At 47.8% G+C, this 71272-nt stretch overlaps 1 protein-coding gene and 2 long non-coding RNA genes across 17 annotated transcripts; 1 reads left to right on the forward strand and 2 right to left on the reverse strand.

Moving 5' to 3' along the window:
- The first annotated feature begins 237 nt into the window (after nucleotides 1–237).
- LOC117310166 (uncharacterized) lies at nucleotides 238–18672 on the forward strand. Of its 6 annotated transcripts, none has more exons than XR_012329297.1 (5): nucleotides 238–1378; nucleotides 5576–6120; nucleotides 6195–6487; nucleotides 11483–11656; nucleotides 17704–18672. It is a non-coding gene; the product is annotated as an uncharacterized lncRNA (long non-coding RNA). The 6 variants fall into 6 exon arrangements; XR_012329298.1 differs by having other exon boundaries at nucleotides 6284–6487; XR_012329300.1 differs by lacking the exon at nucleotides 6195–6487 and adding an exon at nucleotides 16115–16204.
- A 7440-nt stretch (nucleotides 18673–26112) lies between these two features.
- Nucleotides 26113–34609, reverse strand: LOC141277616 (uncharacterized). Of its 2 annotated transcripts, XM_073799238.1 has the most exons (3): nucleotides 33836–34354; nucleotides 32448–32713; nucleotides 26113–28716 (listed from the first exon to the last, which is right to left on the reverse strand). In XM_073799238.1, the coding sequence occupies exons 1-3, from the start codon at nucleotides 34061–34063 to the stop codon at nucleotides 28398–28400; spliced, it is 813 nt and encodes a 270-aa protein (XP_073655339.1). In that variant the 5' UTR covers nucleotides 34064–34354; the 3' UTR covers nucleotides 26113–28397. The 2 variants fall into 2 exon arrangements, 1 of the variants encoding a protein (XP_073655339.1); XR_012329263.1 differs by lacking the exon at nucleotides 32448–32713 and having other exon boundaries at nucleotides 33836–34609.
- Nucleotides 34610–45612: 11003 nt separating this feature from the next.
- LOC117310250 (uncharacterized) lies at nucleotides 45613–65290 on the reverse strand. Of its 9 annotated transcripts, none has more exons than XR_012329322.1 (5): nucleotides 65065–65201; nucleotides 64061–64175; nucleotides 59687–59859; nucleotides 59316–59404; nucleotides 47918–53946 (listed from the first exon to the last, which is right to left on the reverse strand). It is a non-coding gene; the product is annotated as an uncharacterized lncRNA (long non-coding RNA). The 9 variants fall into 9 exon arrangements; XR_012329320.1 differs by lacking the exon at nucleotides 65065–65201 and adding an exon at nucleotides 64471–64877; XR_012329325.1 differs by lacking the exons at nucleotides 64061–64175; nucleotides 65065–65201 and adding an exon at nucleotides 45613–47675 and having other exon boundaries at nucleotides 53773–53946; nucleotides 59687–59999.
- Nucleotides 65291–71272: the final 5982 nt, after the last annotated feature.

A 71272-nucleotide genomic window follows, 5' to 3' on the forward strand; every position in this document is an offset into this window, starting at 1 on the left:
GAAAGCCGAATAAACTCTTCCGGGGTGTCAAGAGGCGCCGGAAATCCCGCTATTCCTGCCCCTCCCCTCCTCGCCTGCCCAGTTCCCATTGGCTGTCTCTCTGGACAGGCACAGTGGTCGCCGAGTTGACGCTCAGGGTGAAAGGTGTGCGTGTGCGTGTGCGCGTGCGCACGCGGGCATTTCAGAGTGTACATTTTTCTCCGAGTTTGACTACTCCAAGACTGACTATCCGTAAGGGGCTGATTAGCTGCCCGGGTCGGTGGCGAGGTTCGGCGCAGTCGCTGGCTGTGCAGGGTGACGGTGGTGGTGTCTTTCCGCGAGCTCTTACAGTCTTGTTTAGCCTTCACTCAGTCTGGAGCGTGTGGCACCGCAGGGTCAGTCGCGCAGATTCATATAATTAAGGCCAAGGAGGGGTCACCAAACTTTTTTGGTGTCTCTCCCTGGGAAGTAACGTGTGTCGTGCAGTTTGGAGATGTGTACCGCTACGTCTGACATCCCAGATGCTGTTTGAGTACATTTGGCGTCTGTGAGCATTTTGGGGAGTTTTTGGTGAATGGGATATTTTATCTGGGTGGGTTTTGTGAGCCATGGTACAAAGTCTGTAGGGATTTGTGTCCTTGTAGACCTGGGTGTGCATTTTCTGAGCTTTTGGGCATTAGAGTCACTGGGTGTTAGACCCTTATGTAGACGTCTGTACCCCAGCGTGTGAGGCCTTTGAACTGTTGTGATTCTGGGTCCCAAGGTGTGATGTCTCTGAGCTGCTTTAGGAAGGGGTTTGTCTAAAGGTGTAAAGTATCTGAGCTGTTTGGGGTCTGTGTGTCAGTAGTAAAATCTCTTACCATTTTGGCTGTGAGGTCTCTGTCCAGGAACTGAGGGAGTTGGAAACCCGGCAGGTATGATTCCGAAGCCTGGAACCCGACGTGCTGATGGTGCGTTGTTGAGGGTGTCACTTGTCTCCTGGAGTCTCAGTACGTATCATAATCAGTCAAATGGGGCCAGTGCCCACCTTGGAGGGTACCTGTGCATGTTAACAGTGTGTGTAAAGGGCCCGGCTCCCAGCTATGGTTCAGCAAATGTTTTCTGAGCGCCTGCCATGTACGTGAGTACTATTCGAGGAGTTTGTGACAGGACAAAACTGACAAAGTCTCATTTCATAGAGTTGGTCAATAAGTAAATCAAGGGTGGCAGGTGCTATGTATGAAGAAAGATAGGGCTGGACCAGGGGAAAGGGTATGTGGAGATGATGTTATTATTTTATTCAAGGTAATCAGGGAAAGTCTCCCTGAAGGATGACGAATGAGCAGAGACCTGGAGGAAGTGAGGGAGCACGCCGTGGGATTACCTGAAGGAAGAGCATTCCAGGCAGAAGGAACAGCAGGTGCCACAGTCCTGGCGGGGCAGTCTACTTGGCGTGCTCCTGGATATCAAGGAGTCCTGTGATGCACTGGGTCCAGCACGTAGCACTCATTGAAAGGTGTCTGGTGCTGCTCTCTGTGTTTGTCCCACAATCTGTGGTCATCCCCATTTCACAGATGAAGGACCCGAGGCTCCAAGATGTGCCCTGCACCCTCTCTCCTGCTTACACCTGAAATTACTGAAGAGGGGTGAAACTTTCTAGCCCATCATGAGAGACAGAGGGCCTGAGTGTAAGAGCTGCAGGGAGGACACCGTCCACACTGAATGTCAGCCAGCCAGCGGAGATCAGTTATAAAATGGGAATCATGCCCCTCATAACATTGCTACTCTTGATGGAGGGCAGGACTTAAGAATGAGAAAGGAACTGGGGCAAAGGAGAGAGGCAGGAAGGGGAAGCTGGAGGACAGTGAGGAAAAAACCCACTGGCTTCATCATATTGCTTGGATTTGGCCCAGTTCACCTTGATTAACTGATATATTCACTTTTCCCCTGTCCCTACCCTTTCTTTCCCTTCCCTTCTCTTCTCTTTTGTGCCTGAGCAGTTCAGTCCTAAAGCCATTAGGTGTTGACGGGCAAGGCAAGTATATGCGTGTAGGGGCATCCCAATTTGGGAGGTCAGAGCCCAAGGTGGTAAGGAGGATATCCCTGGGGGTTCTGTGGGGAGGTGGTTAACTGGCTCAGGGATTCAGGCTTGAGTGAGGTGTGGAAGTCAAGGGCAGGGGATGGTTCAGCATAGCACGTGGGGAGGACCTCTTTGTGGAGGAGGGATGGCTTATATGCATTGGGATTTGTCAACTCAGTGAATATATAAGGATGGTGGGGAGCCACGTCTGTCACTTTTGGAAGAGGGAATTTCCAATATGGAAAGGAGGTAAACTGGAACAACTTCTGAGGAGTTCTACTGGAATTAAAGGTCTCCGTGAGAACTCCTGGTTTTCAATAGATATGTGTGCATATGTGGATAGATTGATATAGAAATATATATATGTGTGTGTGTGTGTGTGTGTGTGTGTGATTGTGTTCACACATATATTCCAAACTTCCTGAAAACAGCAACATCCCAATGACAATAAGTACACCTACCGCTAGATCCTAGCTTCTGAATACCATTCTCCGCTAAATGCTGGGTTCCCAGGCTGAGGAGAGAAAGGATTAATGAGCCTGGCTCAACTTGTCATGTCAGTAATAAGGGAAAGTTAAGGAATGATGGGGAGATGTCAGGGGGACACAGAATATAGCTGGAGGGCTCTCCCACCAGAAAAGCTGGGGACTCTTTTATCTTTTCCAGCTTCTCTGAGGTATTATTGACATATAGCATGTAAGTTTAAGGTGCACAGTGTGATGATTTGATACACGTAGATAGGGCAAAACGATTACCACAATAAGGTTAGTTAGCACTCTATCCCCTCACAGAATTACCTTTTTAAAAATTGTGGTGATAACATTTCAGATCTACCCTCTTAGCTTTCAATATACGATACAGTTTTGTTCCTTATACTCAGCATGCTGTACATTAGATCCCCATAACTTATTCATCTTGTAGCTGGAAGTTTGTACCGTTTGACCAATATTTCCCCCAGCCCCTGGCAACCGCCATTCTAAACTCTATTTCTGTGAGTTTGACTTTTTTAGAGTCTACATATAAGTAGAACATACAGTATGTCTTTCTTTCACTTACTTCACTTAGCATAAAGCCTTCCAGGTCCATTCGTGTTGTTGCAAAAGGCAGGATTTTCTTCGTTTTTGTGGCTGAATAATATTCCGTTGTATATGTCACCACATTTTCTATATCCATTCATCCCCTCCATGGCCACTTAGTTGCTTACATATCTTGGTTGAAGCTGCATTGTAAATTGTGACGTTGGTGTTAGTCCTCCAACTTTGTTTTTCAAAATTATTTGGCTATTCTAGTTCCTTTGCCTTACCCCAGAAATTTTATCATCAGTTAGTCTATATGTACAAAAAAATCCTTGCCTGGATTTGTGATTGGAATTGTATGAAATTGATGGATCTATTTGGGGACTATTGACATCCTAATTATATTGAATTTCTCAACAGATGAACGCAGTATGTGTCTCCATTTTGTTAGGTCTTCTTATATTTCTTTTCCTCAGCATTTTGTAGTTTTGAGCATACAGATCCTGCTTATGTTTCGCTAGATTTTGGGGGGAAGCTATTATAAATGGTATGCACAAGTCTTTTTTTTTTTAATTTCCTAATTGTTCATTGCTAGTACAGGCAAATATGCCTGATTTTTTGGTGTTGAGCTTGTATCCTGCGACCTTGTTAAACTCACTTCTTAGTTATAGGAGTTTTTGTTAATAGATTTCATGGGATTTTCTAGGTAGATAATCATGTCATTGGTGGATGGGAGCAGTTTGATTTCCTCCTTCCCAATCTCTAAACCATTTGTTTCTTTTTCTTTTCTTACTGGAGTGGCTAGGACTTCCAGTACAATGTTGACTTATAGCTATCCTCCTGGCCTGGTTCCTGATCTTAGGGAGAAAGCATTTAGTCTCTCTCCATCAAGTAGGATGGAGGGGCGGGTATTTTTGTAGATGCTCTGTGTCAGGTTAAGAAAGCTCCCTTCTACTCCTGGTTAGCTGAATGTTTTCATTATGAACGACTGTTGAATTTTGTCAGATACTTTTTCTGCATCAACAGATAACGATCATGTGGTTCTTTATCTTTGGTATGCTACTATGCTGGCTTGATTGATGTTTTAATGCTGCACCAGCTTTGCATTTCGGGGATAAACCTCACTTGGTCATGGTGTATTATTCTTTTTATATATTGAATTTGATTTGCTACTACTGTCTTTGTTTGACTTTGGTATCAGGGTAATGCTAATCTGAAAAAAGAATTCAACAAGTGTTCCCTCTCTTCTGTTTCCTTGAAGAGATTGCGTAGAATTGCTGTCATTGCTTCTTAAATGTTTGGCAGGATTTTCCAGGGGTACCATCTGGCCCTGGAGATTCCTTTTCTGTAAGTTTTTCAACTACAGACTCAATTTTAAAAATAGATGATCTGTTTCTTTTTGGCTGAGCTTTGATAGTTTGTTCCATTTCGCCTAAATTGCCAAAAGTAATTATGTAGAATTATTCATAGAATCCTTTTAATTTCTGTGGGATCTGTAACCTATTTCATTCCTGATGTTGGTAAGTTGTGTCTTTAGTTATCTTGCCTTTTTTTTTTTTGTCTGTCTGGGTAGAAGTTTATGAATTTGTATTGACCTATTGAAAGAACCAGCTTTGGGTTTCGTTGATTAACTCTATTCTTTTTCTGATAACTGTTCCAATCTCTGTTTCCCTTATTTGCTTGCTTTGAATTTATTTGGATTTTCTTTTTCTAGTTTCTTAAGGTGGAAGCTTCATTATTGATTTGGGTTCTTTATTCTTTCTAATACAAGCATTTGATGCTGTACATTTACGGCTAAGCACTGCTGTACCTGCATCCTGCAGATTTTGGTAGGTTGTTTTTCATTTCATGTTGCTTAAATTAATTTGTAACTTTCCTTGATCCTTGCTCTTTGGTCCATGGATTATTTAGAAGTATGTGATTTTAATTTCCTTGTGTTTGGAGATTTTCCTCCTAACTTTGGCTTACTTATCGGTTGGTTTTTCTCTTTTGGTCAGACGACATTCTTTGTATGATTGCAGTTATCTTGCAATTGGTCATATTTGTTTTATGACCCAGGATATAGTCTACCTTGGTGAAACTTCCATATGCACTTGAAAAGAATGTGGTATATTCAGCTATTGTTATGTGGAGGGTTCTATACCTGTGAGAACATTCGGTTCACCCATGCATTCTAATTTGCTTTCTCTCCGTTCTGTGTATTACTGAGGTTGTTGAAGTCTCCAGCTGTTCTTGTAGATTTGTTTGTTTCAGTTCTTCCAGTTCTGACTTGGTCATGTATTTTGAAGCTTTGCTGTTGAGTACTGTGCAGAATAGAGTTAACATAGCAGGCCTGAGACTATAATCCTTAGAAGGGCTGGCTTTTTGGCCCTCACGTCGCGTCTGAGAACTTGGATTTCAAGAGGTTTCCCACCGTTGCCTCCTTCAGAAGTGTAGTTTACTCCTCCATCTGTCCAAACAGTATGTTTTATGCTAAACACCTGCTTTCCTCCTGGGAACCTGAAATCTTGTTATGTGCTAGGCCCCGGGTTTCTCAGGAGCTTCCCTGGTGGACAGCATTTCACACGCGTTGTCATGATCCGTTGCCGAGGGACAAATTGCGTGATTATCTACTAGGAAAGGACTCTTGGAAGCTTGCGCTGGTTTCCTCCGGATGTTGCCCAGTGCACCTCTCCCCCTGGATGATTTGGCTTTGTATCCTTTTGCTGCAGTAAATCTTAGCCATGAGGATGACTATGTGCTAGGTCCTTGGGGTCCTCCTAGGAATTCATCAAAAGCAAGGGTGGTCTTGGGGCATCTGAAACGGTGGTGGCAGCTGTGGATTCACTAGCGAGACTGTGACTCGCTGAAATACGGTGAAAGCCTTGTTTGAGTAAAGGGAGGATGAAGCAGTAGGGATGACGATCTTTTTGTGCTCATTGACTGTGGATGTACCCGTGCTATGAAACAGCAGCTGAGCCACTGACTGTTGTGATAGGTGTTACTTACAGAATTTGAAAACAAAAGATCCAGATCCAGGAGAGTCAGCGCACTGCATCCTCGGCTGCTTCTGCTGTGCTGCCTGATGTGAGTGGGGTGGCGGGGGGTGGGGGTGGGGAGTGCAGCCAGCTCCTGACTTTGGTGTTTGTTATTTCCTCCAGGCCTGGGGGGAAAGGATGCAAACCTTACAAAAGGTGAACTCTGGGTCGGCCAAAAAATGTTAAAAGTTTGACTTGCTCTCTCCTACAAGCGGAAGAAAGCAAGTAAAATCAGGTTCTGGGCTGGAGAAAGCTTCAGATAAACTAGAGGCAAGAAGGGGAAAAAGGTCTGCAGGCTTTTCTTCAACTTGGCGGCGGCGGCGGCGGCGGCGGCTGCGGCTGCTGCTGCAGCAGCAGCAGCAGCAGCCCCTCCCAGCACTCGCGCCCGAGCTACCCGGCCGCTGTGCGGTACCCTGGTGAGTGTCAGTTTACTGCTAGGCGTTTGAGTAAAGCGTCCCTGGGAGAGGGAAAAGGGGGAATTTTAAAAATGGCTTTGTACGTTGTGGCTGTTGCATCTGGATCTTTGAGACAACTGAGACGAGACGTTAGGCATATGACTCTTCAGTGCAAGAGAATGAGCTTTTCCAGCCTCCTCACGGGATCAGTGAGACAGACAAAAGGACAGGAGGCTGTGTCAACCCATTTTGAAAATTTTTAAAAATTCACGATTTTGTCCTGGCCAGTTGCTAAACGTAATGTCTTTACAGTTAGATTATAAAACACGTTTTGCTATGAAAGTACTCTTGCCTACAGCCCTTCCATACAAAAGATTAGGGGGACATTAGGGGATAATTAAAGAAATGTAAGTTTTGTTGTTTGTTTTTGTGTTTTTTTTGCGGTACGCAGGCCTCTCACTGTTGTGGCCTCTCGCGTTGCGGAGCACAGGCTCCGGACGCGCAGGCTCAGCGGCCATGGCCCATGGGCCCAGCCGCTCCGCGGCATGTGGGATCCTCCCGGAGCGGGGCACGAACCCGGGTCCCCTGCATCGGCAGGCGGACTCCCAACCACTGCGCCACCAGGGAAGCCCCGAAATGTAAAGTTTTGATTTCAGGATTGTACACAGTGATTGTATAACAATGGAGAACACACCACCCCTGGCACCTGGTGGGGGAAGTGTAGAGAGGGAGCGAGGGCATTAATGATCTTGTCTGTTCCTGGGAATTTTCTATGTTTCCTAAAGGAATACTCCCCATGCAGCCTTCCAAGCTGCTGTGAGCACTTTTTTTTTTTCTTTTTGAATTTTACTTTATTTATTTTTTTATACAGCAGGTTCTTATTAGTTATCTATTTTATACATATTAGTGTATATATGTCAACCCCAATCCAGTGAGCACTTTGAATGCAAACTGTCTGCTGAGGCTCCAGTCACACCTGAGGGAGCTCTGACTGTGGGGCCGCAGGAGTGGCCCCAGCCCCTGGATGGTGCATGCAGAGCACCTCCAGGTGTCAGCCACCCTCGGAAAGAGGATGCGCTGGGGTCCCGGACAGACAGAACTGCTTGGAACGGGCTGCCTCCAGGCAGTGCCTCTGAAACTAAGGCCTCAGATGGATTATTCAAACTGGACAGGGAGTCCTAGGGGGGCAGGTCCCTGGGTGGGAGGCCACCACTGGGGCCCCAGGAGCTGTCCTGCCTGCCTGATGTATGTCCTGCTCGGGGCAACCTAGCAGTTGTGAACCCTTTGTTTCTAGGGATACATGTATGCCTCGGAATTACCCTTCTTGTGTGTGAGCCCTGAATATCCCGACGCAGCCTCAGCCTGGTCGGGATACTAGTGACCAGAGTACGTCTGGTCACATACTAGTGACCAGAGTATGCTGTGCCTGAATTGGTGCCTCAGGTGCCTCAGCTACAAAAGGTTCATACAAAAAACTAAGCCGTAAGGTTCCTGGCTTTCTAAGTTAGACCTTCATGGTTAATGACACCTGTATTTAAATGGCTGAGTCCTGGAACCCTAAGGGATGTAACTGACATCAGTACTGCAGTGTAGGCTGGTGTCACTGCGCTGCCTGGGTCCTAAGACCTGTGGCATTCCCCTCCCTCCCCTCTGCAGACTGACATCCTTCTCGCTCGTCATTAAGACACTGGGGTCCAGTCCTTCACCCGTTACGTCAGCTCCACAAGTGTGGACTGACTTTCTACCGTGTCTCAGGTCCTCTGCCCTGAGGACACCAGGATGAACGGATGTGTTTTCCAGCCTTCTGAGAAGGAGTTAAAAGTCTGGTGAGGAGACAGACGTGGAAGCAAAACCTCGGTGCTCAAAGACAATGGGCTTATCTGGCTTTGTTCAGCAACCCATGGCAGATCACACTATGAGCATTTCCCACGTAATTTTTCCCATCCATTAACAGCATATCCTGAAGATCCATCTAGTCAGTACAGCTGGATTCCCCTCATTCCTGTAGCGTGTACAACCTCAGCTACCAAGCGACACTGTGTGTTGCATCAAGCTCAAGGCCAGTAAGAGAATTGCCTTCAGTATGTGTTCTCTAAAAACACTCAAGGATTCTTTGTAAGTTTCCAGAGAAAGCAACATTCAGGCTTCCCTTAATTCACGGGTAAATTACAATCATGGAAAATCCACTTTATTTAACTCTCTGCTTAAAAGTGGTTTGCCTCCCTGTAACCCTCAGCCCACAGATGCCGGTAGCTCCTCCCAATCATTTCAGCACCCAGACCTACCCTCTGAAACTTCCTGTCAGCTTCCACCTACTTACCAGGTGCACCATTGTGGTAGTAAACCACATAACATACTGGTTATCAACCACGAGAATAGGATTTTGTGAAGGTATCCCCAGACCCTCTTATTCTCATCAAAAGGATAGGAATGATATGGTCCACGTCAGGGTTTGGTCTGGGGAAATAGCATGGCAGCATGAGTAGGACACAGGACTCCCCAGGAAGGATTCCAGGCACCTTCCTCGTCTGTCTTGCTTTCTGTGACAAGATAATGGTTCAGGGACAGACGGGGTGTGAGGTAAGGCTTCGTTTCCAAGGTCAATCACGGCCGTGGGCATCAGTGTTAGGATGGTTCTGTGGTCGTCGTGGCTCTTGGCTCCCGGGTCTGGGGTCCTTCTCAGAGAGAACGAGCCCTCTCCAGGCTGCGTTACCAGAGTCACGGGCCAGGCGAGGGCTTTAAGCTACTAGGGAAGGCTGTCTGCTTCGGCACGGCAGATCAGATCAGAGGAGGACAGCTGAGAGGAGAAGAGGGGAGAAGATCTCCTCAGGTCAGGGGCAGGTTGTCTGATCGGTGAAGGAAGACATTTTTCTAAATTCTGGTTGCTCTGGGCTTGTGTGGCATGGAGGGAGTGAGGGTGCAAGAGAGAAGCAGAGGCTGACTGGAGGTGGGGAGAATAGATCATATAACCTCATATCGTCTGTGTCCCACGGCCCCCGAGAAAAGCCCAGGCCATGTGGCATCTCAAAGGTCATCTCCTCTCACCACCTCCATCCACTGGCCATGAAGAGAATGGATCTGAGATAAACCTGAAGCCTCAGAGAGACAGGCCAGTGGGGTGTGGTGTCCTTCTCAGAAGATCCGCTGCCCTGCCCTTGGTTTGACTCTCACGCTGTGTCCTTTACGTTCTCTCTCCTGTGCTCTCAGGTTGGTCTTCCCAACTGTGTGTTTGTCCTGGGAAGAGTCAGTACATTGGAGACAGTCTCGCTACCAAAGGAGTTTTATTAAAGTTCCTGAGAGTTTCCCAGGCAGAGTGAAAAATCAAAGATTCTAGGGCACCGTTGTAGCCACACTAAATGAGATTCACTGAGTGCGGATCATGGAATCTGCATTTTTGTGTTTTTTTTTTTTTTTTAATAATTCCTCAGTTCTGATTGACATGGACAATTTGTCTGGGTACTACCAGAGCAGAGGAACGAACAGTCTTATTTTCCCTACTGGCAGGTTTCTCTCTCCATCGGAGCATGTGGAGGTGACAGAGGTTGCTGCCTTCTCTGATGCACAAACCCAAGACCTTCAGGCTAGGAGACTGACATGCTGTCTGCTGTTCTAAGGAGGCTCTCAGATCATTGTTCCACAAAACATCCTGATTCCATCCTGTCAAGCCTCCATCTAAAAGATTTCTGAAGAAACCAGATTTCTATTTAGTGTGCAGTTCCATGCTGTAAGGTCAATTTGTGTTATGTGTTAGCTGTTTTTCTACATATTTTGCAGTAGCCATTGGATCTTGCCCTTGACTGAATAAATACAGAACACACTTGAGTTTTCCACAATGCCTCCACAGACCTGTGGCTCCACCCCTTACTGCTGGGTGACACTGAGCGGGCTACTTAGCATCTCTGTGCCTCAATTCCTCCATTAGTAACATGGAAACACTAGTTAGGAGTAAATGTAACTACTTCTTGGGGGCAGTTTAGAGCACTGACCATGTTAAGACATGGGAAGTTGTCAGGACAGTGCTCAGCATGTGACAAGTTCCTGGTGAATTCTAGCTGTTGTCATTACTGCTGTTAATAGTGTTACCGTTCCCACATTTCCCTGGAGAGTGTTCCAGAGAAACAATGTCAAGACCACCTTTGACTCACCACATGGACTTTGCACTATCACTTCAGCCTCTCAGGGACTCAAGAACTGAATGTATGGGGCATGGGTGTGGGTATGTGTGTGTGTGTGTGTGTGTGTGTGTGTGTGTATTAGCATAATGAGTATTTAACTCTCCTTATGGGGATATTGTGAAGCCTAAATACAATGCTGGGGTTTCATCAGGGGCTCGTATGGAAAGTTTAGTGCCTATTCTCTAGGAAATTAGAAGTCTAATGACCTCTTCGTATGATTTGTATAATGATGGGAAAGTAAGTGATCACTGGACGATTGTAGTAGAACATGAGTATATACATTTTAAAAAACATTCCAGAGGGAAATTTAAAGGCCCAGGACCTTATCATATAGCCCTTTTTTGGGGGGGCATTATTTTTATGAAGCCTAATTCTCTGTATCAAATTCTGAATATCTGAATCTTATGAAGATACAAAAGTATTAATACTCAAACTTTCATCAGTAGGACTTTATTTCTTGTGTAGTTTTCACCATTGCCGGTTTTATGGTGTTTCTTATTTCTTCCACTAATATTCACGTTTTTTTAACCAAAGGGTGATGGTGTGAATATTTTCTGAGTTACATCCTGAGGAGATGGTAAACAGTGTTTTTGGATGGAGAGTCTGAGGAGGGGGCCAAAGGGGAGAGAGAGTGGAGCGGGAGTGGTTGAGGAGAAAGCAACGGGGGCAGGGAGAGAGATATGGGTACAAGCAGAAACCGAAGTGAAGAGACACAAGAATAAAAGCTCACCCTTCTGGACTGTGTTTAACTCTCTATATGTATAAGTTGTAATAAGGTCTCTGAGTACTCACAGCAACATTATGAGGTAAGCATTTTTAATGTTATCATCCCTTTTTGCAGATGAGGAAGCTTGAGACACGTAGAGGTTAACGGGTGAAGGAACTTGCCCAAAGTCACCTGGCCGGCAAGAAGTGAGTCAGATTGCTACGCAGGCCTGAAAGAAACAGAGAGGTGTGGTATCTGACCCCCAAATCTGGAATACACTGCAGTGTCCAGTGTCCTCTGGATCAAAAGGCAAGTGAACATGTCCATCGGCATGAATCAGATTACCATGGATCTGTGTATGGATTGAGCATGATGTCTCCTAAGTGCATGAAAGACCACGGGTGTCGTGTCAATATGCACACGTCACAGAGAACAGTTTCCTGGTCCATATCAAGCTCTATACATGTCTTTGCTTCTACCGACATCAGTATCAGCATCCTCATCCTCATCATTATGGGAAGTAGCATAACCATACTATAATGATAAACAGAACAACAGACACAAAAGTATGAAGACATTACCTCCCCCCATCTCCTAATCTTTAAAAATGCAGAGAAAAAACCTGGAAGGCAGTAGACTACATATTAAGTGTTTTTCTCTTGAGTGTGAAATCTAGATAATGCCCAAATAACCTTTTTTTTTTTTTGGCGGTACACGGGCCTCTCACTGTTGTGGCCTCTCCCGTTGCGGAGCACAGGCTCCGGAGGCGCAGGCTCAGTGCCATGGCTTATGGGCCTAGCCGCTCCACGGCATGTGGGATCTTCCCGGACCGGGGCACGAACCCGTGTCCCCTGCATCGGCAGGCGGACTCTCAACCACTGCACCACCAGGGAAGCCCCCAAATAACCTTTTAATGTGCTGTATCTTCATTGTTACGTAGCCAGTTTTTCTATTATAATTTGAAACTAGTTTTTTCCGAAGACCTGTTCTCTTAGGTATCTTGACGTTTCAGGATGAAAAAAAATTGTTTTGGTATCCTTGCCAAGTGAAAACCCAGTCAGCACACTAAGTGAGGAGTATGATCTTGGTACAGTGGGGGGTGTGGGGTGTGGGGGGAGCAGAGAGGTCCTGATGGAAGGTTAGCTAAGTCTGCAAGCGTTGTGAAAAAGGCCACGGACGATATAAGCCCAAACCCAAAACAACAACTCACAGGTCCCTAGGAAGAGACTGGTGTTCTATCCACATAAGTGTCTGTATTAGGACTTCTTAGACCTTTGCTCTTTTGGCTCCCGTGGCACAGTGGGGCAGCGTGTGGCGCTTGTAACGCAGTCCTGCTTTGACCCAGGCTGTGGATGAGAGTTGCAGCCTCCCCTGCAGCACCGCCCCTTTTGTGGGCCAACTGGAGCACTTTTCTTGGTGCCTGGGAGCCTCCAGATTCAGAAGGGAAGGGAGACAGAAAATGCGTAGCTCAGTAGGTAGATCCGACCCTCCCAGATAGAGCCATGCACAGCAAGTGAGATGCAGGTGCAGCTTGGTGCAGTAACCCGTTGGGAATTAGCAGAGTTGGATGGGTGACTCAAGGAAGAAATGTGGATTGTGAATGCAAAGGGGGAGGAACCACATTTAAGAGGGGTAAACAGCTATAATTCCCATTCTGTAACAGGGTAGGGTACTCCATTATTGTTGGGAGAAGGCTCCCTGGTCTGAGCTCTGGGAGGGCGTCACGGCACTTTAGTGATGAGCGTTCTGAGGAACCGCCATCAACCCTAACCAGGGGGCGCTGAGTGTCTGAAGGCAGGAAGTCTCAGTCTTTACCCCTAACAGACACAGACAGCTTCTTAGCCCTGCTGAGAGTGGTGCTGTGGCACCTGAGGGAAGCTCAAAGTTGCCCTCTAGCAAAACTACCAGTGCTCCTTATGTCCTAATCCAGGTCAGGGTGGCTGCCCAGACACTGTGCACTGATCCGGATAAGTCTGATGGTGTGTGTGTGTGTGTGTGTGTGTGTGTGTGTGTGTGTGTGTGTGTGTGTGTGTGTGTGTGTCTGTGTGTGTCTGTGTGTGTGTGTGTGTGTGTGTGTGTGTGTGTGTGTGTGTGTGTGTGACAAACAGTGACTTTATTCCTTGAATCGTTCACCAAGCTCCAACTACTATGGTCAAGGCACTGTGCTGGATGTCTGGGGATACATAAAAAAACAAACAAAAAAATGGTCAGCTGGGTATCTGCTCAGTCAGCTGACTGACAAGGACAAGGAGGGATCATAGATACTGAATGACAAGCCTGTGCCAGGCCTTAGAAGGAGTGAGAGGCAGGACGTGGGGGAAGAGCAGAGAGAGTCGAGGTGGAGCAAGCAAGGAACTAGGAGGACCGCGTGAGGGGCAGCTCCGAGTGAGACTGATGGCCTCACCTGGACTTGACATGCCCTTCCTAACTGAGCTCAGGTCCCTGACTCCATGGCCACCTGTGCTCTGGGCACAGCATCACAGACTCCACTAGCAGCCTGCGTTCATTCAACAGTCCATCGATTGGACACGTAGTTGCGGGGCCTACACTGGGCACCAGCCACTTGGTACTTGGGAAACATTCAGTGAACTGACCGGTGCTTTAAGGATCTTGACCCAAGTTCCACTGTGAGGCCAGAACTGTGGCTGATGGGGCAACAGAGTGACCCACACGTGTGTAATGAACGTTGCAGCCTCTTTGGTTAGGAGTTTCCGGAATTAGGGATCGTATGAAAGATGCAATGCTCCTCCCCCCACCAAAGGGAAGAGAATCTGACTCGAGATATGCCCTGTTTACTCCATTCTCCTGTGTCATTTTTAACACAGAAATAACTGGTCCAAGAAGAGCTACCCTTTATTGACCAAGTACATTTGAGTCGAGGTCCTTCATTCACTGAGGAAACAAGTTCGAAGCACCGACCAGACACTAGGTCTCCGCTACTGGGGCCAGTTTGGGGATGCAGGGATGATGGGGGCTGCAACCTGCAAGCAGATGACTGCCCCCTGTTGTGTGAGAAAACCCATGGCAGGATTTAAATCATAGAACCCTAGGAACACAGAAGAGAGCCTCTGACCCCCTGCCATAGTGTGCGGGGTCGGGGGTGTGTGGTGTGTGGGTGTTTGGTCAGGACACACTTCTCAGGGGTGGGGAGGTTCTTTAGGTGGCACTTCGATCATCCACAGTTTACAGACACAAGCTGAAGAGCAGAGACATGAACATGGGTGGAGCCAGATTTCCATTCTCAGTCTGTTGGCTCCAGACCACCATGGCAGCTGGGTCAGCTCCAGAGCTGTCATGCAGCCACTACAAACACTTCCTCTGCCTCTGCTTGCCTCTCAGTTCCTTCCATCTGATAAATAGAGTGAGACTGGTGGAGATATAACTGGGGGAGGGTTGATTGCAAAGCCTCTCTGATATGGCAGAGTGCCCCCCCACACACAGGGGAGGCTGAAGTCCTGCCCGGCCGTTGGCTCTGAGGCAATCCTTTTGCGCCGGTGGACTCCAGTTTCTTGGCTGCAAGGCAGCTCCTGCGAAGGCAAACACAGAGAGCGTCTTAGAACCTTTCAGGGTGGCTTTGCCCTACTGGGTTCCTGCATTTCACAGGTGGACATGGTATTGGGACAATGATGACTTTCCTGTCACGGAACAACATCTGCATCTCGGCACCTGAATCACAAGCCAAGTGGGTTGTCGTGACCGCAAAGAAGACGGGCTTTGCAGTCGGGCAGAACTAGGGCTTGACTGCCAGATCCAGCCTTTACTGCATCAGCGACCTAACCTCTTTGAGCTTGTTTCCTCGTCTATGGAAGGCGGGGGTTGATACTTCTCTGGATCTATGGGGAATAAAACCGCATATGCCCGGCTCCCATTAGCTCAGTAACTAGGCTCCGGGTGAACCATTTTACACTGCGCCCTGTGTTAGGGACACATCAGTGTGGAGGCAAGCATGCCGGGGGCCTCTGGGCATCTACTCCATCCTCTGGCTGGGGTGGGGGTTGGGGTAGTGGCGGTGGAACTGGTGCCATTTCCATCTTTTTAATTGTCTTTACATATCAAAGGCACACACTTCATTTCATACTTAGGTGTGCTCTGCTCAGAGGAGTTGTACTGAATGAAGTCAGTCCTCACAGTTGAGTCTGTAGCAGGCAGAACCAGCAGTGGGGACACCTAAGGAGTTGCAGGAAGGTGCTGTCAGATTCCCTAAGAGGGTCCCCATACTGAGTGCGCAGCTGATCCTTGCCTCCCTGATGATCACAGGGGACTAGTAAATCACAGCCTTGCATGGGGAGGACCCGTTAATATACTTTCTCCTGTCCTAACAGAAACTCAGACTATAAACTATAGTGAAAATCTCATCAAAACAAAGTCCATGGGTAGGGCAGTTCAAAGCCTGTTCAATTTACTGGGTCACAGATACCATAAAGTGACAGATTTTTTTTCCCATTGTTCAGCTTATCCCTCCTCACTGTGAAGCAGGTGGTCACCCTGGATCCCTCTATGCTTCCAAAACTGTGGCCAAATTCCAAAGGTCATATTCAAAGGCAACAGTGGGCCCGTATAACATAAGGCGAGAGAGCTTTTCTGTCTGTATCCTGTTCTTAGTAAGGAAGCCTTTCCCAGAAAAACTCAGCCATCAGATTGCATTTCAAATCAGCTCACTGTGAACCACAGTAAAACGTGTGTCCGTGTGGGGAATTCATAATGAAATCTCCATCACCTTCCATTCGGTAAAAATATCAAATCTGGTAACTGTGACTTTTCATCCAGGTACTCCTCAGGAAAAATGGAAATTGCTCTACCCAGCCTGACAGCTGAACCTAAGAAGGAATCAGACAGATGAGGAGGGAGGAAGGGCATGTAAGATGGAGGGAACAGCACGTGTGAGGTTGTGAAATCTGTGGGTGGTGGGGGCCGGGAGCAGGGCGGGCAGGGGGGGCGAGGGAGGATGAGTGTGAGCACACCAGCCATCTGATGAACAGAAAGAGGTCTGGGTGCGCTGGAATATCAAGTGGGGCTTGGAGCGGAAGGAGGGGGTCTGGTGACGATCAGACGTTTGGGGGCAGGCAAGGCCTGCTGTGCTTAGTCCAGGAGGCTGGACATTATCCTAAGAGCAGCGGGCAGCCCCTGCAGAGTTTTGAGCAGGGCTGTCATGCCCAGGTTAGGACTTAAGAAAGCTTCCTCAGGCAGTAGGATAGACAATGCGTTGGAAAACATCAGGATTGCTGGTGGTGGTCAAGGAGAGAGATGAGGGTGACGTGGAACTCACTGTGCCGATGGAGAGAAGTGTCAGGATCTTGCTTAGAAAGACTTAGGAGGCAGAAAGGTGGGGCTTGATGACTGAGAGGGTGGTGAGAGAGAGGCAGCAGGCAAGGATGGCCTTAAGGATCTCTGGCCTAAGCAGCTGGGGAGAAGGCTGCCTTGCCCTGAGTTAGGCAACAGTAGAGGAGGTGCAGCTATGTGGGGAGGGGTTGTGGATGGGTTCAGTTTGGACTTGTTGAGTATTCCTTGCCTTTGGGGCTCAAACACGTATTACCTGAATGACTTGGGGTAGCTGACCTAACCTCTCTGTGCCCAAGATGCCTCAACTGTGATAGCAGGCTCAATGTAAAATAATCCTAGTTGATGAGGTGGGAAAGCAGAGACTACAGAGAAGCTAGGGGAGCTGCTCAGAGTCACACAGGCCGTCAGAGGAGGAGTGACCCACAAACCTAGGCATACTCGATTCAGAGCCCACACTCTTTATTTTTTAATTAAATCCGACATACCATATTACATTAGTTTCAGGCGCACAACAAAGTGATTCCACACTTTTAAACATTAGGAAATGAATAACACGATAAGTTTGGTTACCATCTGTCACCATACAGGCTTATTACAATATTATTGACTATATTCTGTGTATGTACATTTCATCCCCGTGACTTATTTATTTTATAACTGGAAGTGTGTACCTCCTAATCCCTTCACCTATTTTACACAACTCCCCACCCGCTCCCCCTCTGGCAACCACCGGTTTGTTCTCTGTGTCTCTAACTCTGTTTCTGTTTTGTTCCCTGTGCTCACTTGTTTTGTTTTTGAGGTTCCACATACAAATAAAACCGTGTGGTATTTGTATTTCTCTGTCTGCCTTATTTCAGTTAGCATAACACCCTCTAGGTCCATCCATGTTGTCAAAATGGCAAGATTTCATTCTTTTTTATTGCTGAGTAATATTCCGTTGTGTATATGCATACCACTTCTTTTTTATCGATCCATCTATCAATGGGCACTTCCATATCTTGGCTAGGGTGAATAATGCTGCAGTGAACAGAGGGGTACATACAGCTTTTGTGATTAGTGTTTTTTGTTTTCTTCAGATAAATACCAAGAAGTGGAATTGGGGCTTCCCTGGTGGCGCAGTGGTTGAGAGTCCGCCTGCCGATGCACGGGACACGGGTTCGTGCCCCGGTCCGGCAAGATCCCACATGCTGCGGAGCGGCTCGGCCCATGAGCCATGGCCGCTGAGCCTGCGCGTCCGGAGCCTGTGCTCCACAACGGGAGAGGCCACAACAGTGAGAGGCCCGCGTACCGAAAAAAAAAAAAAAAAAAAGAAGTGGAATTGCTGGATCATATGGTAGTTCTAGTTTTAGGTTTTTTAGGAAACCCTCACTGTTTCCATAGTGGTTGCACCAATTTACATTCCCACCAACAGTGCATGAGGGTTTCCTTTTCTCCACATCCTCGCCCACATTGCTTACTTGTTATTGTCTTTTTGATAATAGCCACTTGACAGGTATGAGGAAGCACCTCACTGTGGTCTTGATTTTGCAATCCCTGATGATTAGTGATGTTGAGCATCTTTTCATATGCCTGTTGGCCATCTGTATTATCTTCTTTGGAAAAATGTCTATTCAGTGTTTTGCCCCACTTTTTAATCGGGCTCTTGGTTTGTTTTTTGTTTTGTTTTGATAATGAGTTCTGTGAGCCCTTTAGATGTTTTGGCTATCTACCTCTTTTCGGATATATCACTTGCTAATATCTTCTCCCATTCAGCAGGTTGCCTTTTTGTTTTGTTGCCGGTTTCCCCTGCTGTGGAAAAGCTTTTTAGTTTGATGTACTCCCGTTTGTCCATTTTTGCTTTTGCTGCCCTTGCCTGAGGAGACATATCCCAAAAATTATTGCTAAGACCAGTGTCAAAGAGCATACTTGGCTATGTTTTCTTCTAGGAGTTTTATGGTTTAAGGTCTTACAATTTAGGCTTTAATCCATTTTTTGTTTATTTTTGTATGTTGTGTAAGAAAGTGGTCCAGTTTTCCCAGAACCATTTATTGAAGAGGCAGCCTTTTCCCTAATGTATATTCTTGGCTCCTTTGTCATAGGGGTTTATTTCTGTCAGAGCCCACACTCTTAAGCATCCCCAACTGTTCTCTCCGTAAAGGCTGGGGAGAAGTGGGAAGAGCTGGTGACTTCAGTGTCCGTTCACAGCTGGTGGCACCAAGTCTGGGTAAGATACATCATTGATCCTGCCCACAGTGCACTGGGGCGGGGATAACCATCCCCACCTGGCACGAGTTCACCAGGGTGGTGATGTCATGGGCTCACTCCAGCAGCCAACCCAGGTCAATCCTGCCAACCACAATCAACCATTTAGCCAATCATGAAGGTCTTCACTGTATCCGTTACATCCCCCCACTCCATGCCAGGCTGGCTGTTGAGACGGGGAGGTGAGGAGGAATTGCAGAGCCAGTCCCTGCCCTTGGGAGTTGAGTCATTAATCAGACAGAGATCTGACACCCATAGATGTGGTAGCAAGTGCATCATTGATCCCCTGTGAGGCTGGGTTGCTAGGAGACGAGAGGAGTGACAAGGATCAGGGTGGGATGAAGTGGACATGGCGGCAGGGGTGGGGGGAGCGGAGCAGGGTATGCTGGGTACTTGCCGAGGCCAGTCCCAAGTGCAGAATTACCCACAGCCTGCATGAGGGCGCCTGGAGGATGGATGGGCGGGTGTAAATGAGGGAATCAGCAGCGCCACCCCATCCCCACCTCAAAGTCTGTATCCCCAACCTGTGTATTGGGTGTAGGTGGTCTGGGGGTCCCATCTGAGACAGCATACTCTCCCAAGTTACAGAGTAGGAGCCAGAATCCTGTGATGTCCAGACATGTCCAGCATGTCAAATTCTAGGCCAGAGACCGAGCCACAGGCACCAAGAGGCCAGAAAATATTGGATGGGAGTTGGCTTAAAACGCAATGGCCGGTGCTTTGCGATGACCTAGAGGGGTGGGATAGGGAGGGTGGGAGGGAGGCTTCAAGAGGGAGGGGATATGGGGACATATGTATGCATATGGCTGATTCACTTTGGTGTACAACAGAAACTAACACAGTATAGTGAAGCAATTATACTCCAATAAAGATCTATTTTAAAAAAGAAAAAACAAACCGCAATGGCCAAATAACAAATTGGAATGTACCTATAGCAAGTAAAGATATCGAATCATTCATTTAAAATCCTTCCCACAAAGGGAAGCCCTGGGCCTCCTGGTTTCACTGGTGAATTCTATCAAATGTTTAAAGAAGAAATAATATCCATCCTTCACAGACTCTTCCTGAATAGACAGGAGGGAGGAGGGAGCATTTCCTAACTCATCCTGTGAGAACAGTATTACCCCACTACCAAAGCCAGACTTGACGTCACAAGAAAGCTATAGACCAATATCTATCATGAATAGTGATACATACATCCTCAACAAAATATTAGCAAACCAAATCCAGCAACATTTGCAAAGGGCTATCTATGCAGGATTTATCCCAGGATTGCAATATTGGTTTAACATTCAACTTCAGTTAAGGCAAGCACCATGTTAATATAATGAAGGACAGAAACCACCTGTCACCTTGGTAGACAAAGAAAAAGCATTTGACACAATTCAAGACCCATTCATGATAAAAAAAAAAAAAACGGTCAACCAACTCGGGATACAGGGGATCGTCCTCACTGTGCTGAAGGACATCCCCGAGAAACATCCAGCTCTCGTCCTGTCATATTTACTAGTGTTAGAATGAATGCTTTCCTCTTGAGATCCAGGCCAAGGCAAGGATGTCTGCTTCAGCCACTTCTATCCCACATTGACTGAAGGTTCTAGCCTGTGCAGCGTGCAAAACATGAACTTCTGCTTTCTGCTACAGCATGGGTGAGCCTCCAAAGCATTATGCTTAAGTGAAAGAACTCAGACACAATAGGCCCCTTCCTGCAGGAGTCAGTTTATATGAAATGCTCAGAAAGGGCAAACCTACAGAGAGAGAAATTAGATTAGAGGATGCCTGGGCCTGGAGGTGCTATTGGGGATTGACGGCTGATGGGTACACGGAATCTCTTTGTGGTTCTGGCAATGTGCCACAACTGGATTATGGTGAGGGTTGCACAACTGCGTAAATTTACTAAAAGTCACTGCATTGGGTGCGTTAAATGGGTGTGATTTGTGGTGTGTATATTATACCTCAATAAAGCAGTTTAGGAAATGTAATGCAGATGTCCAAGTAAGTCATGCGGGAAAAGATATGCCATTGCTTTTGTCACAATGAGGAATCCCGCCCCCCCCCCCCCATGTTCTGGGTCCGACCTCCTCCATATGTGCTAGATGCTCCCTCCAGAAACAGTCACTGTGCGCGTCAGGACAGAATTGCTAGTGAGCACACATGTCTAGCGTGCCTCTGTGTGTTCATGCACAGGCGCCCTTTGTGTGACCACAAGTCAGTGGCTCTGGGCAGCCTCCCATAATCCATCCTGCGTCTGAAATTCTACTTAGCTGTTTTTCCATTCTTCTCCAATCTCATGGACCCAGCTTGCATTTCTCTGGTAACGGATCTCAGCCCTTAGCTCCAACTTCTGGTCACAGGAATACCTGTAGCCTGGGCATGAGGCCCCCTGCCTGAGCTCAGCAACCCAGGGGGGATGCTCAGCAGAGTGGTAACCAAGACAACGGAACCCCATCCAGCCTCCTCCTGCCCCCAGGACTGAGGTCCGTTCCCTCCCCTCCACCTGCCTGAGTGTCAGATAAGGAAGGGGACTTGGGGGCATGACACACAACCGAGTCATTGAAATTGTTCTAAATATGGCTGTGAAATAAATATGTCAAAAATAGCTCTCAGGGGACGTCCGTGGTGGTCCGGTGGTTAAGAATCCGCCTTCCAGTGCAGGGGACGTGGGTTCGATCCCTGGTCGGGGAACTAAGATCCCACATGCCGCAGGACAACTAAGCCGGCGCGCCACAACAAAGAGCCCGCACGCCGCAACAAAAGATCCCGTGTGCGGCAACGAAGATCCCACGTGCCGCAACTAAGACCCGACGCAGCCAAATAAATAAATAAACAAACATTAAAAGAAAACAGATCTCAGAAGACACATTATAAAATTTTTTAAAAATTTCATTAGTAACAAACATGGTTCTGAAGCTCAAGATTCTATTTAAAACCAGGACAGGTGAAGCATCATGCAATTATGCTTCTCAACCTAAGCTGTGCATCAGATCTCCCCTGGAGAGGCTTTAAAAGCAGGACATCCCCCAGAGAGTCTTAAGTAGTAGGTCTGGAATGTGGCCCCAGCATGAGCATTATCTGAAAACTTCTCTTATGAAAGCCGAGATTGCAGCTGTGGAAACAGAACCATCCTTACAGGAGGAAATCATTTTAGATTTGAAATTTGAGACTCCTCTCTACAAGGAAAGCGGGTTTTCACCATGACCCACTATGCTTCGCAGATATCTTAGGCTGAGGAAAGGGACAACGTGTCCAACGCTTGTTGTAAAACTGACCTCGTACTTGCTCTGCTCCATGTTCCTGAATCCAAAACTTTACAGTTAAAATCCTGCTTTTGCTAATGAAGCTTAGTACTTTTTAGTTCTTGTCAGGATCCCTTGTGCTTAGTTACTTGAAAACACTTCTGAAACATTGTGGAGCTAACTCCATGTGACAGATGAGAATAGTTCTTTGAAAATTAAAGGTGACTGAGAATTGTAGCCGTTGATGCAGAAGGATCAGCTGTCGGCTTATCTGCTGAGTGTGCTGAGTTGCATCTTTAAACTTTTTAGTATAATTTATGTTATCAAATTAACTCCCGTGCTCAGGTAAAGACCAAATAGGACCAGGATGTTTATTGTGAAAAGCACAACTGAGCAATCCCTTGTTTCATGCACACCCATGAACACCCACCTGCACAAACGTTCTCTTTCAGGGATCTCTTCTGGATATTTATCTGCACATTCCCAAATGATGGGCTTACACTGCTATGTCCTGACTCATCGTCTTGCTAAAGACAAGGGTTTCAATCTATTAGGCGTGTTACAGTGCCCAGGTTCTCCTCGGAGATCCAAAACAGGGCGTAGGCCTGTGCTCAGGACCCGCTCAGAGTGTGTCTGCCAAGAACGAGGCCTCACAGAGGAAACGATCCACATCTGTGGCAACATGAAGATCACGGGTTAGCCTTTTCCAAAGCAGGTCCAGGGGAGTCATGGCGCGGTGGAGATCACACCCAGCAGCATCCCCGGGATTTTGGTTTAAGGAATTGGGTAGATGGCAGTGCCCATCCATGAGATGGGGAACATTGGTTTGGGGCCAGCAGCAGATTTGCAGGGCTTGTGGGAGGTCTGAGTGCAGATGTCCCATAGGTCTCAGCCTGTGCGGACTCTGGGGCCCAGCTGAGATTTCTTAGGTAGACTTGGTGATGGGCAAAGCCATCAGCGTACAGGGGGATACAGATGAAAACAAGTCAGATGGGTAAAAGCTCTGGGGGGTGATGTGGTCACCCAAAGATCATGTGTAGAATGGAAGAGCATGGGGCAGAGGTTGGAAACCAGAGGAAAAGAAAACCAAGATTTAGGAGGGGATCAAAGTAAATGGACAGACAGTGAGACTTAGAAGTAATGGACCGAGAGGTAGGAGGAAAGCCAGGATGAGCTGCTGTCACAGACTCTGACACAGGAAAGCGTTTTTAAAAATGGAATGTCTCTGTGGCCAGTGCAGCACCGGGTACTACGGTTTGGCACATGGAGCTCTTGGGAGATGTTAGCAAGGGGATGCCCCGTGGATGGGGCACATGGAGGAGGAATCGAGAGGTAACCAGATAAGGATGCTCCTGGAGCCTACACTTCCGAGAAGCTTGGCTGGAAAGGAATCAAAGATGCAGGGTAGTAGAAGCAGAGTGCTGTGTGCTTGCAAGGTATGTAATTTTCTGTTCCCCAAACCAAAAAGACCAGGATGCAGGTTCCAAAAATTCCTAAGAATCATCAGGACTGTTGAATAGATGACAGAGTCGAGAATTGGGATGATCCTCACAGGTGACTCTTCAAGTCGAGGAGTGGGGAGTGGTGGTCTCAAAGCAGCAGTGGAGTTGCAGGAAGACTTCCATCTTCCCCCTCCAGGCCCCACTCTTGCCTCTGCGACCCATGGTCACAAGAGGAGCTGGTGGGGAGGGGTTGCTGAGATCACAGACTCATTCATGCTCCTCAGACTCCACGGGCACTTTGGTGTATTTATTCTCCCTGGCTGATCTGATCTTCATCACGAGTGTCCACCCTCCAAACTGGTTAGTAAGGGGAGAAAAAACCCCACTGACTGAATTTACTTCTAATCTGGAAAGTGTGGTTGGATGCAATAAAGTGAATGGTCCACATATACAAATGCTCAGTCTGTTTTGGTGAAAATGCTCAGTCTCACATTTCCACCCCACCTCTCTTCTTTCCAAGATGGGGAAAGGGTATGTTTGTCGTACATCTGGCAGTAATGTGGGAAGGGTATCTACGACAGGACACACCTGTGTTGCTCACAGTGGCCTGGGTGGTCCCTGAGGGAAGGACAGCTCTCCTCTCCCGGGTCCAGCTGGCGATGCTGACCTGCACCGCCCATGGGTGGGGCTGGTGAAACTTGCATTTTTGTCTCTCTCTTCTTGGTGGGGAACCGGTGCTCCCTGGCTGACTCAGCCTCAGCTCACTCTGCTGGCATCTGCAGACCCCTCTGAATCTGGGTCTCATCCTCCATCCCACCCCTGGGCAGGGCTGTCCCCTCCACAACCTCAGCTGCAAGGTCACCTAGCCCGTTGCCTGCTTAGGCTTCCTCTGTCTGGATTCACTCACTTTCTACCTTCTTCCTTCAGGGGATGCAGATCCCTCCCTTGGATCTCACCTGCACCACAGCAGGAACCAAGATCAGCTCCAGAAAATTAAATTCCTTAACTCCAGCCACCCCTCTGCCCAAAGGTACTGTTGGGTCATTGTACAGAGTGTGCCCCTGTGAGTTCCAAGTGTGAATGGGGTGAAATCCTCCTGTCCTTGGTGCTCCTCTTCATTTCTTGACACACCTCCCTTGTCTGAACTGTCTTACCTCTGCCTGCCACTGCCTCTGTGGGCTGTTCCCCCTGTGACTGGGACACTCTTTTCTTTGGCTTGTCTTTCATTTGACCCAAGACTTCCCGTACAATCTCCAGGTCAAAAGAGGCATACTGTAGAATGTGTACCTTGTCGAGTACAATTAGGAGAATATGTTGTCACATAAGCCCTCCCCCCCTCCCCCGGCAAGTATAAAAAGAGTGATAAAGAAGACAAGGGTCAAATATGCCAAAGGTGCCTGAGATGTTGTCTAGGATGGGCACTGAAGAGTGTCTGTGGGATCAGGAAGTATGGATATTAATGGTGGCCTTGACAAGGCCAATTACAGTGGAGTGATTGGAACAGAAGCTCCATTGAAGGCGGTTGAGGAGAGAATATCTCAGCAGAATTTGAAGCAGTTTTGCTTTGAAGGGCAACCAGTAATGTGCCAGTAGCTGCAGAATGGGGTGGTGGCAGAGGGTGGGTTTCCCCCTTTGCTGTGGAATGCCCCGATGTAGAGGGAGCAGGTGCTGGTTCAGGAGAGAGGGGTGGTAATTGCAGGCGCAAAGTCCCTGAGAAGGTGCAAGGCATGGGATCCTGGGCAGAGGTGAGGGGCTGTGTGCAGTCAAGGAGCACGTGTGCCGAGGGGCAGCAGAGTGACAGGGCAGAAGCAGGCAGTTTGGAGAGTTTGAGAAATCCCACGGGATTGCTTCAGTCTTCTCCACGAATTATTGGGGGTGGGGGCGGGGGGGGGAGACTGGTGGTCATTAGCATGGAGGAGGGTTGCCAGTGTGTAATGTAGTATTGTAGGTGAGAGTGAAAATGAAAAGCAATTCTCCCCTGGTCATGGATTTAAGATAAAACAATTCCGTAAAGTTTCAGAGTTTCGTCCTCAGTGCTGAGGTGCTCAGATACAAGGCAGGGGGTGAGTAGGGAGGAGGGTGCAAGGAGCACAGGAGGTGTGTTTGTGGGGGACAGTTTCCAGCCCTGGGTCCGCGGAGTAAGGAGGGGCCTGGCGGATGGTGTGGAAGGATGTGTGGTCGGTGAGCTGGCGGTTTCCAGGAGGTTGGGGCTATCAATGCAGGGGCACTAGAGCGAGGGAGCTGGAGGACAGGACGCCGTGTTGGGGGTGATGAGAGGGAGGAATGCTATACACCATGAGGGCCGCGGTCTTCCTGATGCCCAGGGCGTGACCGTGGGCAGGGGGATGCTCGGGTGGGGAGAAGAACATCGCTGAGGTCGGAGAGGCTCCGGGGTGACCGGCTGAGCCTCGCGGGCACTGAGGTCGCCGGGACGGATCGGAAGAGTGAGGGCTGAGAGGAGCACAGTTCAGTGTGCCACGGGACGAGGGCGTTCACAGGCCGGGGTGTTAGACCTTCGCGGTCTCCTAGGAGTTTCGACTCGCCCAGGAAACAACAAGAGTCGGAAGCCGATGCAAAACGCAAGAGGTTTATTGAAGGCCGGTGCACCGGGGTTCCTTGGTCCTCACGCAGGAGGCCGGAGAAGGAACCCCCCAGGGCGTGAACATGTATTTTTATAGGTCTCAATTTCCTGTTATGCAAAGTGTGGATTCAATTGTGATTTTTAATGATAGGTTCTTAGCCTCTGTTCGGACCAGAGAGGGAACCTGTCCCAGGCTTCCTGATTGGTTCTTTGACAGATACCTTTTTTACATTTTGTTTATCTCCCTCCTTCTCGGAAGGGGGCCGGACATCCTGGAAATTCACCCATTGTCTAAGAAGCCCCTATTGTCTGGAGAGTTCTTAATCATTAGCTGGAACAATGTCCCTCGAGTCCCACATTTCCCCCTTTTTCTTGTGACTATTGATTCCAATCATGGAATCTCAATCTTCTGTTCGTAAACTTTGGTACTGTTGTCTTAGCGTTAGAACTTGTACAGTACTGATACGTTCTCTAATAAATGTTATCAAGCGATTTAGAATACATGGTCCAAAAGTTAAAATCAACAATAAAACAATAAGAGGTCCCAACAGAGTAGAGATTAAGGTGGTAAACCAGGGGGATTTATCAAACCATGATTGAAACCATCCTTTTTCGTTTTCTCTCTCCCTTTGCCTTTTATCTAAGCGTTCCCTTAGTTTATCCATGGTTTTGGTAATGGTTCCTGAATGATCAATATAAAAGCAACATTCTTCTTTTAGAGCGGCGCATAATCCCCCTTCCTTAAGAAACAGCAAATCTAGGCCTCTTCTATTCTGCAACACCACTTCTGAAAGTGAGGTGAGTGATTCCTTTAGTTGAGTTATGGAACTTTCTAATGCTCGAAGGTCGATGTCTACAGCCTGTCTTAAACTTGCATAATACTGGGGTTGTTGTATGAGGGCTGTGGTTCCTGTTCCTATCCCAGCAGTTATTCCTAGTCCTAGGAGCATGGCCAACGTGAGGGTTATAGGTTCTCTTTTCCATCTTTTTCTTCCCTCGTATTCATCTAGAAAGGATGAATCCGAATGATAGATAAGTCTAGGAACTAATTGCACTAGTACACAAAAATCAGCTGAAGTGTTGAGAACTTCCAGAGAAACACAAGGGGTTAGCCCCGTGTTACATGCCCACCATCCATCTTGGGGAGGTACAAGATATCCCGAGCCTGAAGGGAGGCTAAAATCATGACAAAGGTGTCGATGGGACTGGGGAGGTGCTCCTACACAAGTACCATTTCCAAAAACCGAAGACAGAGTTAATTTACTGTTCCCTTCCTGTTTCCATCGACAATGGTCCGGGGAGCTGACATTAGTATAATTAGAACTATATCCTATAGCATCATAGTAAGGGGGAGGGGCAGCATAACAAAGCCAACATGATTTTGTAGCCTCCGGGTTTGTAGCATTAAGGACCGTAAAAGCTGCCTGCACCAAAGAAAGCATTCTATCCTGGGGGGTTCCGGGCTTAATCGTTGTCTCTTTCAGCCCAGAGGTCCCGTTATTTTTAGGGGCTGGGGGTAACAGTGGGGGGGCCAAGTACAGGGTTTGGGGGTAACAGGGCGGGGCCAAGTACAGGGTTTGGGCCTATCGACACAGGAGCGGGAGTCTCAATTTTTAGCTTAAGGGTCATCAATATTCCCAAATCATATCCATTCTTGTAAAATCTAATGCCCCATGAATGGCCATTTATCCATTCTTTATCTCTTTTTCCAGGATTACTAAAGGAAATTTTGAGGGGGTGGCACCATCCTGAACATTCGGGGGCGACAGATTGGGGACCCCTATAAGAAGTATGAGTATAGTTGGCTGTTACTGTAATAAAATCCCAAGTTGAGGTGGGTCTCCAATAAGTATCTCCTGTGGTTTCACATCCCCAGTTTTGGCAATAAAAATTTTCGGTTCCCCCACATTTATAATTCAGGGATCGGGGGCGATGGAACCCGGGGCATACATAGAAGGAGAGGGTTCTGAGCCAACTTCTTCGGACCTGATTTTTACAACCCTCTCCAGAGTAATCAGCTCTAGTTAGAAGTTCGGACGGAGCATTATGCTGATCATAATAACCCTCTAGATCCCAATAGGGAGCTCCTATGGCCAGTTTACAGACATCAGGAAAAAGGTCTGGCCACCAGGTCCAGGGAGGTGCAGTATGGCTAATGGACCAGGTTACATCTCCAGTTTGAGAAATTACCTGCCAAGTTAGACGTTGGGGCAGGTGAGGGCTAAAATCACTTACAGTCAGTAAAGGCAGTAAAATCAAAATTATAAGTCTTAGGTTTGTAGAAGCTTGAGTTTGAGCGGGTTGTCGGTTCTTCGGGCCCGCCATCCTGATGATGCCGTCGCTGGTGCAGCTTTCACGTGTGAAGCATGAATCCAGGCAGCGATGCCGTCCACTTTTATGGCCGTTGGGGTGGTGAGGAGGACGGTGTATGGTCCTTTCCATCGAGGTTCCAACGTCTGGGTTCGATGCCGATGGACGTATACGGAGTCTCCGACTTGGAAAAGATGAGTTTCTCCCGGTGTTCCCGGTTGGTAGGCCTCGGCGAGTTGGGACCATATCTCCTTTTGGACCAGTTGGAGTCCCAATAGCCTAGCATACAAGTCAGTGTTATTTTGACAGTCTGGTTTTATTTCTTCTCCTAAGGTGAGAAGAGGAGGTGGGGCCCCGTATAGTACCTCAAAAGGAGTAAGATGGTATCGGGAAGGTGTATTCCTAACCCGAAACAGGGCTAAAGGAAGGAGCACCGTCCAATCTGTACCGCCAGTCTCCAAGGACAATTTAGTTAGGGTCTCTTTTAGAGTTCTATTCATTCTTTCTACCTGACCTGAACTCTGGGGTCTATATGCACAATGTAATTTCCAACCAGTCCCCAAATATCTGGCCACATCCTGACTTACCTGGGCGACGAAGGCCGGACCATTGTCGGACCCTATTACCTTTGGCGCCCCAAATCGAGGAAAAATTTCTTCTAGGATCTTTTTGGCTACCACAGCAGCTGTTTCTTTCTTCGTTGGGAAGGCTTCTAATCCATCCTGAAAAGTATCTATAAAAACCAGGAGGTATTTATTACCGTAACCTTCCAGGACGTACTTCGGTAAAGTCCACCTCCCAGTAAGTTCCTGGGCGGTCTCCCCTGAGCCTTTTTCTAATTTCAAGTTTTCCCTTGTGAGCATTACCTGTTGACATGGAACACATTCCTGTACAATTTGTTCAGCTAATTTCGTCAATCCAGGGGTTCCGTACCCGGTTTTATGTAACAGGGATATCATTTTTTTAGTCCCCAGATGTGTCCATCTATGAATCTGTTGTAACATGGATTCTGCTTGCTGAGGGGACAAAGTTCCCTTTTGTTTGTGGCCGGATGATTTCCTCGTCGCGGCCTGGTTTTTTCAGGAACTTTATCTGACAGTCCTAAAATGACTTCTCCCGATGCTATTTCTCGGGCCACTTGGTCAGCCATATTATTACCCCTAGTTATTGGGGTATTGTCTTTCTGGTGTCCAGGGCAGTGAATGATGCCTAACTTTAGTGGGAAGCATGAGTGCAGCCAATAGAGCCACAAATTTCATCTTTGTTTGTAATTTCTCTGCCACTTGAGGTTAGCAACCCTCTCTGTTGGTAGATGGCACCGGGATATGAGCGGTAGCAAATGCATACCTACTGTCCGTGTAGATGTTTACCTTTTTATTCTCTGCCATCTCCAATGCCCTTGTCATGGCAATTAATTCAGCTCGTTGGGCTGAGGTCCCTTGTGGTAGCGCAGCTGCCCAGATGACTTGTTTTCCGTCTACCACGGCTGCTCCAGCTCGACACTTACCTCCTTCCAGGAAACTGCTCCCATCAGTAAACCAAGTAAAATCAGCATCAGGAAGGGGTAGGTCCGTCAGATCAGGTCTACTACCGTGTGCTGCAGCCAACACTTCCTGACAATCATGGATGATGGTGGAGCCTTCTAAATCGGGATCAGGTAGCAAGGTAGCTGGATTGAGTCCTGTGGCTGGAGCAAACTTGATGCGATCTGAGTTTAGCAACAGGGTTTGGTAATGGGTCATCCTGGTATTAGTTAGCCACCTACCCAGTGGTTGACGGATTACATTCTCCAGGGCATGAGGAGCTGTTATCGTTAGATTTTGTCCTCAAGTTAGTTTGTCAGCATCTTTGACCAGGGCGGCTACTGCAGCGATTATCTTTAAACAGGTCGGCCATCCTGATGCCACGGGTCCAATTTTTTTGACAAATAAGCAACTGGGCGATTCCAGGGACCCAATTTCTGAGTCAATACTCCTTTTGCATGCCCTTATTTTCCGGCCACATATAAATTGAAAAGGTTTGGTTACATCTGGCAGTCCTAGGGCTGGAGCTGAAAGTAAAGCTCGTTTGATTTGGTCAAAAGCCCGTTGTTCCTTTTCGCCCCAAACGAAAGGAGTGCTATTTTTGGTTAGGGGGTACAATGGGGCCGCCAGCTCAGCAAACCCTGGAATCCATAGTCTACAGAATCCGGCCGTCCCCAAAAATTCTCTAACCTGCCTGGCGTTTTTGGGAGCCGGAATTTGGGCCACCGTATCCTTTCTGCTCTCCGTGAGCCATCTTTGTCCCCCTTTTAACAGGTACCCCAGGTAACTGACCTGTTGTTGGCATATTTGTGCTTTCTTGGCTGAGGCTCTATATCCCAGGGTTCCGAGCTCTGTTAACAGTTTTTCAGTTCCCTTGATACAATCTTCCTGGGTTTCAGCAGCTAATAAGATGTCATCAACATATTGAAGTAGCGTTACCTGTGGATTTGATTCTCTATATGATGCTAAATCCTGATGAAGAGGCTTCATCGAAGATGGTAGGGGAGTTCTTAAATCCCTGAGGTAAACGAGTCCATGTCAGTTGGCCAGATATCCTGATGCTGGGTCCTTCCATTCGAAGGCAAAGTAGGGCTGGCTGAGGGGAGAAAGTCTTAGGCAGAAAAAAAGCATCCTTAAGGTCCAAAACAGTATATCATGTATGTTGGGGCGGAAGAGTGCTTAAGAGATTATAAAGATTTGGTACTGTGGGGTGGAGGTCCGCCACTCGTTTATTTACCTCACGCAGGTCTTGTACTGGTCGATAATCATTAGTTTCCCGGTTTTCTTAACTGGCAGGAGAGGGGTATTCCACGCGGATTGACATCTTACCAGAATACCCAATTCCAGCAACCTCTGTATGTGAGGACGGATGCCGTCTTTGGCTTCCTTACTCATGGGGTATTGACGAACTGTTATTGGGGTGGCAGTTGCCTTGAGTTCCACTAGTACTGGGGGCCGATTTTTAGCCATCCCCATACCGGCGGTTTCTGTCCAGGCTTGCGGGAACCGAGTTACCCAGTCTGTGACATTAACTCGTGGAGATGAAGGTTTTTCATATAATTTATATTCATCTTCCAATCTCATAGTCAATATTTGGAGTAATCTTCCCTTACTGTCAGTTATGGTGGGACCTTCCGGTTGGAAGTGAATTTGAGCCCCCACTTTGGAGAGCAAGTCTCTTCCCAGCAAAGGATAGGGGCATTCCGGAATAATCAAAAATGAATGGGTTACTTGTCCAATCCCAAGATCTACTGTCCTTCGTGTGGTCCATGAATATTGTTTATTCCCAGTGGCTCCTTGTACCCATGACCTTTTAGCTAAGATAGGACCTTTTGAGTGGAGAAGGACGGAGTGCTGGGCTCCGGTATCTACCAAAAATTGAACAGGTTCCCCCTCCACTTTAAGAGTTACCCGGGGCTCAGGGAGAGGGTTCGAGCCCTGACTTTCCTAAGTTCTTCTTCTTCCAATGTTAAGATTTGTTTCTGGTTGGCCTTCCTCCATTCTTTTTCTTAGGGCATTCTCTCGCCCAATGTCCTTTTTCTTTACAGTAGGCACATTGGTCCTTGTCTAATGGCCGCCTTCTGTCTGCCGTTCGCCCTTCCTGCCTATTTCTATCCCCTATATTTCTTCCTCCAACCACAGTGGCCAGTATCTTACTTAAATTCCTCTCCTGTCTCTTATCCCGTCTTATTTCACGGGCTTCCTGCTCTTTCTGCTTTCTTTCTTCCTTCTCTTCTCTGTTTCTCTTTTGTTATATACTTTATCTGCCTCTTTTACTAACTCCTGAAGCGAAAATCCCTGCAAGCCATCTAGCCTCTGTAATTTCTTCTTAATATCAGGGGCCGCTTGATCTATGAAAGCCATTGCTATAGTAGCCCTATGTTCCTCCGAAGTTGGATCATAAGGGGTAAAGCGTCTAAAGGCTTCCATTAAACGTTCCAGGAACACAGTTGGAGATTCCTGGGGCGCCTGAGTGACTTCCCTTACCTTAGCCAAATTAGTGGGCCGTCTGGCTGCTCCATGGAGACCCGCCACCAGAGCCTGGCGATACATTTCAGGCGCTCCCTACCTTCCGGGGCATTGAAATCCCAGTTTGGCCTGACGAGTGGGAAACCAGCATCAATCTCGTTAGGCAGCTGGGTAGGTTGCCCATTGGCGCCTAATACATTTTTTTTGGCTTCTAAAAGAACCCGTTGCCTCTCCTCAGTCGTTAGGAGAGTCTGAAGCAGCTGCTGACAATCATCCCATGTGGGCTGGTGGGAGAAAACAAGAGATTCTATTAAAGCGGTAAGGGCCTGTGGATTTTCGGAAAAAGTTGGGTTATGCATTTTCCAATTATAAAGATCTGCAGAGGAAAAGGGCCAATATTGGAGAGGTCTATTCCCTTGGCCATCGGGGGGGCCATATTCTCTAAGAGGTAGGGCAGTGGAGTCCGGGGAGATAGCCCTCTGGCTCCTAGTGCCCGCTGAGGGACCCTTTCTTCTTCCATCATGGATGGTCCCCTTGGTGCCGAGGGCAGTGGAGCTGGGGGTCCTCTAGGTGGTAGGGGATTTGGGGCCGGAGGATAAGGGGGTGGGGAATCCAAAAGAAGCAAATCGGACTGCGGGTCAGGATAAATCGCTTTCGGTGGATCTGGGGGCACCGGGTAGCTTTCCGTGTTGGGGTTTTTCTTTAGGGCTAATATCTCCGACGCTGCTGATGTGTGCGCGGACGTACCTGTTGAGGAAACAAAGGGTCGGACCCACGGAGGTGGGGAGAGAATTAAATCTTCCCAGACCAAGACATATGGTACTTGGTCTGGATGTCCGTGGGGTCTTATATTAAATATCTTAGACTTCAGCAACCTAATCTTGTCTAATAAAAAGGATCCTTCAGGGGGCCATCCTATCTGAAATGTTGGCCATTCAGAGGCACACAAAGTCTGCCACTTTCCTTTCTTCACCTCTACTGAAAAATTATGGGCTCTGGCCCGAACTTCGGTCCAATGGCTTAGGGTGAGGGAAAGAGGAGTCGTCATAGTTTGTCCCATTGTCGTCCGTCAGAGAAGAAGAATAGACCACAATACAGAAACAGTTAAAACTCCACGAAACACATATACGTATGGGCCACCGCGAGCTCGCTTCAAAACCGAAACCTCTTCAGATGGCAGTTGTCACAAAGGGAACTGCCGAAACCGAGTGAAGGGGAGACAGAGTTTGCCTCTCCTTCCAGATGAGCCACCAGGGCGTCCCCTAGGGCTCATGGACGCCGGCTATTAGCACGTCTGCCTAGCCAGGGGTCCATACAGATTCCACAATAAGCCGATTCTTACGGCCTTCCTCCGATAATGGCCCACAAAGAACAAGGGACAAACAGACAATCAAGCTCGAGCTTACCTGGTACCTCCAACTCCCGATGTTCTCGTGGTCCGGGGCGAGTGGAATCCCGGACGAGCCCCCAAATGTTAGACCTTCGCGGTCTCCTAGGAGTTTCGACTCGCCCAGGAAACAACAAGAGTCGGAAGCCGATGCAAAACGCAAGAGGTTTATTGAAGGCCGGTGCACCGGGGCTCCTTGGTCCTCACGCAGGAGGCCGGAGAAGGAACCCCCCCAGGGCGTGAACATGTATTTTTATAGGTCTCAATTTCCTGTTATGCAAAGTGTGGATTCAATTGTGATTTTTAATGATAGGTTCTTAGCCTCTGTTCGGACCAGAGAGGGAACCTGTCCCAGGCTTCCTGATTGGTTCTTTGACAGATACCTTTTTTACATTTTGTTTATCTCCCTCCTTCTCGGAAGGGGGCCGGACATCCTGGAAATTCACCCATTGTCTAAGAAGCCCCTATTGTCTGGAGAGTTCTTAATCATTAGCTGGAACAATGTCCCTCGAGTCCCACAGGGGGTGGGCGGGAGGAGAATGACCAGGGGACTGGTACCAGTCCCGCACGTGGTGGGGGGGCAGGTGCTGAGGCAGTGGGCGACAGGACCCGGACAATGCCCGAGATAGACCATCTAGCGGACCGGGACGAGGAGCCTGGCACGAAACTCACTGGGCTCCCGCGCGCAGGCCCACAACCCGCCAATCGGATCACAGCCCCGCCCTCCTGGCGCCGGATCTTCCCGGGCGCCCTGACTTCCTGCCGCCGTTGCTACGGTTGCGGGGGCGGGACTAGAGGGGAGGCTGCACTACCAAGGATGGTTCCGCCGGCAATCGGAACGGTTCCCTTCCTTCTCTGGTCCTTACTGGCGTCAGCCTTAGTTTCGGCACCCACGTTCTCTAGTGGTCGGCGCGGAAAACCAGCAGAAAGCATGCATTTTCTTCCGTGCTTATGGCGTTCGGTTTCTCTGGTCTGCAGGTGGCAGTGTTGCGCCGTGCACCCGCTCGGCCCGTTTCTCCCCCGCCCTTCGCGCTTGAAAAAACTCCGCGGAGCTATTTTTTTTTTTTTTTTTTTTTTTTTTTTTTTTTGCTTGCGGAGCACAGGCTCCGGACGCGCAGGCCCAGCGGCCATGGCTCACGGGCCCAGCCACTCCGCGGCACGTGGGATCTTCCCGGCTCGGGGCACGAACCCGTGTCCCCTGCATCGGCAGGCGGACTCTCAACCACTGCGCCACCAGGGAAGCCCGGAGCTATTTTTTTTAACTGCAAGAAGTGGCGGATTTTTTCTGCGCCTGCGCCGGTTGGCTGGTTGACGCTAGATCTGTTCCTCTCTTGGAGCCCTTTGTGAAAAGTTTCTGAGCAAAGACAGTTACAATTACAATAAAACAGTATAAGCTACAGTCCCCTCAGCCACGGATGTCCATTAACAGTATTTTGTGATCAATTTTCCCAGAGGCTTTTCTTCAAAATGTGCATTTTAAACATACCAAACTTCATTTTTGCATCGAACCTTAATTTCCCTTTTAAAGGCAGTTGTAGATTTTTAAAAATCATTTTCATATTTTTAGTCCTTTTACTGAAAACTAATGAAAACACAGTCTTAAATGTTGATGTTTTTGCAAATCATTGGTTTTAAGTACATTCACATTGTCGTGCAATCATTACTACCATCCGTCTCCAGAACCCTTTTCATCTGCAAAACTGAAATTCTGTACCAGTTGAAGAATAACTTCACAGTCCCCCCAGCCCCTGGCACCATCATTCTTTCTGTCTCTATGAATTTGACTACTCTTGGTACCTCATATAAGTGGAATCATACAGTATTTGTCCTTTTGTGACTGCGTTATTTCACTTAGCATGTGTCTTCAACGTCCATCCATGTTATAGCATGTGTTAGAATTTCCTTCCTGTGTAGGGCTGAATAATATTCCATAGTGTGAATATGCCACATTTTGTTTATTCATTCATCCATCAATGGACACTTTGGTTGTTTCCACATTTTAGCTATTGTGAATAGTGCTGCTATGAACATGGGGATACAAATATCTGTTTGAATCCCTGCTTTCAATTCTTTTGGATGTATACCCAGATGTGGAATTGCTGGATCATATGGTAATTCAATGTTTAATTTTTTTGAGACATCACTGTACTCCCAACATATTTTTTACAAAATCTCCTGCTTGTGACTGTGGTTCTCTCAAGGTTTCATAGAAATGATCTGGAGTAATCGGACCATCTTTAATATTTGATACCTGGATGAGAGCAAACTGTTTGGCATACTGGTCAGCCAAGGAATTTTCTTTTGTCTCATGGGTTTGTTCCCTAGTCTAAACTTTGAATATATAGATAAGACTACATAAAAATAAAATCTGTGCATCTGAAAACCTCAAATATAATTAAAAGGCAAAAAACAGAAAAAGTATTTTCAATATGTATGACAGAATGGGGGGTCAATTTCTACACATACAACTATTAAAGTCAATAAGCTAATTATTTTTAAAACATTAATAAATTCTGGTGAGGATATGAAAACTAAAAATTCTCATAGAATGTCGATGGCAAAACAAATGGGTATTATGTTTTGGCAATGTGCACCAAGAGTGTTAAAATGTTCATGCCATGCCACAACTATTGAAGCTCATGCGCCTAGAGCCCGTGCTCCGCAACAAGAGAAGCCACCACAATGAGAAGCCTGCACACTGCAAGGAAGAGTAGCCCCCGCTCGCCGCAACTAGAGAAAGCCCACGGGCAGCAACGAAGACCCAACGCAGCCCAAAATAAATACATAAAATAATAAAATAAAGTTTTAAAAAATTGTTCATGTCTTTCAATCTACTCCTGGAAATCTATTATAAACAGAGATGGTAAAAATATGTATGTACAAAAATATTATTTTCATTTTTCTGGAGGGATAATCTTTTTTTTTTATTTTTATTTTTTAGCGGAATGCGGGCCTCTCACTGTGTGGCCTCTCCCGTTGCGGAGCACAGGCTACTCCGGACGCGCAGGCTCAGCGGCCATGGCTCACGGGCCGAGCCGCTCCGCGGCATGTGGGATCTTCCCGGGCCGGGGCACAAACCCGTGTCCCCTGCATCGGCAGGCGGACTCTCAACCACTGCGCCATAATCTTTGAAGAAGGTACCAATGTGTTTTCCTTGTATATATTTTCTTGACTGAATTTCCCTACAAATTACTAGTGTGAGTTCTCTATCAAAAAGCAGAAATGGGTAGTTGAAGAACAGATATCTGCTGTAAGTTTAAAGAGAACATAGTTATCACACTGAGTCTTGTGGCTAGAAAATCTTTACCTACTACACATTATAGCAAATACTGACAATAGCACCAACAATAATAACAGGATAGCTACAAGTGCCAAGCTAAGAACCTGTTGGGTAATTGATGCTGTACACCACCCATGAGGCAGATGCTATTACTGCCCTCATTTTATGCCTATGAAAACTGTGGCACACAGAGAGTCAGCTGACAAGGGTCTTGGGGTTTCTCAATGAGGGTCCTTACATTCAGGTCCCAGTTCTGTCAGACTGTAGATTGCACACTGGTTTGCAGGATGCCTTCCTGCCCCCAATACAAGAATGAAATAAAATACTCACTGGGAAAGATGGTAAAACAGCCTGCAAAACTTTTTACGAAGTGTATTTATTCACAATAAAATGCTAAATGAAAGGGGGAAAAAGCCACATAGAAAATGGTTCATACACTACACCAGTATTATGACATGATAACATATTTACAAAGAAAAGCACCTGGAAGAAATCAGCTACTTGTTCATTAATTTAACAAATATATATTGAGAACACACTGCCAGGCATTGTTTTGTCAATGCTGCAAATACAATGGTGAGCAAAAACAAAGCAAAAAATATAGCACCTGTCCTTAGGACGCTTACATTATATTTCCCTTTGAGGTAAGGGTTCAGTGGTTATTCCTCCTTTCCATCTCAGTCATTAAATATACTTTCCCCCCACTCTTTCAGACTATGTATTCTTTTAGGAAGAGAAATGAAAATTTTTTTTTCAAGTCTCTTCAAATGATTTTTTTGAACACGTAACTCATGCTATATCTGAGATTAACAAAAGATGGTGAAGTCACACTGCAATATATGAATCTCATTGTGTTTAAATTGCACCGTTATAGATTAAAAATCTCTAAGGAAATTTATCACAAAGTACTATTCATGGTCATCAGTGGGTGATGGGACTCTGGCTTAGATATATTTCTTTACTGTATTTAATCTGTCCTCAAAATTTTTTACAGGGAAGTTAAGTGACTGGCGTAACTTACGACTATAGTTATCAGGTTCACGAAACAATAGGGAAAAGCCAAACACAGTACCATTGAGAAGCACAAATACAAGTTGCTAAGGAAACTAGGCAGCCACTTAGCAGAAAACCAATTTGAAAGGCAAAAAAGTTTGGGCTCCGGGGGGAGAATTTTGTCTAGAGGCCCCCGTGAATGTGCACACTTCAAGTTTGAACCAGTAGACAGTAAGAAAAATCCGCCACTTCTTGCGGTAAAAGGCTCCGCGGAGTTTTTTCAAGCGCGAAGGGCGGGGGAGAAACGGGCCGAGCGGGTGCACGGCGCAACACTGCCACCTGCAGACCAGAGAAACCGAACGCCATAAGCACGGAAGAAAATGCATGCTTTCTGCTGGTTTTCCGCGCCGACCACTAGAGAACGTGGGTGCCGAAACTAAGGCTGACGCCAGTAAGGACCAGAGAAAGGAAGGGAACCGTTCCGATTGCCGGCGGAACCATCCTTGGTAGTGCAGCCTCCCCTCTAGTCCCGCCCCCGCAACCGTAGCAACGGCGGCAGGAAGTCAGGGCGCCCGGGAAGATCCGGCGCCAGGAGGGCGGGGCTGTGATCCGATTGGCGGGTTGTGGGCCTGCGCGCGGGAGCCCAGTGAGTTTCGTGCCAGGCTCCTCGTCCCGGTCCGCTAGATGGTCTATCTCGGGCATTGTCCGGGTCCTGTCGCCCACTGCCTCAGCACCTGCCCCCCCACCACGTGCGGGACTGGTACCAGTCCCCTGGTCATTCTCCTCCCGCCCACCCCCTGTGGGACTCGAGGGACATTGTTCCAGCTAATGATTAAGAACTCTCCAGACAATAGGGGCTTCTTAGACAATGGGTGAATTTCCAGGATGTCCGGCCCCCTTCCGAGAAGGAGGGAGATAAACAAAATGTAAAAAAGGTATCGGTCAAAGAACCAATCAGGAAGCCTGGGACAGGTTCCCTCTCTGGTCCGAACAGAGGCTAAGAACCTATCATTAAAAATCACAATTGAATCCACACTTTGCATAACAGGAAATTGAGACCTATAAAAATACATGTTCACGCCCTGGGGGGGTTCCTTCTCCGGCCTCCTGCGTGAGGACCAAGGAACCCCGGTGCACCGGCCTTCAATAAACCTCTTGCGTTTTGCATCGGCTTCCGACTCTTGTTGTTTCCTGGGCGAGTCGAAACTCCTAGGAGACCGCGAAGGTCTAACACCCCGGCCTGTGAACGCCCTCGTCCCGTGGCACACTGAACTGTGCTCCTCTCAGCCCTCACTCTTCCGATCCGTCCCGGCGACCTCAGTGCCCGCGAGGCTCAGCCGGTCACCCCGGAGCCTCTCCGACCTCAGCGATGTTCTTCTCCCCACCCGAGCATCCCCCTGCCCACGGTCACGCCCTGGGCATCAGGAAGACCGCGGCCCTCATGGTGTATAGCATTCCTCCCTCTCATCACCCCCAACGCGGCGTCCTGTCCTCCAGCTCCCTCGCTCTAGTGCCCCTGCATTGATAGCCCCAACCTCCTGGAAACCGCCAGCTCACCGACCACACATCCTTCCACACCATCCGCCAGGCCCCTCCTTACTCCGCGGACCCAGGGCTGGAAACTGTCCCCCACAAACACACCTCCTGTGCTCCTTGCACCCTCCTCCCTACTCACCCCCTGCCTTGTATCTGAGCACCTCAGCACTGAGGACGAAACTCTGAAACTTTACGGAATTGTTTTATCTTAAATCCATGACCAGGGGAGAATTGCTTTTCATTTTCACTCTCACCTACAATACTACATTACACACTGGCAACCCTCCTCCATGCTAATGACCACCAGTCTCCCCCCCCCGCCCCCACCCCCAATAATTCGTGGAGAAGACTGAAGCAATCCCGTGGGATTTCTCAAACTCTCCAAACTGCCTGCTTCTGCCCTGTCACTCTGCTGCCCCTCGGCACACGTGCTCCTTGACTGCACACAGCCCCTCACCTCTGCCCAGGATCCCATGCCTTGCACCTTCTCAGGGACTTTGCGCCTGCAATTACCACCCCTCTCTCCTGAACCAGCACCTGCTCCCTCTACATCGGGGCATTCCACAGCAAAGGGGGAAACCCACCCTCTGCCACCACCCCATTCTGCAGCTACTGGCACATTACTGGTTGCCCTTCAAAGCAAAACTGCTTCAAATTCTGCTGAGATATTCTCTCCTCAACCGCCTTCAATGGAGCTTCTGTTCCAATCACTCCACTGTAATTGGCCTTGTCAAGGCCACCATTAATATCCATACTTCCTGATCCCACAGACACTCTTCAGTGCCCATCCTAGACAACATCTCAGGCACCTTTGGCATATTTGACCCTTGTCTTCTTTATCACTCTTTTTATACTTGCCGGGGGAGGGGGGGAGGGCTTATGTGACAACATATTCTCCTAATTGTACTCGACAAGGTACACATTCTACAGTATGCCTCTTTTGACCTGGAGATTGTACGGGAAGTCTTGGGTCAAATGAAAGACAAGCCAAAGAAAAGAGTGTCCCAGTCACAGGGGGGAACAGCCCACAGAGGCAGTGGCAGGCAGAGGTAAGACAGTTCAGACAAGGGAGGTGTGTCAAGAAATGAAGAGGAGCACCAAGGACAGGAGGATTTCACCCCATTCACACTTGGAACTCACAGGGGCACACTCTGTACAATGACCCAACAGTACCTTTGGGCAGAGGGGTGGCTGGAGTTAAGGAATTTAATTTTCTGGAGCTGATCTTGGTTCCTGCTGTGGTGCAGGTGAGATCCAAGGGAGGGATCTGCATCCCCTGAAGGAAGAAGGTAGAAAGTGAGTGAATCCAGACAGAGGAAGCCTAAGCAGGCAACGGGCTAGGTGACCTTGCAGCTGAGGTTGTGGAGGGGACAGCCCTGCCCAGGGGTGGGATGGAGGATGAGACCCAGATTCAGAGGGGTCTGCAGATGCCAGCAGAGTGAGCTGAGGCTGAGTCAGCCAGGGAGCACCGGTTCCCCACCAAGAAGAGAGAGACAAAAATGCAAGTTTCACCAGCCCCACCCATGGGCGGTGCAGGTCAGCATCGCCAGCTGGACCCGGGAGAGGAGAGCTGTCCTTCCCTCAGGGACCACCCAGGCCACTGTGAGCAACACAGGTGTGTCCTGTCGTAGATACCCTTCCCACATTACTGCCAGATGTACGACAAACATACCCTTTCCCCATCTTGGAAAGAAGAGAGGTGGGGTGGAAATGTGAGACTGAGCATTTTCACCAAAACAGACTGAGCATTTGTATATGTGGACCATTCACTTTATTGCATCCAACCACACTTTCCAGATTAGAAGTAAATTCAGTCAGTGGGGTTTTTTTCTCCCCTTACTAACCAGTTTGGAGGGTGGACACTCGTGATGAAGATCAGATCAGCCAGGGAGAATAAATACACCAAAGTGCCCGTGGAGTCTGAGGAGCATGAATGAGTCTGTGATCTCAGCAACCCCTCCCCACCAGCTCCTCTTGTGACCATGGGTCGCAGAGGCAAGAGTGGGGCCTGGAGGGGGAAGATGGAAGTCTTCCTGCAACTCCACTGCTGCTTTGAGACCACCACTCCCCACTCCTCGACTTGAAGAGTCACCTGTGAGGATCATCCCAATTCTCGACTCTGTCATCTATTCAACAGTCCTGATGATTCTTAGGAATTTTTGGAACCTGCATCCTGGTCTTTTTGGTTTGGGGAACAGAAAATTACATACCTTGCAAGCACACAGCACTCTGCTTCTACTACCCTGCATCTTTGATTCCTTTCCAGCCAAGCTTCTCGGAAGTGTAGGCTCCAGGAGCATCCTTATCTGGTTACCTCTCGATTCCTCCTCCATGTGCCCCATCCACGGGGCATCCCCTTGCTAACATCTCCCAAGAGCTCCATGTGCCAAACCGTAGTACCCGGTGCTGCACTGGCCACAGAGACATTCCATTTTTAAAAACGCTTTCCTGTGTCAGAGTCTGTGACAGCAGCTCATCCTGGCTTTCCTCCTACCTCTCGGTCCATTACTTCTAAGTCTCACTGTCTGTCCATTTACTTTGATCCCCTCCTAAATCTTGGTTTTCTTTTCCTCTGGTTTCCAACCTCTGCCCCATGCTCTTCCATTCTACACATGATCTTTGGGTGACCACATCACCCCCCAGAGCTTTTACCCATCTGACTTGTTTTCATCTGTATCCCCCTGTACGCTGATGGCTTTGCCCATCACCAAGTCTACCTAAGAAATCTCAGCTGGGCCCCAGAGTCCGCACAGGCTGAGACCTATGGGACATCTGCACTCAGACCTCCCACAAGCCCTGCAAATCTGCTGCTGGCCCCAAACCAATGTTCCCCATCTCATGGATGGGCACTGCCATCTACCCAATTCCTTAAACCAAAATCCCGGGGATGCTGCTGGGTGTGATCTCCACCGCGCCATGACTCCCCTGGACCTGCTTTGGAAAAGGCTAACCCGTGATCTTCATGTTGCCACAGATGTGGATCGTTTCCTCTGTGAGGCCTCGTTCTTGGCAGACACACTCTGAGCGGGTCCTGAGCACAGGCCTACGCCCTGTTTTGGATCTCCGAGGAGAACCTGGGCACTGTAACACGCCTAATAGATTGAAACCCTTGTCTTTAGCAAGACGATGAGTCAGGACATAGCAGTGTAAGCCCATCATTTGGGAATGTGCAGATAAATATCCAGAAGAGATCCCTGAAAGAGAACGTTTGTGCAGGTGGGTGTTCATGGGTGTGCATGAAACAAGGGATTGCTCAGTTGTGCTTTTCACAATAAACATCCTGGTCCTATTTGGTCTTTACCTGAGCACGGGAGTTAATTTGATAACATAAATTATACTAAAAAGTTTAAAGATGCAACTCAGCACACTCAGCAGATAAGCCGACAGCTGATCCTTCTGCATCAACGGCTACAATTCTCAGTCACCTTTAATTTTCAAAGAACTATTCTCATCTGTCACATGGAGTTAGCTCCACAATGTTTCAGAAGTGTTTTCAAGTAACTAAGCACAAGGGATCCTGACAAGAACTAAAAAGTACTAAGCTTCATTAGCAAAAGCAGGATTTTAACTGTAAAGTTTTGGATTCAGGAACATGGAGCAGAGCAAGTACGAGGTCAGTTTTACAACAAGCGTTGGACACGTTGTCCCTTTCCTCAGCCTAAGATATCTGCGAAGCATAGTGGGTCATGGTGAAAACCCGCTTTCCTTGTAGAGAGGAGTCTCAAATTTCAAATCTAAAATGATTTCCTCCTGTAAGGATGGTTCTGTTTCCACAGCTGCAATCTCGGCTTTCATAAGAGAAGTTTTCAGATAATGCTCATGCTGGGGCCACATTCCAGACCTACTACTTAAGACTCTCTGGGGGATGTCCTGCTTTTAAAGCCTCTCCAGGGGAGATCTGATGCACAGCTTAGGTTGAGAAGCATAATTGCATGATGCTTCACCTGTCCTGGTTTTAAATAGAATCTTGAGCTTCAGAACCATGTTTGTTACTAATGAAATTTTTAAAAAATTTTATAATGTGTCTTCTGAGATCTGTTTTCTTTTAATGTTTGTTTATTTATTTATTTGGCTGCGTCGGGTCTTAGTTGCGGCACGTGGGATCTTCGTTGCCGCACACGGGATCTTTTGTTGCGGCGTGCGGGCTCTTTGTTGTGGCGCGCCGGCTTAGTTGTCCTGCGGCATGTGGGATCTTAGTTCCCCGACCAGGGATCGAACCCACGTCCCCTGCACTGGAAGGCGGATTCTTAACCACCGGACCACCACGGACGTCCCCTGAGAGCTATTTTTGACATATTTATTTCACAGCCATATTTAGAACAATTTCAATGACTCGGTTGTGTGTCATGCCCCCAAGTCCCCTTCCTTATCTGACACTCAGGCAGGTGGAGGGGAGGGAACGGACCTCAGTCCTGGGGGCAGGAGGAGGCTGGATGGGGTTCCGTTGTCTTGGTTACCACTCTGCTGAGCATCCCCCCTGGGTTGCTGAGCTCAGGCAGGGGGCCTCATGCCCAGGCTACAGGTATTCCTGTGACCAGAAGTTGGAGCTAAGGGCTGAGATCCGTTACCAGAGAAATGCAAGCTGGGTCCATGAGATTGGAGAAGAATGGAAAAACAGCTAAGTAGAATTTCAGACGCAGGATGGATTATGGGAGGCTGCCCAGAGCCACTGACTTGTGGTCACACAAAGGGCGCCTGTGCATGAACACACAGAGGCACGCTAGACATGTGTGCTCACTAGCAATTCTGTCCTGACGCGCACAGTGACTGTTTCTGGAGGGAGCATCTAGCACATATGGAGGAGGTCGGACCCAGAACATGGGGGGGGGGGGGGGCGGGATTCCTCATTGTGACAAAAGCAATGGCATATCTTTTCCCGCATGACTTACTTGGACATCTGCATTACATTTCCTAAACTGCTTTATTGAGGTATAATATACACACCACAAATCACACCCATTTAACGCACCCAATGCAGTGACTTTTAGTAAATTTACGCAGTTGTGCAACCCTCACCATAATCCAGTTGTGGCACATTGCCAGAACCACAAAGAGATTCCGTGTACCCATCAGCCGTCAATCCCCAATAGCACCTCCAGGCCCAGGCATCCTCTAATCTAATTTCTCTCTCTGTAGGTTTGCCCTTTCTGAGCATTTCATATAAACTGACTCCTGCAGGAAGGGGCCTATTGTGTCTGAGTTCTTTCACTTAAGCATAATGCTTTGGAGGCTCACCCATGCTGTAGCAGAAAGCAGAAGTTCATGTTTTGCACGCTGCACAGGCTAGAACCTTCAGTCAATGTGGGATAGAAGTGGCTGAAGCAGACATCCTTGCCTTGGCCTGGATCTCAAGAGGAAAGCATTCATTCTAACACTAGTAAATATGACAGGACGAGAGCTGGATGTTTCTCGGGGATGTCCTTCAGCACAGTGAGGACGATCCCCTGTATCCCGAGTTGGTTGACCGTTTTTTTTTTTTTTATCATGAATGGGTCTTGAATTGTGTCAAATGCTTTTTCTTTGTCTACCAAGGTGACAGGTGGTTTCTGTCCTTCATTATATTAACATGGTGCTTGCCTTAACTGAAGTTGAATGTTAAACCAATATTGCAATCCTGGGATAAATCCTGCATAGATAGCCCTTTGCAAATGTTGCTGGATTTGGTTTGCTAATATTTTGTTGAGGATGTATGTATCACTATTCATGATAGATATTGGTCTATAGCTTTCTTGTGACGTCAAGTCTGGCTTTGGTAGTGGGGTAATACTGTTCTCACAGGATGAGTTAGGAAATGCTCCCTCCTCCCTCCTGTCTATTCAGGAAGAGTCTGTGAAGGATGGATATTATTTCTTCTTTAAACATTTGATAGAATTCACCAGTGAAACCAGGAGGCCCAGGGCTTCCCTTTGTGGGAAGGATTTTAAATGAATGATTCGATATCTTTACTTGCTATAGGTACATTCCAATTTGTTATTTGGCCATTGCGGTTTGTTTTTTCTTTTTTAAAATAGATCTTTATTGGAGTATAATTGCTTCACTATACTGTGTTAGTTTCTGTTGTACACCAAAGTGAATCAGCCATATGCATACATATGTCCCCATATCCCCTCCCTCTTGAAGCCTCCCTCCCACCCTCCCTATCCCACCCCTCTAGGTCATCGCAAAGCACCGGCCATTGCGTTTTAAGCCAACTCCCATCCAATATTTTCTGGCCTCTTGGTGCCTGTGGCTCGGTCTCTGGCCTAGAATTTGACATGCTGGACATGTCTGGACATCACAGGATTCTGGCTCCTACTCTGTAACTTGGGAGAGTATGCTGTCTCAGATGGGACCCCCAGACCACCTACACCCAATACACAGGTTGGGGATACAGACTTTGAGGTGGGGATGGGGTGGCGCTGCTGATTCCCTCATTTACACCCGCCCATCCATCCTCCAGGCGCCCTCATGCAGGCTGTGGGTAATTCTGCACTTGGGACTGGCCTCGGCAAGTACCCAGCATACCCTGCTCCGCTCCCCCCACCCCTGCCGCCATGTCCACTTCATCCCACCCTGATCCTTGTCACTCCTCTCGTCTCCTAGCAACCCAGCCTCACAGGGGATCAATGATGCACTTGCTACCACATCTATGGGTGTCAGATCTCTGTCTGATTAATGACTCAACTCCCAAGGGCAGGGACTGGCTCTGCAATTCCTCCTCACCTCCCCGTCTCAACAGCCAGCCTGGCATGGAGTGGGGGGATGTAACGGATACAGTGAAGACCTTCATGATTGGCTAAATGGTTGATTGTGGTTGGCAGGATTGACCTGGGTTGGCTGCTGGAGTGAGCCCATGACATCACCACCCTGGTGAACTCGTGCCAGGTGGGGATGGTTATCCCCGCCCCAGTGCACTGTGGGCAGGATCAATGATGTATCTTACCCAGACTTGGTGCCACCAGCTGTGAACGGACACTGAAGTCACCAGCTCTTCCCACTTCTCCCCAGCCTTTACGGAGAGAACAGTTGGGGATGCTTAAGAGTGTGGGCTCTGACAGAAATAAACCCCTATGACAAAGGAGCCAAGAATATACATTAGGGAAAAGGCTGCCTCTTCAATAAATGGTTCTGGGAAAACTGGACCACTTTCTTACACAACATACAAAAATAAACAAAAAATGGATTAAAGCCTAAATTGTAAGACCTTAAACCATAAAACTCCTAGAAGAAAACATAGCCAAGTATGCTCTTTGACACTGGTCTTAGCAATAATTTTTGGGATATGTCTCCTCAGGCAAGGGCAGCAAAAGCAAAAATGGACAAACGGGAGTACATCAAACTAAAAAGCTTTTCCACAGCAGGGGAAACCGGCAACAAAACAAAAAGGCAACCTGCTGAATGGGAGAAGATATTAGCAAGTGATATATCCGAAAAGAGGTAGATAGCCAAAACATCTAAAGGGCTCACAGAACTCATTATCAAAACAAAACAAAAAACAAACCAAGAGCCCGATTAAAAAGTGGGGCAAAACACTGAATAGACATTTTTCCAAAGAAGATAATACAGATGGCCAACAGGCATATGAAAAGATGCTCAACATCACTAATCATCAGGGATTGCAAAATCAAGACCACAGTGAGGTGCTTCCTCATACCTGTCAAGTGGCTATTATCAAAAAGACAATAACAAGTAAGCAATGTGGGCGAGGATGTGGAGAAAAGGAAACCCTCATGCACTGTTGGTGGGAATGTAAATTGGTGCAACCACTATGGAAACAGTGAGGGTTTCCTAAAAAACCTAAAACTAGAACTACCATATGATCCAGCAATTCCACTTCTTTTTTTTTTTTTTTTTTTTCGGTACGCGGGCCTCTCACTGTTGTGGCCTCTCCCGTTGTGGAGCACAGGCTCCGGACGCGCAGGCTCAGCGGCCATGGCTCATGGGCCGAGCCGCTCCGCAGCATGTGGGATCTTGCCGGACCGGGGCACGAACCCGTGTCCCGTGCATCGGCAGGCGGACTCTCAACCACTGCGCCACCAGGGAAGCCCCAATTCCACTTCTTGGTATTTATCTGAAGAAAACAAAAAACACTAATCACAAAAGCTGTATGTACCCCTCTGTTCACTGCAGCATTATTCACCCTAGCCAAGATATGGAAGTGCCCATTGATAGATGGATCGATAAAAAAGAAGTGGTATGCATATACACAACGGAATATTACTCAGCAATAAAAAAGAATGAAATCTTGCCATTTTGACAACATGGATGGACCTAGAGGGTGTTATGCTAACTGAAATAAGGCAGACAGAGAAATACAAATACCACACGGTTTTATTTGTATGTGGAACCTCAAAAACAAAACAAGTGAGCACAGGGAACAAAACAGAAACAGAGTTAGAGACACAGAGAACAAACCGGTGGTTGCCAGAGGGGGAGCGGGTGGGGAGTTGTGTAAAATAGGTGAAGGGATTAGGAGGTACACACTTCCAGTTATAAAATAAATAAGTCACGGGGATGAAATGTACATACACAGAATATAGTCAATAATATTGTAATAAGCCTGTATGGTGACAGATGGTAACCAAACTTATCGTGTTATTCATTTCCTAATGTTTAAAAGTGTGGAATCACTTTGTTGTGCGCCTGAAACTAATGTAATATGGTATGTCGGATTTAATTAAAAAATAAAGAGTGTGGGCTCTGAATCGAGTATGCCTAGGTTTGTGGGTCACTCCTCCTCTGACGGCCTGTGTGACTCTGAGCAGCTCCCCTAGCTTCTCTGTAGTCTCTGCTTTCCCACCTCATCAACTAGGATTATTTTACATTGAGCCTGCTATCACAGTTGAGGCATCTTGGGCACAGAGAGGTTAGGTCAGCTACCCCAAGTCATTCAGGTAATACGTGTTTGAGCCCCAAAGGCAAGGAATACTCAACAAGTCCAAACTGAACCCATCCACAACCCCTCCCCACATAGCTGCACCTCCTCTACTGTTGCCTAACTCAGGGCAAGGCAGCCTTCTCCCCAGCTGCTTAGGCCAGAGATCCTTAAGGCCATCCTTGCCTGCTGCCTCTCTCTCACCACCCTCTCAGTCATCAAGCCCCACCTTTCTGCCTCCTAAGTCTTTCTAAGCAAGATCCTGACACTTCTCTCCATCGGCACAGTGAGTTCCACGTCACCCTCATCTCTCTCCTTGACCACCACCAGCAATCCTGATGTTTTCCAACGCATTGTCTATCCTACTGCCTGAGGAAGCTTTCTTAAGTCCTAACCTGGGCATGACAGCCCTGCTCAAAACTCTGCAGGGGCTGCCCGCTGCTCTTAGGATAATGTCCAGCCTCCTGGACTAAGCACAGCAGGCCTTGCCTGCCCCCAAACGTCTGATCGTCACCAGACCCCCTCCTTCCGCTCCAAGCCCCACTTGATATTCCAGCGCACCCAGACCTCTTTCTGTTCATCAGATGGCTGGTGTGCTCACACTCGTCCTCCCTCGCCCCCCCTGCCCGCCCTGCTCCCGGCCCCCACCACCCACAGATTTCACAACCTCACACGTGCTGTTCCCTCCATCTTACATGCCCTTCCTCCCTCCTCATCTGTCTGATTCCTTCTTAGGTTCAGCTGTCAGGCTGGGTAGAGCAATTTCCATTTTTCCTGAGGAGTACCTGGATGAAAAGTCACAGTTACCAGATTTGATATTTTTACCGAATGGAAGGTGATGGAGATTTCATTATGAATTCCCCACACGGACACACGTTTTACTGTGGTTCACAGTGAGCTGATTTGAAATGCAATCTGATGGCTGAGTTTTTCTGGGAAAGGCTTCCTTACTAAGAACAGGATACAGACAGAAAAGCTCTCTCGCCTTATGTTATACGGGCCCACTGTTGCCTTTGAATATGACCTTTGGAATTTGGCCACAGTTTTGGAAGCATAGAGGGATCCAGGGTGACCACCTGCTTCACAGTGAGGAGGGATAAGCTGAACAATGGGAAAAAAAATCTGTCACTTTATGGTATCTGTGACCAGTAAATTGAACAGGCTTTGAACTGCCCTACCCATGGACTTTGTTTTGATGAGATTTTCACTATAGTTTATAGTCTGAGTTTCTGTTAGGACAGGAGAAAGTATATTAACGGGTCCTCCCCATGCAAGGCTGTGATTTACTAGTCCCCTGTGATCATCAGGGAGGCAAGGATCAGCTGCGCACTCAGTATGGGGACCCTCTTAGGGAATCTGACAGCACCTTCCTGCAACTCCTTAGGTGTCCCCACTGCTGGTTCTGCCTGCTACAGACTCAACTGTGAGGACTGACTTCATTCAGTACAACTCCTCTGAGCAGAGCACACCTAAGTATGAAATGAAGTGTGTGCCTTTGATATGTAAAGACAATTAAAAAGATGGAAATGGCACCAGTTCCACCGCCACTACCCCAACCCCCACCCCAGCCAGAGGATGGAGTAGATGCCCAGAGGCCCCCGGCATGCTTGCCTCCACACTGATGTGTCCCTAACACAGGGCGCAGTGTAAAATGGTTCACCCGGAGCCTAGTTACTGAGCTAATGGGAGCCGGGCATATGCGGTTTTATTCCCCATAGATCCAGAGAAGTATCAACCCCCGCCTTCCATAGACGAGGAAACAAGCTCAAAGAGGTTAGGTCGCTGATGCAGTAAAGGCTGGATCTGGCAGTCAAGCCCTAGTTCTGCCCGACTGCAAAGCCCGTCTTCTTTGCGGTCACGACAACCCACTTGGCTTGTGATTCAGGTGCCGAGATGCAGATGTTGTTCCGTGACAGGAAAGTCATCATTGTCCCAATACCATGTCCACCTGTGAAATGCAGGAACCCAGTAGGGCAAAGCCACCCTGAAAGGTTCTAAGACGCTCTCTGTGTTTGCCTTCGCAGGAGCTGCCTTGCAGCCAAGAAACTGGAGTCCACCGGCGCAAAAGGATTGCCTCAGAGCCAACGGCCGGGCAGGACTTCAGCCTCCCCTGTGTGTGGGGGGGCACTCTGCCATATCAGAGAGGCTTTGCAATCAACCCTCCCCCAGTTATATCTCCACCAGTCTCACTCTATTTATCAGATGGAAGGAACTGAGAGGCAAGCAGAGGCAGAGGAAGTGTTTGTAGTGGCTGCATGACAGCTCTGGAGCTGACCCAGCTGCCATGGTGGTCTGGAGCCAACAGACTGAGAATGGAAATCTGGCTCCACCCATGTTCATGTCTCTGCTCTTCAGCTTGTGTCTGTAAACTGTGGATGATCGAAGTGCCACCTAAAGAACCTCCCCACCCCTGAGAAGTGTGTCCTGACCAAACACCCACACACCACACACCCCCGACCCCGCACACTATGGCAGGGGGTCAGAGGCTCTCTTCTGTGTTCCTAGGGTTCTATGATTTAAATCCTGCCATGGGTTTTCTCACACAACAGGGGGCAGTCATCTGCTTGCAGGTTGCAGCCCCCATCATCCCTGCATCCCCAAACTGGCCCCAGTAGCGGAGACCTAGTGTCTGGTCGGTGCTTCGAACTTGTTTCCTCAGTGAATGAAGGACCTCGACTCAAATGTACTTGGTCAATAAAGGGTAGCTCTTCTTGGACCAGTTATTTCTGCGTTAAAAATGACACAGGAGAATGGAGTAAACAGGGCATATCTCGAGTCAGATTCTCTTCCCTTTGGTGGGGGGAGGAGCATTGCATCTTTCATACGATCCCTAATTCCGGAAACTCCTAACCAAAGAGGCTGCAACGTTCATTACACACGTGTGGGTCACTCTGTTGCCCCATCAGCCACAGTTCTGGCCTCACAGTGGAACTTGGGTCAAGATCCTTAAAGCACCGGTCAGTTCACTGAATGTTTCCCAAGTACCAAGTGGCTGGTGCCCAGTGTAGGCCCCGCAACTACGTGTCCAATCGATGGACTGTTGAATGAACGCAGGCTGCTAGTGGAGTCTGTGATGCTGTGCCCAGAGCACAGGTGGCCATGGAGTCAGGGACCTGAGCTCAGTTAGGAAGGGCATGTCAAGTCCAGGTGAGGCCATCAGTCTCACTCGGAGCTGCCCCTCACGCGGTCCTCCTAGTTCCTTGCTTGCTCCACCTCGACTCTCCTCTGCTCTTCCCCCACGTCCTGCCTCTCACTCCTTCTAAGGCCTGGCACAGGCTTGTCATTCAGTATCTATGATCCCTCCTTGTCCTTGTCAGTCAGCTGACTGAGCAGATACCCAGCTGACCATTTTTTTTTTGTTTGTTTTTTTATGTATCCCCAGACATCCAGCACAGTGCCTTGACCATAGTAGTTGGAGCTTGGTGAACGATTCAAGGAATAAAGTCACTGTTTGTCACACACACACACACACACACACACACACACACACACACAGACACACACACACACACACACACACACACAGACACACACACAGACACACACACACACACACACAGACACACACACACACACACACACACACACACACACACACACACAAACACACACACACACACACCATCAGACTTATCCGGATCAGTGCACAGTGTCTGGGCAGCCACCCTGACCTGGATTAGGACATAAGGAGCACTGGTAGTTTTGCTAGAGGGCAACTTTGAGCTTCCCTCAGGTGCCACAGCACCACTCTCAGCAGGGCTAAGAAGCTGTCTGTGTCTGTTAGGGGTAAAGACTGAGACTTCCTGCCTTCAGACACTCAGCGCCCCCTGGTTAGGGTTGATGGCGGTTCCTCAGAACGCTCATCACTAAAGTGCCGTGACGCCCTCCCAGAGCTCAGACCAGGGAGCCTTCTCCCAACAATAATGGAGTACCCTACCCTGTTACAGAAATGGGAATTATAGCTGTTTACCCCTCTTAATGTGGTTCCTCCCCTTTGCATTCACATCCACATTTCTTCCTTGAGTCACCCAATCCAACTCTGCTAATTCCCAACGGGTTACTGCACCAAGCTGCACCTGCATCTCACTTGCTGTGCATGGCTCTATCTGGGAGGGTCGGATCTACCTACTGAGCTACGCATTTTCTGTCTCCCTTCCCTTCTGAATCTGGAGGCTCCCAGGCACCAAGAAAAGTGCTCCAGTTGGCCCACAAAAGGGGCGGTGCTGCAGGGGAGGCTGCAACTCTCATCCACAGCCTGGGTCAAAGCAGGACTGCGTTACAAGCGCCACACGCTGCCCCACTGTGCCACGGGAGCCAAAAGAGCAAAGGTCTAAGAAGTCCTAATACAGACACTTATGTGGATAGAACACCAGTCTCTTCCTAGGGACCTGTGAGTTGTTGTTTGGTTTGGGCTTATATCGTCCGTGGCCTTTTTCACAACGCTTGCAGACTTAGCTAACCTTCCATCAGGACCTCTCTGCTCCCCCCACACCCCACACCCCCCACTGTACCAAAGATCATACTCCTCACTTAAGTGTGCTGACTGGGTTTTCACTTGGCAAGGATACCAAAACAATTTTTTTTCATCCTGAAACGTCAAGATACCTAAGAGAACAGGTCTTCGGAAAAACTAGTTTCAAATTATAATAGAAAAACTGGCTACGTAACAATGAAGATACAGCACATTAAAAGGTTATTTGGGGGCTTCCCTGGTGGTGCAGTGGTTGAGAGTCCGCCTGCCGATGCAGGGGACACGGGTTCGTGCCCCGGTCCGGGAAGATCCCACATGCCGTGGAGCGGCTAGGCCCATAAGCCATGGCCACTGAGCCTGCGCCTCCGGAGCCTGTGCTCCGCAACGGGAGAGGCCACAACAGTGAGAGGCCCGTGTACCGCCAAAAAAAAAAAAAAGGTTATTTGGGCATTATCTAGAATTTCACACTCAAGAGAAAAACACTTAATATGTAGTCTACTGCCTTCCAGGTTTTTTCTCTGCATTTTTAAAGATTAGGAGATGGGGGGAGGTAATGTCTTCATACTTTTGTGTCTGTTGTTCTGTTTATCATTATAGTATGGTTATGCTACTTCCCATAATGATGAGGATGAGGATGCTGATACTGATGTCGGTAGAAGCAAAGACATGTATAGAGCTTGATATGGACCAGGAACTGTTCTCTGTGACGTGTGCATATTGACACGACACCCCGTGGTCTTTCATGCACTTAGGAGACATCATGCTCAATCCATACACAGATCCATGGTAATCTGATTCATGCCGATGGACATGTTCACTTGCCTTTTGATCCAGAGGACACTGGACACTGCAGTGTATTCCAGATTTGGGGGTCAGATACCACACCTCTCTGTTTCTTTCAGGCCTGCGTAGCAATCTGACTCACTTCTTGCCGGCCAGGTGACTTTGGGCAAGTTCCTTCACCCGTTAACCTCTACGTGTCTCAAGCTTCCTCATCTGCAAAAAGGGATGATAACATTAAAAATGCTTACCTCATAATGTTGCTGTGAGTACTCAGAGACCTTATTACACTTATACATATAGAGAGTTAAACACAGTCCAGAAGGGTGAGCTTTTATTCTTGTGTCTCTTCACTTCGGTTTCTGCTTGTACCCATATCTCTCTCCCTGCCCCCGTTGCTTTCTCCTCAACCACTCCCGCTCCACTCTCTCTCCCCTTTGGCCCCCTCCTCAGACTCTCCATCCAAAAACACTGTTTACCATCTCCTCAGGATGTAACTCAGAAAATATTCACACCATCACCCTTTGGTTAAAAAAACGTGAATATTAGTGGAAGAAATAAGAAACACCATAAAACCGGCAATGTGAAAACTACACAAGAAATAAAGTCCTACTGATGAAAGTTTGAGTATTAATACTTTTGTATCTTCATAAGATTCAGATATTCAGAATTTGATACAGGAGAATTAGGCTTCATAAAAATAATGCCCCCCCCAAAAAAGGGCTATATGATAAGGTCCTTGGGCCTTTAAATTTCCCTCTGGAATGTTTTTTAAAATGTATATACTCATGTTCTACTACAATCGTCCAGTGATCACTTACTTTCCCATCATTATACAAATCATACGAAGAGGTCATTAGACTTCTAATTTCCTAGAGAATAGGCACTAAACTTTTCCATACGAGCCCCTGATGAAACCCCAGCATTGTATTTAGGCTTCACAATATCCCCATAAGGAGAGTTAAATACTCATTATGCTAATACACACACACACACACACACACACACACACATACCCACACCCATGCCCCATACATTCAGTTCTTGAGTCCCTGAGAGGCTGAAGTGATAGTGCAAAGTCCATGTGGTGAGTCAAAGGTGGTCTTGACATTGTTTCTCTGGAACACTCTCCAGGGAAATGTGGGAACGGTAACACTATTAACAGCAGTAATGACAACAGCTAGAATTCACCAGGAACTTGTCACATGCTGAGCACTGTCCTGACAACTTCCCATGTCTTAACATGGTCAGTGCTCTAAACTGCCCCAAGAAGTAGTTACATTTACTCCTAACTAGTGTTTCCATGTTACTAATGGAGGAATTGAGGCACAGAGATGCTAAGTAGCCCGCTCAGTGTCACCCAGCAGTAAGGGGTGGAGCCACAGGTCTGTGGAGGCATTGTGGAAAACTCAAGTGTGTTCTGTATTTATTCAGTCAAGGGCAAGATCCAATGGCTACTGCAAAATATGTAGAAAAACAGCTAACACATAACACAAATTGACCTTACAGCATGGAACTGCACACTAAATAGAAATCTGGTTTCTTCAGAAATCTTTTAGATGGAGGCTTGACAGGATTGGAATCAGGATGTTTTGTGGAAACAATGATCTGAGAGCCTCCTTAGAACAGCAGACAGCATGTCAGTCTCCTAGCCTGAAGGTCTTGGGTTTGTGCATCAGAGAAGGCAGCAAACCTCTGTCACCTCCACATGCTCCCGATGGAGAGAGAAACCTGCCAGTAGGGAAAATAAGACTGTTCGTTCCTCTGCTCTGGTAGTACCCAGACAAATTGTCCATGTCAATCAGAACTGAGGAATTATTAAAAAAAAAAAAAAAACACAAAAATGCAGATTCCATGATCCGCACTCAGTGAATCTCATTTAGTGTGGCTACAACGGTGCCCTAGAATCTTTGATTTTTCACTCTGCCTGGGAAACTCTCAGGAACTTTAATAAACTCCTTTGGTAGCGAGACTGTCTCCAATGTACTGACTCTTCCCAGGACAAACACACAGTTGGGAAGACCAACCTGAGAGCACAGGAGAGAGAACGTAAAGGACACAGCGTGAGAGTCAAACCAAGGGCAGGGCAGCGGATCTTCTGAGAAGACACCACCACCCCACTGGCCTGTCTCTCTGAGGCTTCAGTTTATCTCAGATCCATTCTCTTCATGGCCAGTGGATGGAGGTGGTGAGAGGAGATGACCTTTGAGATGCCACATGGCCTGGGCTTTTCTCGGGGGCCGTGGGACACAGACGATATGAGGTTATATGATCTATTCTCCCCACCTCCAGTCAGCCTCTGCTTCTCTCTTGCACCCTCACTCCCTCCATGCCACACAAGCCCAGAGCAACCAGAATTTAGGAAAAATGTCTTCCCTTCACCGATCAGACACCTGCCCCTGACCTGAGGAGATCTTCTCCCCTCTTCTCCTCTCAGCTGTCCTCCTCTGATCTGATCTGCCGTGCCGAAGCAGACAGCCTTCCCTAGTAGCTTAAAGCCCTCGCCTGGCCCGTGACTCTGGTAACGCAGCCTGGAGAGGGCTCGTTCTCTCTGAGAAGGACCCCAGACCCGGGAGCCAAGAGCCACGACGACCACAGAACCATCCTAAACACTGATGCCCACGGCCGTGATTGACCTTGGAAACGAAGCCTTACCTCACACCCCGTCTGTCCCTGAACCATTATCTTGTCACAGAAAGCAAGACAGACGAGGAAGGTGCCTGGAATCCTTCCTGGGGAGTCCTGTGTCCTACTCCATGCTGCCATGCTATTTCCCCAGACCAAACCCTGACGTGGACCATATCATTCCTATCCTTTTGATGAGAATAAGAGGTCTGGGGATACCTTCACAAAATCCTATTCTCGTGGTTGATAACCAGTATGTTATGTGGTTTACTACCACAATGGTGCACCTGGTAAGTAGGTGGAAGCTGACAGGAAGTTTCAGAGGGTAGGTCTGGGTGCTGAAATGATTGGGAGGAGCTACCGGCATCTGTGGGCTGAGGGTTACAGGGAGGCAAACACTTTTAAGCAGAGAGTTAAATAAAGTGGATTTTCCATGATTGTAATTTACCCGTGAATTAAGGGAAGCCTGAATGTTGCTTTCTCTGGAAACTTACAAAGAATCCTTGAGTGTTTTAGAGAACACATACTGAAGGCAATTCTCTTACTGGCCTTGAGCTTGATGCAACACACCAGTGTCGCTTGGTAGCTGAGGTTGTACACGCCTACAGGAATGAGGGGAATCCAGCTGTACTGACTAGATGGATCTTCAGGATATGCTGTTAATGGATGGGAAAAATTACGTGGGAAATGCTCATAGTGTGATCTGCCATGGGTTGCTGAACAAAGCCAGATAAGCCCATTGTCTTTGAGGCACCGAGGTTTTGCTTCCACGTCTGTCTCCCTCACCAGACTTTTAACTCCTTCTCAGAAGGCTGGAAACACATCCCGTTCATCCTGGTGTCCTCAGGGCAGAGGACCTGAGACACGGTAGAAAGTCAGTCCACACTTGTGGAGCTGACGTAACGGGTGAAGGACTGGACCCAGTGTCTTAATGACGAGCGAGAAGGATGTCAGTCTGCAGAGGGAGGGAGGGGAATGCCACAGGTCTTAGGACCCAGGCAGCGCAGTGACACCAGCCTACACTGCAGTACTGATGTCAGTTACATCCCTTAGGGTTCCAGGACTCAGCCATTTAAATACAGGTGTCATTAACCATGAAGGTCTAACTTAGAAAGCCAGGAACCTTACGGCTTAGTTTTTTGTATGAACCTTTTGTAGCTGAGGCACCTGAGGCACCAATTCAGGCACAGCATACTCTGGTCACTAGTATGTGACCAGACGTACTCTGGTCACTAGTATCCCGACCAGGCTGAGGCTGCGTCGGGATATTCAGGGGCTCACACACAAGAAGGGGTAATTCCGAGGCATACATGTATCCCTAGAAACAAAGGGTTCACAACTGCTAGGTTGCCCCGAGCAGGACATACATCAGGCAGGCAGGACAGCTCCCTGGGGCCCCAGTGTGGCCTCCCACCCAGGGACCTGCCCCCCTAGGACTCCCTGTCCAGTTTGAATAATCCATCTGAGGCCTTAGTTTCAGAGGCACTGCCTGGAGGCAGCCCGTTCCAAGCAGTTCTGTCTGTCCGGGACCCCAGCGCATCCTCTTTCCGAGGGTGGCTGACACCTGGAGGTGCTCTGCATGCACCATCCAGGGGCTGGGGCCACTCCTGCGGCCCCACAGTCAGAGCTCCCTCAGGTGTGACTGGAGCCTCAGCAGACAGTTTGCATTCAAAGTGCTCACTGGATTGGGGTTGACATATATACACTAATATGTATAAAATAGATAACTAATAAGAACCTGCTGTATAAAAAAATAAATAAAGTAAAATTCAAAAAGAAAAAAAAAAGTGCTCACAGCAGCTTGGAAGGCTGCATGGGGAGTATTCCTTTAGGAAACATAGAAAATTCCCAGGAACAGACAAGATCATTAATGCCCTCGCTCCCTCTCTACACTTCCCCCACCAGGTGCCAGGGGTGGTGTGTTCTCCATTGTTATACAATCACTGTGTACAATCCTGAAATCAAAACTTTACATTTCGGGGCTTCCCTGGTGGCGCAGTGGTTGGGAGTTCCGCCTGCCGATGCAGGGGACCCGGGTTCGTGCCCCGCTCCGGGAGGATCCCACATGCCGCGGAGCGGCTGGGCCCATGGGCCATGGCCGCTGAGCCTGCGCGTCCGGAGCCTGTGCTCCGCAACGCGAGAGGCCACAACAGTGAGAGGCCTGCGTACCGCAAAAAAAACACAAAAACAAACAACAAAACTTACATTTCTTTAATTATCCCCTAATGTCCCCCTAATCTTTTGTATGGAAGGGCTGTAGGCAAGAGTACTTTCATAGCAAAACGTGTTTTATAATCTAACTGTAAAGACATTACGTTTAGCAACTGGCCAGGACAAAATCGTGAATTTTTAAAATTTTCAAAATGGGTTGACACAGCCTCCTGTCCTTTTGTCTGTCTCACTGATCCCGTGAGGAGGCTGGAAAAGCTCATTCTCTTGCACTGAAGAGTCATATGCTAACGTCTCGTCTCAGTTGTCTCAAAGATCCAGATGCAACAGCCACAACGTACAAAGCCATTTTAAAATTCCCCCTTTTCCCTCTCCCAGGGACGCTTTACTCAAACGCCTAGCAGTAAACTGACACTCACAGGGTACCGCACAGCGGCCGGGTAGCTCGGGCGCGAGTGCTGGGGAGGGGCTGCTGCTGCTGCTGCTGCAGCAGCAGCCCGCAGCCGCCGCCGCCGCCGCCGCCGCCAAGTTGAAGAAAAGCCTGCAGACCTTTTTCCCCTTCTTGCCTCTAGTTTATCTGAAGCTTTCTCCAGCCCAGACCCTGATTTTACTTGCTTTCTTCCGCTTGTAGGAGAGAGCAAGTCAAACTTTTAACATTTTTTTGGCCGACCCAGAGTTTCACCTTTTGTAAGGTTTTGCATCCTTTCCCCCAGGCCTGGAGGAAATAACACACACCAAAGTCAGGAGCTGGCTGCACTCCCCACCCCCCCACCCCCCGCCACCCCACTCACATCAGGCAGCACAGCAGAAGCAGCCGAGGATGCAGTGCGCTGACTCTCCTGGATCTGGATCTTTTGTTTTCAAATTCTGTAAGTAACACCTATCACAACAGTCAGTGGCTCAGCTGCTGTTCATAGCACGGGTACATCCACAGTCAATGAGCACAAAAAGATCGTCATCCCTACTGCTTCATCCTCCCTTTACTCAAACAAGGCTTTCACCGTATTTCAGCGAGTCACAGTCTCGCTAGTGAATCCACAGCTGCCACCACCGTTTCAGATGCCCCAAGACCACCCTTGCTTTTGATGAATTCCTAGGAGGACCCCAAGGACCTAGCACATAGTCATCCTCATGGCTAAGATTTACTGCAGCAAAAGGATACAAAGCCAAATCATCCAGGGGGAGAGGTGCACTGGGCAACATCCGGAGGAAACCAGCGCAAGCTTCCAAGAGTCCTTTCCTAGTAGATAATCACGCAATTTGTCCCTCGGCAACGGATCATGACAACGCGTGTGAAATGCTGTCCACCAGGGAAGCTCCTGAGAAACCCGGGGCCTAGCACATAACAAGATTTCAGGTTCCCAGGAGGAAAGCAGGTGTTTAGCATAAAACATACTGTTTGGACAGATGGAGGAGTAAACTACACTTCTGAAGGAGGCAACGGTGGGAAACCTCTTGAAATCCAAGTTCTCAGACGCGACGGTGAGGGCCAAAAAGGCCAGCCCTTCTAAGGATTATAGTCTCAGGCCTGCTATGTTAACTCTATTCTGCACAGTACTCAACAGCAAAGCTTCAAAATACATGACCAAGTCAGAACTGGAAGAACTGAAACAAACAAATCTACAAGAACAGCTGGAGACTTCAACAACCTCAGTAATACACAGAACGGAGAGAAAGCAAATTAGAATGCATGGGTGAACCGAATGTTCTCACAGGTATAGAACCCTCCACATAACAATAGCTGAATATACCACATTCTTTTCAAGTGCATATGGAAGTTTCACCAAGGTAGACTATATCCTGGGTCATAAAACAAATATGACCAATTGCAAGATAACTGCAATCATACAAAGAATGTCGTCTGACCAAAAGAGAAAAACCACCGATAAGTAAGCCAAAGTTAGGAGGAAAATCTCCAAACACAAGGAAATTAAATCACATACTTCTAAATAATCCATGGACCAAAGAGCAAGGATCAAGGAAAGTTACAAATTAATTTAAGCAACATGAAAATGAAAAAACAACCTACCAAAATCTGCAGGATGCAGGTACAGCAGTGCTTAGCCGTAAATGTACAGCATCAAATGCTTGTATTAGAAAGAATAAAGAACCCAAATCAATAATGAAAGCTTCCACCTTAAGAAACTAGAAAAGAAAATCCAAATAAATTCAAAGCAAGCAAATAAGGGAAACAGAGATTGTAAAAGTTATCAGAAAAAGAATAGAGTTAATCAACGAAACCCAAAGCTGGTTCTTTCAATAGGTCAATACAAATTCATAAACTTCTACCCAGACAGACAAAAAAAAAAAAGGCAAGATAACTAAAGACACAACTTACCAACATCAGGAATGAAATAGGTTACAGATCCCACAGAAATTAAAAGGATTCTATGAATAATTCTACATAATTACTTTTGGCAATTTAGGCGAAATGGAACAAACTATCAAAGCTCAGCCAAAAAAGAAACAGATCATCTATTTTTAAAATTGAGTCTGTAGTTGAAAAACTTACAGAAAAGGAATCTCCAGGGCCAGATGGTACCCCTGGAAAATCCTGCCAAACATTTAAGAAGCAATGACAGCAATTCTACGCAATCTCTTCAAGGAAACAGAAGAGAGGGAACACTTGTTGAATTCTTTTTCAGATTAGCATTACCCTGATACCAAAGTCAAACAAAGACAGTAGTAGCAAATCAAATTCAATATATAAAAAGAATAATACACCATGACCAAGTGAGGTTTATCCCCGAAATGCAAAGCTGGTGCAGCATTAAACATCAATCAAGCCAGCATAGTAGCATACCAAAGATAAAGAACCACATGATCGTTATCTGTTGATGCAGAAAAAGTATCTGACAAAATTCAACAGTCGTTCATAATGAAACATTCAGCTAACCAGGAGTAGAAGGGGAGCTTTCTTAACCTGACACAGAGCATCTACAAAAATACCCGCCCCTCCATCCTACTTGATGGAGAGAGACTAAATGCTTTCTCCCTAAGATCAGGAACCAGGCCAGGAGGATAGCTATAAGTCAACATTGTACTGGAAGTCCTAGCCACTCCAGTAAGAAAAGAAAAAGAAACAAATGGTTTAGAGATTGGGAAGGAGGAAATCAAACTGCTCCCATCCACCAATGACATGATTATCTACCTAGAAAATCCCATGAAATCTATTAACAAAAACTCCTATAACTAAGAAGTGAGTTTAACAAGGTCGCAGGATACAAGCTCAACACCAAAAAATCAGGCATATTTGCCTGTACTAGCAATGAACAATTAGGAAATTAAAAAAAAAAAAAGACTTGTGCATACCATTTATAATAGCTTCCCCCCAAAATCTAGCGAAACATAAGCAGGATCTGTATGCTCAAAACTACAAAATGCTGAGGAAAAGAAATATAAGAAGACCTAACAAAATGGAGACACATACTGCGTTCATCTGTTGAGAAATTCAATATAATTAGGATGTCAATAGTCCCCAAATAGATCCATCAATTTCATACAATTCCAATCACAAATCCAGGCAAGGATTTTTTTGTACATATAGACTAACTGATGATAAAATTTCTGGGTAAGGCAAAGGAACTAGAATAGCCAAATAATTTTGAAAAACAAAGTTGGAGGACTAACACCAACGTCACAATTTACAATGCAGCTTCAACCAAGATATGTAAGCAACTAAGTGGCCATGGAGGGGATGAATGGATATAGAAAATGTGGTGACATATACAACGGAATATTATTCAGCCACAAAAACGAAGAAAATCCTGCCTTTTGCAACAACACGAATGGACCTGGAAGGCTTTATGCTAAGTGAAGTAAGTGAAAGAAAGACATACTGTATGTTCTACTTATATGTAGACTCTAAAAAAGTCAAACTCACAGAAATAGAGTTTAGAATGGCGGTTGCCAGGGGCTGGGGAAATATGGTCAAACGGTACAAACTTCCAGCTACAAGATGAATAAGTTATGGGATCTAATGTACAGCATGCTGAGTATAAGGAACAAAACTGTATCGTATATTGAAAGCTAAGAGGGTAGATCTGAAATGTTATCACCACAATTTTTAAAAAGGTAATTCTGTGAGGGGGATAGAGTGCTAACTAACCTTATTGTGGTAATCGTTTTGCCCTATCTACGTGTATCAAATCATCACACTGTGCACCTTAAACTTACATGCTATATGTCAATAATACCTCAGAGAAGCTGGAAAAGATAAAAGAGTCCCCAGCTTTTCTGGTGGGAGAGCCTCCAGCTATATTCTGTGTCCCCCTGACATCTCCCCATCATTCCTTAACTTTCCCTTATTACTGACATGACAAGTTGAGCCAGGCTCATTAATCCTTTCTCTCCTCAGCCTGGGAACCCAGCATTTAGCGGAGAATGGTATTCAGAAGCTAGGATCTAGCGGTAGGTGTACTTATTGTCATTGGGATGTTGCTGTTTTCAGGAAGTTTGGAATATATGTGTGAACACAATCACACACACACACACACACACACACACATATATATATTTCTATATCAATCTATCCACATATGCACACATATCTATTGAAAACCAGGAGTTCTCACGGAGACCTTTAATTCCAGTAGAACTCCTCAGAAGTTGTTCCAGTTTACCTCCTTTCCATATTGGAAATTCCCTCTTCCAAAAGTGACAGACGTGGCTCCCACCATCCTTATATATTCACTGAGTTGACAAATCCCAATGCATATAAGCCATCCCTCCTCCACAAAGAGGTCCTCCCCACGTGCTATGCTGAACCATCCCCTGCCCTTGACTTCCACACCTCACTCAAGCCTGAATCCCTGAGCCAGTTAACCACCTCCCCACAGAACCCCCAGGGATATCCTCCTTACCACCTTGGGCTCTGACCTCCCAAATTGGGATGCCCCTACACGCATATACTTGCCTTGCCCGTCAACACCTAATGGCTTTAGGACTGAACTGCTCAGGCACAAAAGAGAAGAGAAGGGAAGGGAAAGAAAGGGTAGGGACAGGGGAAAAGTGAATATATCAGTTAATCAAGGTGAACTGGGCCAAATCCAAGCAATATGATGAAGCCAGTGGGTTTTTTCCTCACTGTCCTCCAGCTTCCCCTTCCTGCCTCTCTCCTTTGCCCCAGTTCCTTTCTCATTCTTAAGTCCTGCCCTCCATCAAGAGTAGCAATGTTATGAGGGGCATGATTCCCATTTTATAACTGATCTCCGCTGGCTGGCTGACATTCAGTGTGGACGGTGTCCTCCCTGCAGCTCTTACACTCAGGCCCTCTGTCTCTCATGATGGGCTAGAAAGTTTTCACCCCTCTTCAGTAATTTCAGGTGTAAGCAGGAGAGAGGGTGCAGGGCACATCTTGGAGCCTCGGGTTCCTTCATCTGTGAAATGGGGATGCACCACAGATTGTGGGACAAACACAGAGAGCAGCACCAGACACCTTTCAATGAGTGCTACGTGCTGGACCCAGTGCATCACAGGACTCCTTGATATCCAGGGAGCACGCCCAAGTAGAACTGCCCCGCCAGGACTGTGGCACCTGCTGTTCCTTCTGCCTGGAATGCTCTTCCTTCAGGTAATCCCACGGCGTGCTCCCTCACTTCCTCCAGGTCTCTGCTCATTCGTCATCCTTCAGGGAGACTTTCCCTGATTACCTTTGAATAAAATAATAACATCATCTCCACATACCCTTTCCCCTGGTCCAGCCCTATCTTTCTTCATACATAGCACCTGCCACCCTTGATTTACTTATTGACCAACTCTATGAAATGAGACTTTGTCAGTTTGTCCTGTCACAAACTCCTCGAATAGTACTCACGTACATGGCAGGCGCTCAGAAAACATTTGCTGAACCATAGCTGGGAGCCGGGCCCTTTACACACACTGTTAACATGCACAGGTACCCTCCAAGGTGGGCACTGGCCCCATTTGACTGATTATGATACGTACTGAGACTCCAGGAGACAAGTGACACCCTCAACAACGCACCATCAGCACGTCGGGTTCCAGGCTTCGGAATCATACCTGCCGGGTTTCCAACTCCCTCAGTTCCTGGACAGAGACCTCACAGCCAAAATGGTAAGAGATTTTACTACTGACACACAGACCCCAAACAGCTCAGATACTTTACACCTTTAGACAAACCCCTTCCTAAAGCAGCTCAGAGACATCACACCTTGGGACCCAGAATCACAACAGTTCAAAGGCCTCACACGCTGGGGTACAGACGTCTACATAAGGGTCTAACACCCAGTGACTCTAATGCCCAAAAGCTCAGAAAATGCACACCCAGGTCTACAAGGACACAAATCCCTACAGACTTTGTACCATGGCTCACAAAACCCACCCAGATAAAATATCCCCATTCACCAAAAACTCCCCAAAATGCTCCAAGACGCCAAATGTACTCAAACAGCATCTGGGATGTCAGACGTAGCGGTACACATCTCCAAACTGCACGACACACGTTACTTCCCAGGGAGAGACACCAAAAAAGTTTGGTGACCCCTCCTTGCCTTAATTATATGAATCTGCGCGACTGACCCTGCGGTGCCACACGCTCCAGACTGAGTGAAGGCTAAACAAGACTGTAAGAGCTCGCGGAAAGACACCACCACCGTCACCCTGCACAGCCAGCGACTGCGCCGAACCTCGCCACCGACCCGGGCAGCTAATCAGCCCCTTACGGATAGTCAGTCTTGGAGTAGTCAAACTCGGAGAAAAATGTACACTCTGAAAATGCCCGCGTGCGCACGCGCACACGCACACGCACACCTTTCACCCTGAGCGTCAACTCGGCGACCACTGTGCCTGTCCCAGAGAGACAGCCAATGGGAACTGGGCAGGCGAGGAGGGAGGGGCAGGAATAGCGGGATTTCCGGCGCCGCTTGACACCCCGGAAGAGTTTATTCCGGCTTTCTCGCGGCGACCAATCACCGCCCAGAACGCTTTCTCGATTTCGACCCCCCCGCCCCACACACACATACACGCATCCCGGAGCCAATCCCTTGCTCCGTTGCTCTCCCCCACCTGGATGTGACCATGCAGAAACGAAGGGGTGACCCTGGAGTAGATAGAAAAGAAGGCTGCAGGCTGAGAACCCGGTGTCCCCTCGGCCTCGAATGTGCCGGGAAGATGGAGCGGTTACAATGGGGATGGACCCAGCGGCGCCCTGAGTGCCTCCGCTGGGACCCGTGGTCGATGCCCGACGCGGTGTAAGGGGACCCTCAGTGTTGTCACAGAGCTCAATGGATTATTCCAGAACGGACGCCCCCTCCCGAATGGTTCCATCCCGACTCGAAGGACTTCCCTCTACCCCTCAGTGGTACGTTCCACGACAGAACCGTTTCATTTCGCGCGCCCCTTGGTGGTGGGATCGGGGAACAGCGGATGTAGATGCCCGCGGACCATTGCTGGCCGGTGCCCAAAGGGAGGGAGGACAAAGTTAGGATGAAACCCTCGCAATTCTCTGGAGTCTTGGATTTGGGAAAAAGTCTTCCTACTTGAAAAGTTACCTCCATGCAGTGACACCACTGTAACAGGGAGCATTACAAGAAGTTTTCTCTGTGCTGGGCCTTGTGATTGCTTGTGCCTCCCTGGGTAATACAGGATAGGCCTAGTGGGGCAAGCCAGCCACAGTCTCCCAACGGGCAGGAGGGATAAAGCTCCAGACTGGGATCAGAAGGCCTGGTGAGGGGCAGGCCTCTGTCCTTGACTGTAATCGGTGGAAAGGACTACCGTGCCTTCGGTTCCGTTAGGAAAGGGGACATCTCTCAGGGGTCCCAAGGACACTGACTACATGAGATAAAGACCATGGGCTCTGTCACCGTTCTGTTACCCCGTACATGTACCCTAGCGGAATCCTCGCCCTTTCTAGCTATGCCCGTCGGGACAGCCAGTTCTGGAGTGGGCCAACTCAGAGAAATGTACGTTCTGAAAACGCCAGCGCGCACACGAACACGCTCTCGCCCTGAACTCCAACTCGGCTACCGCCTTGCGCGGGGAGGGGGAGGGAATAGCGGGACTTCCGGCTCCGCTTTGCGCACCGGAAGAGCTTATTCCGGCCATCTCGCGGCGACCAATCAGCGCCCAGAACGCTTTCTGGCCCCGCAATCCCGGAGCCAATCTCTCGCCCCGTTGCCATCCCCGCCTGAATGTGACCAGGTAGAAATGAAGGGGTGAACCGGACACCCCCAGGAGGTGATACCCTGGGGCGGTGGGGGAGGGGTGCTGTTTCTCACTTCAGTCCTGTGGTTATTCTGGTGGGTCTAATGTGAATGTGAAACTGTAGCATGCATCGCAGTCACCTGGAGGGCTTGTTAAAACACTGATTGCTACCCCCCATCCCCGAGTTTCTGATTCAGTGGGTCCTTGGTGGGGCCCGAGAATTTGCATTTCTAACCAGGCTCAGCGTCCCTCCTACACAACTAAGTGGTGGACTCTAGGATTCCTACCTCCCTCCACCACGTTATTTGTGAACTGTTCCTTCCCTTCCCTCCCTCCTTCCTTACCCCCCAACACATCCAAACGAACAGTCTTCATCGCCAGACCCTGAAGATCTTGAAGGGAGCAAAGGTCTAAGCATCCTGTTCACTGCAGCAGAGCGTCTGCCCCAAGAGTGATGTGAGGAGCCAGTAAACAAGCTTTACTTCTCCTGCACCACTGATGGACAGCATCGTGGCAGCATGTATCAAAGTGAAAAATCCTTACAATGCTAGGTCGGTGAGGGCAGAGACTCTTTTTTTTGTCTAGTACGGCCAGTCTCCCCAGTGCCCAGCACATAGTAGGTGCTCAGTGGATGATTGGTGAATGACTGAGTTTTGACCCAGCAGCTCCACTTTAAAAATGTATAATCAACACACACATTCACAGAGTTGTGTGTGGAAGGAAGATAGTAGCAAACAATTGTGTAAAACCTCTTCATGTCCATTAAGAGTCGATGATGGTTGGGTTGTAAACAAACGGTGAGTGGTTCATGTTACACCATGGAGCACACACTGGCCATGGAACAGCATGAGGGGACCAGTGTGTACTGATCAGAGGGATCTTCTTCAGGACATGCTGTTAATATTAGGTGGGAGGGGAAGCAAATGGGAGATGCTCATAGTGGGGCCTGCTGTGTGTGTGTGTGTGTGTGTGGTTTAAATACAGAGAAATATTTTTTGAAAGGAGCAAGGAAGCACCTATAACTAGCCCCACTGGTAGGCCCAGGAAGCAGAGAATGTGGAGGAATGTGATGACCTGTGTAGTCCATGTACTGATGTACTAATGGAATCTTTCACAGCAGCCACTTATTCACGTATTATTTGAATAACTCTGTCTAAAGCAAAGTCATGTGGTGAAAACAATACCTGTACCACAGAGCATTTTTGTGTGAGGGCATCTGGAGGGTCTCCAGCAACAGGGTTCTCAAATTTACATGCCCCAGGGCCAGGCAGTTATTGTGCATTAGGGAGCGCAGCTCATGTGCGGGTAGGGAAGGGCAGCACATGGGTATGGTAAATGTTCCCTGCCAATCGGCTTCCGGTGTGGGTACGATAGAGAAGATGGGGCTGGTGCAGACCCCAGACCCTCACAACAACCTCCTCAGCATCATAAATAGTGGTAATTGTCAGGATATCAACAGTTGTTACATCTTTACACTGATGTAAACTCCTTGGGAGCATCCCTCAACCTCTTCATCACAGGACACACACACATGTCAGACGAGTAAGAGAACCGATCCTCTGAACACAGCATTCAAGGACTAATTAAGACTGACTTAGGAATTGGTTCTGCCCACGATGAATGAGCAGGTTTGGATTTATCCTCCCACTTTAAGTAACTAAAACTTTGGAAGTGACGGTCTTCAGATGCACTACAACAGGCATGCAGGATGCTGATACCTGAGAAAAGGGGGAAAATGAGGTGAGCACTACACTTTCCCCCAGCCTACTTCTGGAGAGGATTTCCAGGCATCAGTGCAGGGAGCGGGAACCCAGGCAGAGGCCAGCGTGTGGGTACGATAGAGAAGATGGGGCTGGCGCAGACCCCAGACCCTTACCCTGTCTGAGGGGGCATCCACAATGCTGCTATCGCCTACTATCTTTGTGCAGGAATGAGACCCCTGCATGGGCAGGGGTTGTGATTTTCCCAGAGAAGCCGGAAGTCTGGGTTCTTGTCATATTCTTCTTCTTTTTTTTAATGATAGAAATTAAATTCACAAAAATTGTGGTTCAGTCTATCTCTGTGTAAGTCATGTAGAACAATATGTCTGGGAGCAGGATTGAGTCTGAGCGCTCCTTTTTGGAGCCCTTTTAGAAGACAGCAGGAGCTCAGGAAATGGTTTGTGAAGTAATGAATGAGTGAATGAATGAACGAACAAATTCAGGAGTTAACATTAACATCCAGAAGGGTCCTTGTTCTCAGCCAGTGATGTTCCCTCTGATTCCCATACCGTCCTCTTTCTCCTCCGTTCCTAGGGTCCTCAGTCGACACTCCAATCCCCCGCGTCGGTAGGCATCATCACTGCCCTTCAACCCCTTCGTCCACTCGGTGTATCTTCCCAGTACTCACTGCCCACAGCAGCCCACTCTGATTCCTTCTTCTACTTTTCAGCCCCAGCAGAGCCCCATCTGGAATAGATCTCTCCACGGCCCAGCCCGAACACTGGCACTGGTTCTGGCATTTTCCTGAGTGTCGATCTCAGCTTGTCCTCTTCATATCAGCTGTGTGACTGGTTCATTCCCTTTCTCTCTCTGTTCCTCCATCTTCTCCACTGTGTAATAGTATCAATCCTCACAAGCTTTCACGAGGTGTAAGTGAGATGATCCCAATAAGAGTTTTCGCAGGGCCTGGCACAGAATAAATGTGAGATAAATATTAGCCAGTATTATTAATGTTTTTGTCATTATTATTGTTTCCAGAGATGCTCTATTTTAACCATCAGTTAACTCCTTCTAACATCCTTGGGAGGTGGTTATTATTATTGATCACTATTTTACAGATGAATAAACTGATGTACTGTACATCAGCTCACTAACTTACTCAGGCTCACCAGAGGGGGAAACACCATACTCATACCCAGGTCTGTCTGGTCACAGAGCTCCTGCCCATTACCCCTGTCTGTGCCTTATTCCACATCAATGTCAGTGACAGCAGTAGCCACTGACATCAGAAACACAGTCAAAGCCAATCAAGACCGCATCTGCATAATCCCGGAAAGAAATGTGGTCCCCACCGCATGAATTGGAAAGACCAGATATTCGGAGTACTCTCAGTCTCAGTGACCACTCCTCTCTGTGCATGTCCTGTGGGCTGGAGAATCCATCCTGTGGGTCTTGTCCTCCAGAGACCTCTTAGTCACCTGCAGGATCATGTCCAAGGCTGAACCCACCTCTGCCTGCTGCTGGGCAAGGCATTCTGAGGCCCCACGTTCTAGGAATCCTCTGCCCCTTGCCCCAGCTGACCCTTCACAACCTCCTTCCTGGCACTCCCTCCTTTGCATGGCTGCAACAGGCCACATTCACCCCTGATTCTGCTAATAGAACAATGGGCAAGGAGACTGAGGTATCAAAGAGTTAGACAGCTTGCCCAGGGTCTCTCCACTAGTTCATGGCAAAGCCTGGCTTCACACACTGTGCTCTCTGACTCTGTCCTGACGTAAAACAACATTCTCTTCCGCCTCTAGTATAGCAGGTGCTCTTTAACTCATGCTCGGCTGCCACATGCTTTACACATGATGCCTTCTCATCATCATCAACAGTGGTAATTGTCAGGATAGCAACAGCAGTTACATCTTTACACTGACAGAACCTCAGGAGTTTCCCTCAACCTCTTCATCACAGCACGCACACACGTCATATGAGAAAGATAACTGATCCTCCGAACAGAGCATTCAAGGACTAATTAAGACTGAACTAAGAATTGGTTTGGGCCATGATGGAGTAACAGGGTCTGGATTTATCCTCCCACTTTAAATAACTAGAAAATTGGAAGTGACAGTTTTCGGATGTGGTACAACAGGCATGCAGGATGTTGATACCTGAGAGATGGGGAAAAATGTGGTGTGCACTACGATTTCTCCAAGTTTACTTCCTGGAGAGGCTTTCCCGGCTTCAGTTCAGGGAAAGGGAACCCAGACAGAGGCCAGCATTCTCCCAGAGCTGAGGAAACAGAGTTCAGCATTCCGGGAGGCCAAGGCAGCTAGAATTCCTAGAGCACAGGACCAGAGAAAAGGGAGCTGGATGGATGGGGGAGGACTGCAGAGAGAGAGAAAGAGAGAGAGAGCTTGGAGAGCTGCAGAGGGTTCCCTTGGGAGTCTCCTGCTGAATTCTGATCAGCATGTGTGTGTGAAGAAACTACCGAAGGCTGGGAAAAGAACCACCAAAAAGGAGTGGGTGGAACAACCCCAGAGCTCACAGAGGGATGGAAATAGCTCATATTCTCGCCTACCAGAGGGAAGAAAACTCTCATATTATGCAGATATCTTGTAGATTACTTAGCAAGATTTTACCTCAGTAGTGGGGCAAATTAGCCCTAAATTAGTGACTGCTCTTGTCCCATCTAACAGTGCTTGAAAGCACGCCTGGAAAGGGTAAAGTTGTTTCTATTAAAATAGGAAGTAGCTGTGGAAAGATAGCTGGAAAATCACAAGTTATTTGTAAATTAAACAACACTTCAAATTAATACAAGGATCAAAGGAGAAATAGAAAATACACCATATCAAAATTTATGAGGTGATGCCAAAGCTTCATGGGGGAAATTTATAGCA

This window comes from Tursiops truncatus, chromosome X (assembly GCF_011762595.2).
Source record: "Tursiops truncatus isolate mTurTru1 chromosome X, mTurTru1.mat.Y, whole genome shotgun sequence".
Lineage (NCBI taxonomy): Eukaryota > Metazoa > Chordata > Mammalia > Artiodactyla > Delphinidae > Tursiops > Tursiops truncatus.

Coding starts and splice junctions, on each gene's coding strand:
- LOC141277616 (XM_073799238.1), bottom strand. CDS start 34,063: ATGTTCACGCCCTGGGGGGGTTCCTTCTCCGGCCTCCTGCGTGAGGAC. Junction 32,714..33,835: donor TCGGGAGTTGGAGGTACCAG/GTAAGCTCGAGC, acceptor TTCTCCCACCAG/CCCACATGGGATGATTGTCA. Junction 28,717..32,447: donor GGCCCACTAATTTGGCTAAG/GTAAGGGAAGTC, acceptor CTTGTATGCTAG/GCTATTGGGACTCCAACTGG.